This window comes from Protomyctophum parallelum (assembly GCF_964188405.1).
Source record: "Protomyctophum parallelum genome assembly, chromosome: 8".
NCBI lineage: Eukaryota > Metazoa > Chordata > Actinopteri > Myctophiformes > Myctophidae > Protomyctophum > Protomyctophum parallelum.
In genome coordinates, this window is record NC_139703.1 from 3,617,968 (window position 1) to 3,690,056 (window position 72,089).

The 72,089-nt window shown below is 41.9% G+C and overlaps 6 protein-coding genes across 7 annotated transcripts in view; 2 read left to right on the forward strand and 4 right to left on the reverse strand.

Annotated features, from left to right (window-relative positions):
• Positions 1-340: 340 nt before the first annotated feature.
• Positions 341-19,996, reverse strand: pfkfb2b (6-phosphofructo-2-kinase/fructose-2,6-biphosphatase 2b). Of its 2 annotated transcripts, XM_083771435.1 has the most exons (17): positions 19,826-19,996; positions 18,303-18,479; positions 17,081-17,206; positions 15,863-15,959; positions 14,880-14,943; positions 14,665-14,739; positions 14,192-14,248; positions 13,918-14,042; positions 13,422-13,629; positions 7,861-8,007; positions 7,664-7,768; positions 7,054-7,183; positions 5,642-5,653; positions 4,288-4,350; positions 3,905-3,969; positions 2,669-2,833; positions 341-1,027 (listed from the first exon to the last, which is right to left on the reverse strand). In XM_083771435.1, the coding sequence occupies exons 2-17, from the start codon at positions 18,382-18,384 to the stop codon at positions 953-955; spliced, it is 1,596 nt and encodes a 531-aa protein (XP_083627561.1). In that variant the 5' UTR covers positions 18,385-18,479; positions 19,826-19,996; the 3' UTR covers positions 341-952. The 2 variants fall into 2 exon arrangements, with proteins under 2 accessions (XP_083627561.1, XP_083627562.1); XM_083771436.1 differs by lacking the exon at positions 5,642-5,653.
• LOC310863685 (replication factor C subunit 1-like) lies at positions 9,529-12,462 on the reverse strand (the record flags this gene model as incomplete). Its single annotated transcript, XM_083772182.1, has 1 exon — positions 9,529-12,462. The coding sequence occupies one exon, from the start codon at positions 12,460-12,462 to the stop codon at positions 9,529-9,531; it is 2,934 nt and encodes a 977-aa protein (XP_083628308.1).
• A 1,364-nt stretch (positions 19,997-21,360) lies between the features above and the next one.
• On the reverse strand, positions 21,361-36,689 carry phtf1 (putative homeodomain transcription factor 1). Its single transcript, XM_083771433.1, has 18 exons — positions 36,393-36,689; positions 35,995-36,121; positions 35,324-35,380; positions 34,334-34,403; positions 34,041-34,199; positions 32,772-32,955; positions 31,866-31,986; positions 30,511-30,687; positions 29,816-29,945; positions 28,815-28,945; positions 28,050-28,178; positions 27,400-27,669; positions 26,415-26,546; positions 26,208-26,294; positions 25,057-25,212; positions 23,543-23,638; positions 22,739-22,864; positions 21,361-22,584 (listed from the first exon to the last, which is right to left on the reverse strand). Exons 2-18 carry the CDS (start codon positions 36,031-36,033, stop codon positions 22,564-22,566), a joined length of 2,085 nt encoding a protein of 694 aa, XP_083627559.1. The 5' UTR covers positions 36,034-36,121; positions 36,393-36,689; the 3' UTR covers positions 21,361-22,563.
• Positions 36,690-38,087: 1,398 nt separating this feature from the next.
• ora1 (olfactory receptor class A related 1) lies at positions 38,088-40,454 on the reverse strand (the record flags this gene model as incomplete). Its single annotated transcript, XM_083771437.1, has 3 exons — positions 38,088-38,430; positions 38,901-39,187; positions 40,137-40,454. 3 exons carry the CDS (start codon positions 40,452-40,454, stop codon positions 38,088-38,090), a joined length of 948 nt encoding a protein of 315 aa, XP_083627563.1.
• Positions 40,455-45,617: 5,163 nt separating this feature from the next.
• ora2 (olfactory receptor class A related 2) lies at positions 45,618-48,374 on the forward strand. Its single transcript, XM_083771438.1, is given in 8 exon segments — positions 45,618-46,303; positions 46,305-46,476; positions 46,479-46,544; positions 46,547-46,683; positions 46,687-46,745; positions 46,747-46,819; positions 46,823-46,882; positions 46,885-48,374. Coding segments are annotated over 8 exon segments (771 nt in total). The 5' UTR covers positions 45,618-46,240; the 3' UTR covers positions 47,026-48,374.
• Positions 48,375-49,589: 1,215 nt separating this feature from the next.
• LOC310863763 (RNA polymerase-associated protein LEO1-like) overlaps positions 49,590-72,089 on the forward strand; it is a gene marked incomplete at both ends in the record, with an annotated part of 24,911 nt that continues 2,411 nt past the window's right edge. The window contains 2 exons of the mRNA XM_083772258.1: positions 49,590-49,609; positions 52,691-52,803. Of these exons, the coding sequence (XP_083628384.1) occupies positions 49,590-49,609; positions 52,691-52,803 (133 nt within the window). The remainder of the gene's footprint in view (positions 49,610-52,690; positions 52,804-72,089) is intronic.

A 72,089-nucleotide genomic window follows, 5' to 3' on the forward strand; every position in this document is an offset into this window, starting at 1 on the left:
CACAACCTATTTCTATATTCATATACTGTATGTGTTTAATATGGAAGCCATGTGGTGTGCAATATTATTTTCATAGACACAATCTGAACAAATAAACGGTACACAACAGGACAGATCAAATAAATGCCACATCTTACTCATAGTAACTTGGCTCGACTTACTGTATGTACCCCCTTCTCCCTGACAGCAATGCAATCAGATCATCAGACAACGTTAAATCCAAAAAGCTGTATTAACCATTACAGTTGCATTATAAAAATATGCATTTTAAATATCTAACACGATTTCAGTAGTAGATGACTGTACAGTACGATTGCATAATCATTATTGTATAATGAGCAAACCTCAACATCAAACATAATTGATTGCATTACACACAGGTGTCCAATTGTACACAGCAAAATCATCAGTGTTAATTTATCCACTTGTTAACTCTGTGTGTACACATGTAACCAAATGGACCTTTATGGTTCTATTTGATTCTGTTTGTACACTCTCAGAGATGAATGAACACGGAGGATTTTCACAGTAGTAAAAGTACAAACAAACATCACAGTAAGGCAACACAGCATTTACAAGTTGCTTCGGTTACCAATCCGATCTGTGGATGTACGTATGTGCCACTGGTTGATTTGTTTCTATTGGCAAACGTGCAGTGAGAGTTATATAGCTTGCAGAGTTAAGAGGAATATGAAGGCCTAGATATAAAACTGAGATGGCCCTATACTCACACAACCTCTTGTGGAAATGGCATTATGTATAATGTTCTTCCACTGTACAATCATATTAAGGAATATGAAGGAAAAAAAAACATATGATAAAATGAAAGATGACATAATAGAGTAATACACTGAGTGGATAGTTAGCCTGACACCCCATAACATTTCCACATGCCTTCAAGCTGAGAGGATTGAAGAAAAGAAGAGAGACACAGGCTTCTCTTCTAAGTCACTCAGAAACAGACAGTGTCACTAGTTTCTTGACTTTCTTCAGGGCTGTCATAGTCGATTGCTTCACACAGGGGTTCCTTCAAAAGAAATAGACAAATGTTGTTGATGGTCATGAACCTATGCCATCTTCTAATGCCGTCTTTTTACTGATTAAGTCCCTAGTTTGGGACTTACTTCTCTGTATGAAAAATTAGATCAATATGTCAATACAAAGATTGGTTCAATCTATACTTAACCAAAAGCACCAAAATGTTCGTTTATTTTTTATCTACACAACATTCCATAAAGCTCTATTTCATGTCCTGTTCAATCAATCCTGACTAGTTTGTTTTGTTTACTGACAAATGTCTTGTTATTTCCTCAATTCTTATGAAGAAATGACTGCAGATAATTGCGATAAAACGAGGTAGACAATCGGCTTCACTCCCGTTTCAAAACTCTAAACGTTAATCAATATGAATATACAACAATTTTGGTTAAATATAGAGGTACAAAACATGGGAGAAAGAAGAAATGGATGGTTTGGGGCAGGAACGTCTCCAATACTCACAGACAACTGCTTCCTATCCGAGGCTGAGAACACAGAGGAAGGAGGGTGGGAAAAGGACAGAAATAGATAGAAATGTGGAGAAGGACAGAAGCACTGTACTTACACAGCAAGGCTGACAAATACACAAGCACACAACAACATTTACGAATTATGCATTTTCAAAACTTTAACACTTATCTTCCTGAGCTGAATTACCTGTTTAGTACATGGCATGCTGTATGTTAAAACAATAAGTGATGTACCATGTCTGCTAAGAATATTCCATAACATTACATTTTTGAGGGGCCCCTCCTATAAACAGCTATAGTGTAGATTCTGTCTGAATACAAACATTAAATGCCATTGACAATGAATGGAGAATTTACGTCATGTGTCTGAGCAAATCGGCTGGGAATGTCTGTGTCCACTGGCCACCTTTGGCCAATAAGGGACCACCATTCGCGATGATGATGTACAATGATGTACGATGATTAGAGCGCCCCTCACTTCACACGGGTGTGATTTCATTAATTACAATTAATTATATTGGTGAAACCTATTTTGGCTTGGATTTGGGGTTGAATACATTCCCTAAGACCCTCCAACAAAATATCACTGAGGTCTGAGTGTCTATGCTTGATTTATACTATAAATTAGAGATCTACAAGCTTACAATGCGTCGCTGGGCAATTTTGCACGCTGAGCTTGTAGATCGGCTATTCTCGGCACACAACACTGCCATGCAACTAAGTTTAAATCAGGCTTTATAAATCATATGCTATTCAGAGCATGGTAGCTCATGACCAAAGCATTAACTGATTAACTAATGCAATGGATCAGAGCCAAGAATACTGTATGCATGCTGCTGTGAATATTGAAGCTGAACCAACTGTGATGCAGTCAGAGGCCATGCCATGAGACAGACAGCTAGCTGAGGTGGAGGACAGAGCCACAACATTTAGCACGGAATTGCTGCATTCAACCACAACCATTACATCTCCAGAGAAAAGAATGAGAGACAGATAGAGAAGGAGACCCCTACATTGCAACACAGACTGAAACCATCCAAGGGTGGGCGGGTAATGCTAAAGATAAGGTGAGGATTGGTGGGGAGTGAGTGAGGGGAAGAGGCTGGTAGTCTGATTAGAATTATTGACGTTGATTTAAAGAGGGTGATTCCGACACTAACTTCACTTTGCTGTCCCTCTGGCATCAGAGCCGCAGGGGTGAGGGCGAGGGGCAGCCAGGGACGGTTCCCGGCACTGTAGAGTCTGGGTCGCTTGACCTCGTGACTGGACAAGGGGGTGTAACTATTCCGTCGCAGAATGGGAGTGGCCTCCCTCGAGACTCTACCCTGGTAGGAGATGAAGGGGAAACACCGCAAAACATTAAAGAAAGAATATATACTATAGGTGGGAACACACAACAGCATCAGCTCCCTGGGCCAACCTCCACCAGACACAGACAAACAAAAACATAAACTACAGGGAACATAACAATATTATTGTTCAGATACATAAATGTAATTTCACTGCAAGACAAATAGTGATAGTTATATTAATCTGACTACATGAGAAGACACAGCATCTGATCTGATCAAGTCAACAAGCCTTTCCACAGAATGGGAGCGGTAACATTTAGACTAGATTTGCACTAGATTTGAAGAGCAAAGCAGTGGATCAAACTGAATTGTCTATCCGTAACCATTTTAAACCATATATACTTCCTTGATCACCGGGTCTCCAGTGGTCTAGGGCCTCTAAGCCCATTTCCACACCAACTCTCTTTGCCAGAAATACCCAATCTACAAACTCACAAAACAAGCTGTGAGCTTGTAGATTGGTGTTTTTGCATAAAGTGTGCCTACTATCATTACTATGACATGGCCAGAATTCTAGGGATTCACATACTTACGTATACACATAACCTATGAGCACTAAACCAGTGACAGAAAGAAACCGGAGCAGAGTAATGGTAATGATGTCAGATCAAGCAAGCAGAGATGTATAATCAGCCACAGCCTACATATAAAGACTATCATGTTAGCTACTCACATAATCAGGCATAGCTTGAGCCACTTTGATTAATTAGGGAGGTCAATGAACACAGGAACACACTCGGGTTCCTTAGTGTGATTAGAACAGAACAGGGATGTTTAGGGAACAATTCAAAGAAGAAAAGCAATTATCATATTTGGGCTGTGATTGCGATTCACCTACAGTACATTGGGATTGCATTGCAATTGCACCTACATTGGGATTAGCTGACATTACAAGGGAGAACTTGTAAATGTTCGAATGAGTTTTACATGGAATGTTATCAAATAGTTACTATTTAATAGTAGATAATGGCTTAATATGTTTTAGGCTGCAATTCAGATATGGCATCGATACAGCATTCATTTCTTAGCCTGGGCCAGACTTACAAGAGGCCTGTCTCGATGTGTATTCACTGCTTCCACGTCAAGATAAAACATCTCCACATTACAACCTGGAGAAAAAGAAGAAATCAAATAATACATCCAGGTGAATGTGACACCACTTTTTAAGAGAGGACTAAAGACCTAACTTTTTTAACAAAGCATTCTAGGCTTATGCCCTGTTCTAAATGTTTTGTTTCAGTTTCTTAGATGTTTTTCTTTTAATGGTGTGATGATTCTTTTTTGTGCAATTGCCTATTGTACCGCTTTGACAAATATATAAAGTGCAATATAAATGAAATCCATTATTATTATTACATTTCTGGAACCGCTCAAGACATAACATAATGTATGAACTGTACTTCTAAAAAAGGAAAGAGCTACAGTACCATACGCAACAGGTGTGAGCTTGAGCACTGTATGAAGTGGACATTTCATGTATGGTAGATCATCTGTGGGAAAGAAGAAAGAATGCAATTTACTTCATGTATATATGTGTGAATTGATCTGTATCCACACACATTACTCAGAAGCATGTCTAGAGGCATTCTCTACAGACCCCGTGTGCGTGTGTATCTACTGCTTAAAGTTTAAACCTGATATAATTTGTCATGGCATGTGTGTGTGTGTGTGTGTGTGTGTGTGTGTGTGTGGATCAGTGCCAAATGACATGTGCACACTGCCAAGAAAATAACTCTCACAACAATTTTCACATAATGTATCTGCATATGTTTTTGAGTGGTGCAACCACTCCAAGGAACAGCAATGTCCGTGTTCACCTATGTGTCCCTGTGACGTTAATGAGCACGAGAATGAGTACCAGTAGGGGCGCTGTTGTGCCAGAAACAGAGAGAGAGAGAGAGTGCTGCACTGTTGCCTGCTAATGAGAGAGGGAGGGAGGGGGGGGGGGGGGGGTTGCACCACTCAGTTCACACGGGTGTGATTTGTTTTTAGTCACATCGTTATTAGAACCTGTCGTCTTCGGTTGTTTTCTCAGTTAGACCGTGAGCCAGCGGTGTTGGTCGGTACCGTCTGGCTGAATAATGCTCATAGTGATTTTTGTGAAGGTATACATGTCTAGAGTTAGAAAATATGTGATGGCATCGCACCAGTGGTAGCTTTATGAGTGCTATCATGCATTTTATTTTATAACACTAGGTGAAAGTTGCATGGGTCAATATGAAAAAACATATTAATACACCCCCCCCCCCCAACATTATATCATCATATTCAAGCCCTTGAATATTATGGAATATAATTCAGGATTAATGATGCGTAGCCTGCAGAGTTAGTTCAGGCAGACATACTCGAGGGGGTTCATGCCATGCTCAAAGGCGCATACTATACTCAAGGGGGTAACATGCTGCATTAGTTAGTGTGCAAGTCCCACACGTCATTCGCTGATGTGGCAGTCAGCTGACCAATTGGGCGGGCTACTTAAGCTCACCAGACTGCATGCTCTTCCTGCATATGGTTCCTGGTTGTTATGTGATGTTTGGCTCTGTTATTTATGCTCCCCATGTTTTTTTTTTATTGTATACAGTATCTATCTCCTTGCTCTTAATGTTTTATGATGGTGTTTAATCGCGCCGAGCAGGGAGAAAATGCAGCAGAGCCGAACGCCAAGTCTAATATCGTATTCTCATTCTATAATAAATATAGGTTAAATCTATTCGTGAGTTGTCTGACTGAACTGTTATTATGGTAATCTCACACTTCATATCGCACACACCATACTTGTACCTTTCATTAGCCCTAAAAGGAAGAAAGAAAAAAGAAAACCACTTCAGTGTTGGTCATGATGAGGCAGGCGTCATACAGTATGCAGGGTGTGATACGCATGCTCAGTGAATAAACTGATGTGCTTGTCTTGTTGGTGTATTGGGGTGTATCGGGTGGACGTACAGTATACTGTACAGTACAGAGCATTAGAATGGGACAGTCCTGTGCAACCTCATATCCATGTGCAAAGGCAAGATCAGAGCACAGAATACTTTGCTGGCAGGGAACTTCCCAGACTACCCTGATGTGCTGGGTGAGTTGGGTGGCAGGGAACTTCCCAGACTACCCTGATGATGTGCTGGGTGAGTTGGGTGGCAGGGAACTTCCCAGACTACCCTGATGATGTGCTGGGTGAGTTGGGTGTCACAATGTAACAATCTGTTGCCCTGTTATACCACATGTTGAGGGCTCAATTTGAAATATCGGCTGATGTCACACAATTTGGATGGGAGATCCACATTTTGCCAAGGGTGACCTGACACCTGATGAGATGTTCAAGCTACAAATGAGAAGTGATGTTGATAAAGAGGATGTAGTTTTGACGATGAGGTAGACCAGGATTTGGGTAAGATATTGCTGTCAATCAGGAGGGCTAGGGCCAGGAGGATGTGGTGGGTTGATTTTATGATCCTGATTATGAGTACCCCAACATATACTCCGTCTATATAATGTTTGAGTCCTACGGAAGCTTTTAACATTGGTCCGGTTCCTATAGCAACGCCCCACCGTTCCAACTATGGGATTGCAAATATAATCTCAGTGCAAACCGCTCAGTGGCCTTTTTGGATTATGCCAATTACCAGAGTTTTGGCAACCAAGCAAAAATTGTTCTAAGAGCCCAAATACAACTACAATTTCACAAAACATTTCCTTAGAATTTATGTTCTAAGATGGTTTTAAATATTTACAGTTATTTACAGAGGGAACCTTTGTGCTACATCTTTCATGAAAACAGAAAAAACTGTCTTATGTAATATATAGTCACTATGTTGTCTCTCCTGTAATGGATAACATTTCTAGGCATGCTAATTTTAACAACTTTTCAGAGAAATATATAGTCTGAGCTGTATCCCAACCATTCTTCAAAGAGAACTAATAAGAGAGAACCATCAGTTTGAAGTAGAATGCTTCATTCGGATTTAGAAAGTTGTGTTTTGGCATGTGGTTATAAATGGAGCGATAACACACAGAAAGCTACCACCACTGCAATGCTATCACATATTTAGCACTATTACACTATTAGCACTAGGGATGTATACCTTCCCAAAAATCACTATGAGAATTATTCAGCCCATTGACACCAGATTTGGGGGTCCTGGCTCACAGACTAAGTGACGCAAGTATAAATTATCCATGATTTATTTTTTTCTGACCTGCACCCTTGTCTAGGAAGTAAGACAGCAGACAGCGCATCACGGCCTGATGACAGATGACCAGCACGTTGCCCTGGCGCTCAAGCTCCATGATAACTGGTTCCAACCTCTGAACAAGATCTTGATATGACTACAGTGAGAGACACATTTAGCTTCGACCACCCTTATTTTTATTTTATTTTAATAGGACAAAGGTTAAATCACTATATTCCGATGGTAATCATTGCTGTATAGTGTTTGTTCTCTAGCTCTTTAATAAACAGAGAATACATTGTCAGGTACTGAACATTTCAGCCAATCAGGAGAAAATGTATCATGTAGGGGATTGTAGGCCATTTATCAGCATCATTTGTATAGTGTTCCAGTTCAAAATGTGTCTGCTCATTTCTTTGTGTCATCACTTACAATCTGTATCCTGACTGAGTTCTTTATGCTGATTGGATAAAATTGGTATCCTGACCTGAAAATGCATTTTCTGTTTAATAAAAAGCTGGAGAAACATGGAGGCTCCTGTTAAAAAGTTTTATCTTGGCTGGTGGTGTCTGACACAATGAAATACAGGTATTTTGCCCAGAACAGGTGCAAGGTACAGTGAAGTCCAGCTGGTTACCTCTCCTCCTGGATAGCGATAGTGGTATTTGTCCTGGTCCCTCAAAGCAAACTCTTCTGGGTATGAGCTTTGAATCATCTCATAGGACATCTCCTCGCACACGCCCTGGAGCATGACAAGATAGTGAGATCATGTCAACAGATAATGCTAAAGGTGTCCCACCCCTGTTAGCAGTGAACAGAAATCAGGTTACTGACAGCATCAATTTCGTTGAGTATCTTCCATTGTTCGTAGGGAACACCCAGCTCCTCAGCTGTCTGGATGGTTCTCCTTAGTTGGCTGGTCCACACCTTCAAGTCTGACAGCTGGTGTTCCTCAATGAACTTATGCAGTGCCTGGGCAAACTGGGCATGAAAAAGACAGAGAACGTGGCATTTGTGTATTATTATAAATCATATGGTAGCTCACACAGTAAATTTAGCGGATTCTAATGAAAATCAACCGATAATCATCAGTAGGTTACTTTAACACTCAAATGCAATCGAGGCAGCAGGCTCGCCTGAGCCGACTGGCTGCGATTATGAAACGCAGAGACGTCCGACTTTCGTTGGTCACGTTGTCTGACTATTACTAACCCTAAATCTAACCCTAACCTCAGTCTTAACCGGCCACGTAAGTCGCCTAACCTCATATCAGTCTTAACTGGCCATGTAAGTCAGTTTCACAATGTTTTCACTTTGGCAGCAGTTTTTTTCACTTCTGCGTTTTCTAAATCTCAGTCAGTAGGCTCCAGGAGAGCCTGCTGGCTCGATTGCATTAGCAAATTATCGGTTGATAACATTTGAAGCGGGTGGTAAAATTCAGAGTGTACCCCTTTAAGGGTAGTGCAGGTAGGGCAGGTTTGAGGCCTCATGTTTGGCCAGAAGCCTGATTTGAGTGTTTGTTAGGGATCTGGAGGCATGAGGTGTACACTGTACTTGGTAAGAAAACCTAAAAGAAAAGGTTGATTTTAATTAGTGACATTTTCTATTCCATTTACCGAGTTCAGCAGGTGGGATGTTTTGTGGAGGGGAGCTGGGACGCTGCCAGAGTTAGTATATTGATAACCCCTCTTCCCTTCTGTATTTTAACTTGAATAGCCCCTCCTAGGATACGTCCCAGGTGCATCCATGCGATGATTTTTGTTATAGTTAATCTTATAGGAATAGACAACCAGGTATAGTCTGGTGACCACCGGAGAGACGAAAGATCTTTGTGTAGGACAAAAATAGCTGATTTGCTCGTCCACATATGATATAAATTCTCCATTCATTGTCAATGGGAATTTAATGTTGGTATAAGACGAAAATCTACACTATAGCTGAATATAGGAGGGGCTAGCGCCCCTCAAAAAAGAGTAACATGTTTTTCCTGTAGTAAAGTTAGGTAAACGTTTTGTGAACAGCCTTACAGTAGGTTAGTAACATGTTTTTCCTGTAGTAAAGTTAGGTAAACGTTTTGTGAACAGCCTTACAGTAGGTTAGTAACATGTTTTCCCTGTAGTAAAGTTAGGTAAACGTTTTGTGAACAGCCTTACAGTAGGTTATGTTCCATATATACAACACATTTTAGTTTAGATAGGTGCAATTCAAGGATATGTTCCATATCTACAACAAATTTTGTTTAAAAGGGTACAATTTGAGCATAGTAGTGCAAGAAGAGGGTGAAGGTGTGTGTGTGTTTGGGTGGGGATATCGTTTTCCTTTGCCCTGTTTCGTTCTGGTTCTTATCAGTTTGTTCATGTATCTGCTTGTTTGGGGAAATAAGTCTATTTCCAGTGGCTTTGAACTGCGAAAGCGTTTTCCATGTGGCACGTTTTCCATTCCTAAGAGTCTGTAGGGGGTTTCCTGGCCTAGAGGAACGGAGAGCTCAGGTCCGGTCATGTCTTACTTCTTAGCCTTGGCTTTGTCCTTCCCCAAAACCTCCGCCTTCTTCTTGGGCTCCTTGGTGGCTTTGGTCTTTTTCTGTTTGATCATGCCGTCCACAGCGAGATCCTCCTCTTCATCTCCCTCGGCATCCTGGGCTTCCTGCTCCGTGTCTGCACCTCCTCCCAGCTCAGACTCGGCGCCTCCTGCGCCGCGTCGGCCCTTCTTCACGGTCTGCAGGGAGTAGGGCGTCAGGTGGATCTCGCGGTTGTATGCCCGGGTAAAGGCTGCTTTCACCTTGGGGTCCAGCTTAGAGTAGGGGTCAGTCTTTCCGCCCCAGACACTGATCTCCATGATGTTGTCCACGTCTTCCTTGATGAGCTGGTAGTCGTCCAGCAGCTGCACGGCCTGGCCCGCTCCCTCTGCCCCCAGGCTCTGGAGAGGCTTCAACAGCGCCCCCCGCAGGTACGGCAGGTAGTCCTGGTTCACTGCCTGTCTGCTGCTCAATGTCTTTAAGGACATGTGTGAAGCCAGCTCCTGGACAACACGGGAATGTTTGTTGGTGGAAGAGAATTTGCCCAGCCAGCTTGGGAAAGTGGGGAACTGGTTCATATAGCCTCGCATCAGCTCCCCTGGTAACACACTCGCATAGACGGCCTGGGTGGGCAGTAGTGACCAGGTCTGTCCAGAGCGGATCTGTCTGTCCACCAGGTCTCCATCACAGATGGAATCAGCCGTCTTACTGAGCAGCATCAGGTGAGACTTCAAATTACCACCGGCGGCTGCTGGCAGTACGTGCACGTAGTTCTCCTGGACGAAAAGCGGCACGAGTGAGTAGTCGTGGAAAAAGAGGTCGCTCTTGTCTATGAAGCTCATGTGGGAAGTCTCATCCCCTGAGGCAAAGACCTTCCTGCAAACATCAAAAGGTCCCATTTTCAGGTCCTTGCGGGCATTGGTGGCGTCAGCCTTGCACTGGTCAAATGTCATCGCCTTTCCTGTAGCAGACCACATGCTCAGGTTGTGGAGCACCTGTCGGATGTCCTGATTGGAAGCTAGGATTATTTCATTGAGTGCTGGCGGCGGAATCTTGATACCCTCCTTGAATGCTATTGACATCATGGCTCCCTTGATCTGCTCCACTCGAGGTCTCTGCATGCGCAGGTCGAAGCAGTAGTTGGCCAAGGAACGAATCTTTTGGTGGTTGCGATCGTTGCACATGAAGATGATTGGGATCTTGCTCTGTTTGATGAGGCTAATCATCTCCTGTATCCCTCCCCGGTCCTCATTTCCAGCCATACCGTCCACCTCATCCATGATAAGGACATGCTTGTTGCTGACCGTCTGGGATGTGCCCGTATAGAAGTTCTTGATGCTAGTGTTGTTGAGTGACTCCGCTATCACCTCTTTAAGGCTGTGCTTACTGCGAGTACAGCTGGCGTTCATCTCCACATGGCTATAGCCCACCTCCTCACAGACGAGTGCTGCTGTGGTGGTCTTCCCCACTCCTGGGGGTCCAGACAGCAGAGCTGCTTTAAATGTTGATCCATCATCTCTACCGCCTCCAAACTTACCAATCTTCGCTACTGCTGGTTTAGCAGCTCCACCTGCCCGGTGTTTGTGCCAGTTTGTCAGCCAACGCAGCAGCTTATTGGCACAGCTCTGGTCCCCCTGCTGGCCAATCACAGCCTTCAGAGAGCGGGGGCGGTACTTGTCCACCCACAGCAGGCTAGCAGCATCCCCGGCCAAAGAAGAGGAAGAGGGGGAAAGGCCAAGTCCCCTGCGGAGCTCGCACCCCGAGCCTCTCCCAGGTGGGCTGGCACTGTCTCCTACTGCAGGCATGGAGCTCTGGCCCTGGGCCAGGCCCCTCTTGGAGGAGCTGGGAGTCTGAGGGGACCTGGAGTTGACCTTGGAGGGTGCGATTTTCTGGCCAGGCAGGGTGCCCTTCGAGGGCTGGTTGGAATGTGTTCTGCTCTTAGAGGCCTGGCACTGAGCAGCAAGCTCATACTTGGACGTCTTCCCTGGTTTGGTTCTGATCAGCTCCAACAGGCCGTCCTCATCAAGGATCTTAGTTCCCAGACTACCTGCCTTTTCTGTCTTGGATGCTCCACTGTCTCTGCCCTGCACCAGATAGGTGGTCTTCTTGCTGATGTTGCCCGTCACCTTGCCCCCGTAGCGCTCAATGAGAGACTTGGCGTCATCCCTCTCCATGGACTCTAAGACTCCTGTCAGCACAAAAACATACCCCTCCAGACAGTTCTCTGCACCCTTAGGTATTTCCTTGGAGCCCAGAGCACGTGGTCCATCTCTGTTTAGGTAGTTTCTGAGAGCTGTAGCGTTGCCTTTCTTTTTCTCACCGTCATCAGGACTAGTGCTTGTGGACTGTAGCTTTTTGGGGGATACTTTGATTGCAGTCTCCCCTTCAACAATACTGGGAGTATATTTATTTTCTATGGTTAAATCAGTGCAGGGCTCCTTTTTGGGAGAGATTTTTATTTTCTTGGGTGAAATTGTTATTTCCTCCTCTTTCACCTGATCTTTGTTCTTCATTAGAGCCAGTTTGGAGCTGGCCTTCACATAAGGAGCTGTGGTCTTTTTAGGGGATGGACTGATAACCTTGCTTATGAAGCAGTCAGCCTCATTGGCCTTTGACTGTCTGCTTGTGCTGCTGTTGGCAGAGTATGTACTACTCGTCCTGGGTGATATAGTTGGCCCTGGCTTCTCAGCAGAGTCCTTACGAGCCTTCTTGGCCTGTGGTGCCTCATCCAGCATGGCCACCGTCCTGGCAAACTCATCATCGAGAACCTGCTTCTCCATGTCCTCCTCCATCTGCAGCTGTTTGGCGACTAAGTCATCGGTCATGCAATCGTCTGGGTCCTGAGTTGGAGCCTTCCTCTTGGTGATGGCTACCAGCTTCTTATCCGAACACTGCACACTGATAATGCCAAGAAAGTCCATCATTGAGGAATATACAGTATATACATGTTTCTACTTGAATAAACTTTACACTTTTGTTACATCAGCCTGGTTCTGTTCATTCTGAACCTGTATACCAAATTGGGAACTTTACCAGTTACATTGTCCAGCATATACAGTGTATGGTTAATGTGTTTGTACTTTGTAGGATCCCTCACTTCCTATTTGTGAGGGTCGTATAGTAATTTCATAATATAGCTCTGCTACATTAGTTTAACACTTAAGTTAAAGGAATATGTATATTGATTGTGCACGGAGGTGACACTACTGCGCATGTGAGACAACGAGTCACATAGGACCCAAAATGGCCCTACCTGTCTCACTTGTCCAATCAAGAAGTGAGCAACTCTATACTCTATATAACTCTATATGAGCTACTCCCATATTTGGACATGCATATACTGATGACATCAGTGATGTCCATATATGGGCATAGGTAGATTTGTTTTTAACCCATTCTGACCTGAGATCAGATTCATACGAGGTTTCCGCCGGACACACACTGGTCTGATGAACCCATTCTGACCTGAGATCAGATTCTAAGAATGTCAGTCGCTCTTCGATTTTTCAAAAATAGCAGATCTACAAGCTCATATCGCGCCACCGAGTGGCGCGATACGAGCTTGTAGATCTGCTATTTTTAAATAGCTAAAGCATAACATGATGCTGACACCAAAATGGGTGCCCGGTCAGAATGGGTAAAATGTCAAACACTTTGAAAATGGTGAAAATATCAGATCTACAAGCTTGCACAACATGTCGCATCGCAGCACGTTGAGCTTGTATTGTAGATCTGATATGTCCACTATTTTTTGCAAGACATCGTTGTGCGACAAAGTTTACCGATCTGCTGATATATAAAATAATTTAAAAATATTTGATTCATTTAAAAAAGGATAATAAAAAGAATAATCGTTAACCGGAGAGAATCTGCACCTCACCTGCTTCCCACGAGGTGAAAGTTCAGAGTCTCCTCCGATGCGGCCCTCGACGTTGTGGTTGCTCTCCCCATGTCGACACAGATAGATGGAGTGAGAGTGCACGTGGATTTTCATGAGGTAGTAGACTATTTTACTCTGTATGTAGTCCTGCACCCGGTTGACCACAAAACGCCTACCCACATTCATCACCTTGATGAAAGAGAGTTCCCTAGTGTGGAAGGATCAGAACAAGAACAGAATGGTTTGTTTTCTACCTCCACCTACTGGCTATTGTCAGAACTGCAGGGAGTAATTCAGCAAAATTACAAACTTTTCTGTTATTTGGCAATAGTTGCTGGTAAATGCCAAATGATGGTCGTTCACCTGTCCAATTGCTAAGAGGGCAAATAAAAGTGCAGTATCAGATACATCCACAATTTACACATTGTTAATGGGAAATCTTTCATTTAGTGAGATAATGTTACCAAAACACCCATGAAGATTCATACATCCTTACTTGTCGTACTCATCGGGGTCTAATGGTTGGTAAGTAACCTTGTAGCACTCTATTCGTTTGAGAAAGTCTGCCATCACTCGCTCTCTGTGTCTTTCTGGGTAGTCTGGACTTGATACTTTTACTTCCTGCAAAGGCATTCAACAAATTCCAACAATGTGCAGCAGTATAACATTTCTGACAAAACAAGAACACGGCGTGCGTAATAATAGACTATGGGCTAGACTCGGTCTACGTGCGAGTCAAGCACTGAATTACAGAAATTGACAGAACATACCATGATATTAGCAGCAATGACCTCTGGGTCGTCACACACAGACTCCACAAAGAACACCTGTTGGACAGAGGGGAAGTCACGTGGACAATTTATGACTCGACTGCCTGTGAATGTCAGCTGAATTAATGGTTTGATGTTAATAGAAAATGACTTGTTTAAACATTAATGTCTTTGTATTCAAGGGTGTTAGGTGTAGCCTGGCCCTGAGGCTGTTTTATGTCTTGTTATATTTGTCATTTGTTGTTATTTTCCCAAACTCTGTCTGGTGTGTCTGTTATCTTGTTGTTAGGGGTACTATGACCTGTACACAACACAGTACAGTTTCATAGCTTGTTAAACATACTAGGTTAATAGGTGAAAACGATTTGGTTTCTCCAGATCCATCAAGGGGACGTAACAAGAGGGGTTCCAATAACAGTGTAAGATTGGCAGCAATACATGACTGGAACATAAATAGTTTTGACTTGTTTTACCTTGAATTCATTCTCTTTAACAAAATCCAAAATGAGGTCTCGTCTCTCTCTTGTTGTGTTAGTTGCATCAAACACCTGATGAAAGGAATCAAAAGGTTAAGACATAGCTAAACCTATTCTGGGACAGATAAGGATTCAGAAGATCTTAACACCACATCAAAGAGGAGATTAAATTACCCTGATCCAGACAAATTAATCTGAGAAAAAGGACTCACAGCAATTTGTCCGTCTACTTTCAGATACGCCTTGACATCTTGAAGAGCAACCAGAGCACATTGTCTATGGCAAAAAGAGAGAAATACGGTAATGGAATCTATTCTAATGATCCCTTTTATTGTGTCTATACATCAAGGTTTAACTCCACGTTGACTTCCACATAACTGCTTGTTATGTGGAAATTATGTTGAACGATATTATATGAAACCAATTGGTGAGAAATGAGTCAAAGTATTGTATTTTATGGAACTTGATCTGAAATGTTGTGTTATTGCTGCCTGCTATGGCAAGCTTTTGGTATTCGCTAGTCTAGTCCAATGTATATGGCAGTCCCTCTATGCTGGATTGAACAGATCAATAGAATTGTTAGGATTGAAGTGCTAGGCTACAATAGTAGTATTTGCCAATACTTATTTATTATTGCTATAACTTGATTAGGTGTTGGATGGGTGGGGGTTGTCACAATACCATACAAGCCAGAACGTTTAAGTAATCATAGGGACAAAACGTTATTTTACCTCTTGTTCAACATGGGTCTAAAACACATTCAACATTTTACAAAGCTTGTAGGTGCTAAAGTGCCTCAGATTGACAGCAGCAGCTTGTATAATATATAGGTCAGTGCATAGCAGCATTGTTTTTTGGCACCTCATGTGAGTGTGTCGAAGTACAATCATTTATTAGCACTTTGCATAGCTTTTCCAAACATGAGTTACAAGGTGCTTTATAATAAGTAAATATGCATACTACTGTACAAACATAGAATAAAACAGTATGTGTGAATTACTCCAAGTTCTACACAGACAATGGCAGTCTGAGATAACACTAGTGTGAACCTGGCCCTCAATATTGATTGCTGGCCCAAAAATAGCTTAATAGTCACTAAAGCAGCAGTGGAGACTGCAGAATGAACCAACTGAGGAAATATGATACTGCCTCACACAACAGATTAAAAACAATCTGTTCAAAGTGTGGAACTTACTTCCGGATTCTCATGGCCTCCTCATTGTCGTGGCGGAAGAAATCATAGGACTTATAAGACCTGACGGCCTCTCTTCGGTACACACCCAAGTTAAACACTGCAAATGGCACACATAATGGAGTCAACAGTTTGCCCTTGATGTGTTTTGAAGACCAATATGTTGTTATTACTGTCAATAATGCAGCACAAACCAAGGTCTGGAGTTGACTGATAATGCTCTTTCTCTGAATAGTTACAATCTACTACTCAAGATTTAAATCACCCTACATTTGGAGAAAGAATTGTAATAGTAAGAAATAACTATGATGGACTTGCTATACAAACAGTACGTATAACCCAGTCCTATGACAAAATAGTATATTCATAGAATTAAGGGCCTTCCACACCAAGCATTAGAACTACAACGATATCTATATAGTTTACAAATGTCATTGTCTGCGGTGTGGATTCTGTCATTCAATTGAGTTAAGAACAATTTTGAAAACTATCTTCATAGTTAATAGTAGTGCTTGATGTGGATGGCCCATTAATCAGATTTGACTCGTTTGCATTGACTGATGGGTAGCAATTGCCACACATGTTAATGATAATGAATTTATTTATATAGCACATTGTGCCACAAGTGACTGAATGTTGGAAAATATAATTTATATGAAATTTAGACAGGACAGGGAATCTTGAAAAAACAAGAAAGTTTGATAGCCAAATAAAAGTGCCAATATTTCTATTAGGACTCAAAGTAAGACATGAAACCAACGTTTCGGCTGTTAAGCCTTCTTCAGGGAGTACAGAGCACATAGTAGTTCACACTTAAATATGGTACCAGAGAGTCATACAACCAATCAGATGAGAGTAAGAGAACAAGGATTCTGAATAAGACTTGTCCCTGAGCTGTGTGAGCAATCAGGATCACTGTCAGGTGATGTCTCAAGTTCAAATGAAGGAGGAGTTGTACCTCAAGAATAACTATAAGGCCTCAATTACGAGAGGCTCTGACTGCAATATCAATTCCTTGTCAGAGAGACGACTAAAGATATATCTGAAAGTATACCAGATACAATTATGCTTAGAACCATACAAAAGCAAACCTTTTTTCATAAATTTCATTTTGCAACTCAACCAACACAGAGGCATGTCTATACACTTGTGGCTTTAAAACAAAGGTTAATAACTTCTATTATTATGCTGATTGAGAAGGTGGCTTCCATCACACTATACCTTTGGTAGGGACTCCTATCCAGTTGAGGTATCGTGTCAATTTCTTGGCCATGTAAGTCTTTCCCCTTGCAGGCAGACCGATCATTACAATCACCGTTGGAGAGTTGGTCATGTAGGAGGCCCAGGCTAAACAGATGAAACACATCAGTCAATACATGAATAAATAGACTAGTGGCACCTATGCTAGCATATTGTGTAATAATTGTGTTCATTTCCCATTGTTTATCGTCTGCATTGTGAAATATATTACAGACCATATTTCATAACAGACAGGAAATTAAACATGGAACTGTGCAAAGATAAGTAAAATGAGAGAGATTAGATTTGTTGTGTCCTTCAGAATGTCAGTAGAACCGAAACCTGTACTGCATATCAAATGCTCTCTTGAAACGTTAATTAGAAAGAAAGAAAAGCCCTTCAGGCGTTTGGTCCCTTCCTACCTAATAAATACCCCAAAACCCCAAAACCCCTGGCCGGTTCACTCATCACCTTTGAGTGTAATCCAATGGGGTTTTGGGTGGATGGCTGTTCTGTTGGACTTGGAAGCAGAGAAGCGAGTACTTAATCTATACAGCTGCATGTCTGCCTACAGGTACCAACTGTGTTGAGGACATTAATTAATAGCGCATGGTTTGGATTTTTTGCTGAGATTACTTACATTTTTAGGTTTTGCATATTTGTATCATGGTGATAGGTTATTTGCTGTGTGTTTAGTTCAGGGCGTAGGCCCTGAAGCTTTCACCCTATATCACCTGCCCTTGCCCTCTGCAGTCCCACTTTTAGGAGCATGATTTCCCTAGCCTGGCGCAGCCACACTTCACCCGCCCCTATTGCATAGCCCAGCGCAGTGGTATATTAGTATCGCAACGCGAGGCTATGATTTCCCAGCTATAATAACCACTTTCCCTTCTGTATTTGAACTTGAATATATTATTCTACATGTTGAATAAACTTTACACTTTTGTTACATCCGCCTCTGGTTCTGTTCATTCTGAACCCGTACCAAATTGGGGAACATTACCGTGACCAGTTGCATTGTCCAGCATACTGTATATGGTGTTATGGTTAAGGGTGAGGCGTATGCCGTAGGCCGATTTGTGAGGTTGGCGTCGTGGCGTAGTCATTTCATAATATAGCCCTGCTACATTTATAACAATATTTACAAATGTTATTTATTTTATAACACGTGTAAAGACTAACATGCAGGTTTAGGTTTACTTACAGCATTTCTTCTCATTCATTCTAGGCTCTGTTTTCTTGGCTTCTTCCAAGTTTATAGAGCCCACGTCTTCGATGCTTGACATGGTGATGGAGCTGGATATATATATATATATATATATATATATATATATATATATATATAGCAATATTCAAAAGATCCTTCTCAGCGGCCCATTGTCTGAAACAGAGGGATGTTGTTGCTTAAAGGACCACTTCACCACTTTTCAACCTGCCTTCATATAATTGGTCCTCACTCCTCACTAATGTTCATGATAAAATGCCACAGTTTTTTTTTCTACTCAGTCTGTGTCTCATGGGAGGGCCGTGGGCAGTTCAGAAACCCGTCCACCAGCGACATCATCGATGGGGAATCCAAGCTATAATAGAAACTGCAGGCTTTCTGATTCTGAAAAGTTGCAATGCGAAAATGGAAGCATTCGTTCTCACGATAATACAAATCTAAACCTTTTTGTAAAAATAATCTTGTTTCAAAAAGAATCTGCCTAACGATGATGGGGTTCTGAACTGCCCACAGCCCTCCTATACACAGACTGACTGAGTAGGGGAAAAATGCCATTTTACCATGATTATTAGTGAGGACATATTATATAATATGAAGATGGGTTGAAAAGTGGTGAAGTGGTCCCTTGATGACGATGATATATTTTATTTGAATTGCACTTTTAATTCAGAGGGAATTCAGTGCTATATAGACTATAGTTTTTTTTTTTTTTAAGGTTCAAGACAGGGTTAAAGAAATGTCAAGCACAAAGGGATATTGCAGCTTACAGTAATAAATACACAACAATAAACATAGGCTACATGACATGCCTTGCATTGTGCAGCCTTCACTGACTCACATTGCTTCTAAATGGTTTTACCTTTACTTTACCTTTCTTCACCTGTATAGCCTATATCCTATCTAGTAATCCTGTAATCTTGTTACTTGTTGACCAATTAGCCTACTATTGTTAGCACGGTGGGCAGACGAGTTACGCCAATTAACGTTTCACTGCTTACCCACTGTGTACATGTACTTAGGCTACTTGTATGAGTGACAAATAAACCCCGATCACTTGAATCTTTAAAGTGGATGGGATTAATTTTTGGGATTCATTCTTGTCTGGAATACAGACAAGAAGCTGGAATTTCAGACTTTATTTCCTAAATTTAAGATACGACCACCCGGTGGTCACTTCAGACTTCAGTGTAGCAGCACCACCCAAGAGTCAAGAAAGACAGTGATGAGCTGCGCTGCCACATCACATCGTTGGCGTACGTACTTATAGGCTACGCGCTGCGGCTGCCAAACTAAAGCCGCAGTGATGCAACAAAAACGTTTTTTTTTTTTTTTTTTAATATACGCACAATCGCATATAACTTTGACTATATACCCACCACAATCTCGTATCTAATAGCCTACATTCTACATGTAGGTCTACACCCGTATTCGCTGCCATACCATGACAGCATTTTGTTTTTTTTAACCAAATCGCATTTCGATTATACATTTTTGCTTTTTACCTTTTCTGCTGACAAAACGAGGATTCCTGCGTGCTACTGCGCGCTGGTGATCGGTCGGATAGTCTTTACACCGGCGGTCTGGGCGCAGCGCATGTGATCACCTCCACACAGAATGTCTGTCTCAGCTTACATCCGTCACTGTCACACTGTCAAAAAGTCCCTCTGCTGGGACCGCTGGCACCACTCTAGTCGTCGGGGTGGGGGCTGTCCTTGACGACGCTGCTGAGGTCCACTGGTGTCCTTCCAAACCAAACCGAAGGTGTGCCTCTCAGCCTCTCTACGTCATAATGTTTCCTACCAGTAGTTCGGACTACGGCTGTAAACGTTGATTAAAGAGCCTACGGTAAACATAGTACACCCAACTCCCGATTAAAAGCTCTGGTATCGAGGAGCTCAATGACACAGCTCTGGCTACTATAGCACAAGAATACTATAGACTACATTCCAAACTGTAAACAGTGTTGTCAAAGTGGGACCCTTGATCTCAAGGTCAAGGATGTTCCAGGCAGGGAGTCCCCAGCTAATTAGAACCAAATGGACCCTTGTTGGTCTGTAACTCTTACGAGTTAAATAAATTAACATGTGACATTTATTTTACCGCGTAATATAAACTGTGGTCTCCCAGAGATAGCCTAGAGTTGACCACTACCAGTCCTCACCGTGAAAAAGAAAAAAACCTTTTGAACAGGGGATCCACACTCCACAGGATAATAGCCTATATCAATCTGGCGGTTATGAAAAGGTTTGAGAACCACTGCTTATGGATACATGGAAAGAAGCTGAAGAGAAAATACTGGCAGACGAATAAAAACACACAATACAAAATGTTGAAAACTATTTTATAACTTCAATATAAGACAACACATTTGAGTAAAACTATTGTCTTACTGTCGTTGCTGCAAAGACAGCAGAATTTCCCTCCAGGAATCAATTGTGGTTTATCTCATTTCATAGTTTTTTTTTTAAATTGGTCTTTAAATACAAAGATCGCTAGGTCTAAGAACAGTGACATACATATACCATTATTACTTTGAGGAACCCCAATAAATAAAGCCTGCTTAATAACGGGTTCCTTTTAATTCCCCCAAAAAGTTTAAAGTGTAATTGCATATGTTTAAAGCCTCAGTCAATGGCTTTAGATCAGTAGTTCCCAACCTGGAGTCCAGGGCCCCTTGGTGGGTGTCATTATATTATCAAAAATACACATTTTTGAAGATTCATCAAAAGTTAAAAAATAGTTTCACTATTTGTCGTACGAGAAGTATATGTATACCATAAGTGGTTAACATGTTTGAACCACACACACACACACACACACACACATGCATGTGTACAGGCTGGAAGGAGGGCTCCAAAGTAAAAAAGGTTGGGAACCACTGAATGGCACACATTATTAAAATTAAATGAACCCTCGCAATGCATTGCATACCACTGAGAAAAACCCCATACATAACATAACTGATCAATATATCTTATGAGGCTCAAGGCAATAATTCAAACTTTTACCTGGACGTGTGTTATTTCTGTATTTCATCAATTCTGTGTCAGCACATGCAAATTAGGGTGACCAGAAGTCCAGAACTGTTCTTTTGAGGGACAGAAGTATCACTTGTGTGGGACAGGGGGGACGGGATGGGGTATAATAGCAACTTATTACTCAAATGCCTTGATGTCATTCGACCATGTAGGCCTAATAATGCCTATCATTTTGTTATTAAACCCCTCTGATGTCTCACATTTTGTTTTAAATGCAAATTAAATGCAGAGTCATGAGGTGGTATGGCTGACTTGGTACAGTAGCCTAGGGGACATTTCTCATGTTATTTTAACAGGCTTAATAACACATCTTGCAGGAAGACAATGAGACAGCTTTACAACAGAAAGCCAACCTATTAGGAATTAGGGCATTTGAGCACTGATGCCTGCCAGTCACAATGTGGGGGACGGCCTGTGGGACTCCTGAAAGGTCCTGGAAATGAGGGACTGTCCCACGCAAAGGGGGACATCTTCTGATCACCCTAGTCTAGTACAAATAGAAGTTTGAATCATGCCATAAGAACCTCTCTATATTTCATATGTCACGTTAATTTTCTCCCCTGCACACGCATACATGCACCTTTAAATAAAATATAAGTATGATTTACTGTGACAAGCACACCCAGTGTGACTGTGTGTGTGTGTGTGTGTGTTTGGGGGGGCATTCAAGGACCCAGGGCTAGGCACTTCACACACGGGTCAAAGGGCGTGTCACAGTGCAGACTGAGCAGCCAATGGAGTTAGAGCAGTGGTCAGAGCAGCGAATGCTTGCGGACGATGAAGTCTGAGAAAAGACCGAATGAACACAACATCCAGTGTTTGTGGGAAGGCACAGATGATGCATGCACCATGTCAGTAGGTTTGCATGTGTTGTATAGATCCGTGGTTCTCAAGCTGGGGTCCTGGGAGGGACACCTCCAGGAGGAGCCTTTGAGGGTGTTCCAGGAGGTCCCCAGCTAAATTCTTGATAGTTAGGAACCAAAGGGACCCTAAAAAGGTCTGTAACTCTGAGAGTGTACAAATTGAACAATATTCTCAGAGTTATGGGGTCCGTGGCCTAATGCATACCAAACTGGGGGGGTCCTTGGAAAAAGAAAATAATGTTTAAGAACCAGTGGTATATATCAGTGTCTGTCTGCAGAAGGCCGTAGGTGCTGATCCAGTTTCCAGTGTCTGACCGATAGTGGTTTGGCGCGTTCACATTAAGGCTTTATCTTCCATAGCTGGAACAAGACAATAAGCAAAGACACAGTAAAACATTGATTAGAAGATTACAGTCAATTTACAAGAGAGCACACAGGCTTTCTCAAGGACACCATTTTCCTCAAGCAACTGGGACATGGGAGTGTGATTCATACGGACAAAAATAGCACTCACTCTGATGTTGAAGCCCAGTAGGTCGCTGACCACGGCGGAGACGGCAGACAGGATAACCACTTTAGTGATGTTGTAGATCAGCGGGTTCACCGTCAGACCCAGCAGTCTGAACGGAGTGTCAAGCTCCTAGTGCATGATGGGAAATAAATAAGTTGTGTCAGTGCTGGAGCAGCGACAATTTACAATGATTTAGTCTTTATCGACGTTGAGGGCAGAGGCCACGGAACTTAACAGAACTAGTGGGATGTGGGTTCAAAACCGAGCCACATAGACATTATTATTAGAAATTAGCTATGTTAACATTGTACAATGTTAACATTATTTCAGTCATAGGCCATATCTGATGTTACTCACTGACACCAACATGAATCGTCAAAAGATCACATTAAGTATATCATCAAAATAGGTCACTATCAATCCACATCCTTTTAAACTTCGGAACTGCCTGCAGGTCCAGTTTTGTACAGTCCTGTTATACAGCAATAACTCTTCAAATCAAAAGCATACCATTAAAAAGGAAGCATTCCGCTCAGATAACACGCTAACCTAATCTGACCTGCCCCCAAGGCAAGACAACGATCCAATACAGTGGCCTGGGCCGTGGCTCAGCGGTCCAGGCACCTTGGCCGGTAGCCCAAGCCTGGCAGTGTGCCGCGGGCTCGACTCCTGATCCCGACGGCCTTTACTGCATGTCACCCCCCCCCCCATCTCTTTCACCATTTCCTGTCAGCCTACTGTCTGTCCCTCCATAAAAAATATAAAAAAAACATTTAAAAGATCCAATACAGTGGAATTCATCCTTACTTTCATTAGTTTTGTAGCGAGTTTCAGAACGTTGTTCACAATGTTCAGCTCCTCCTTCTTATTAGGCTTCTTTTCCATCTTGAGATACAAGTTAATCTGAATGGAGAGAATGTTACACACAGAGGAGTGTGTGTGAAGAATACACATTTCCATTAAAAAAGAGAAAATAGATTAAAAAAAAAATAACATACTACAGTATCAATGAAGAACAATTACAAAGACCCCCTAATAATGAATATGTATATTGGCCGTACACCCCCATGTGAAAGTATTTTGTGGCAGGGAGCGCCACACGTGATTTGTGAGGTTTAAAACATTAATACAATACAATACAATACGTTTAAAACATTTATACAAACATTTCACATTTTGTTGTTAAAACATTTTGTTGTGGTGGTTAAACTGATTTAGATTTCTCATCATTATTATTATTATAAGATGATGCTGGTGACCAAAACATTCCAATGAATGCACACAGTTGATCAATCTCTTAAAATATGTCTTTGGTTTTGTATCCTGGCTTTCTAAGAGACTTATAATATCTGTTTGGGTTAGAACTGATTACAATAACCTTGTACTCACACAAAATCATTTTAGAATTGATATTGCTCAATTCCAAATATCAATGTATTCTGAGGCACCACTTTGAGAAACCCTACTGAAACCATTGTAACCGTCTGTCTGTGTCCCTTTTGTGCCATATATGGAGATCTCTGCATGTCTGTCTCAGAGCCATAGAGTTAGACATTGAGGGGGGCAGAAAACAGCCTGGTCACGTGGTTCATGTACTCACGGGAGCCCATAGACTCCAATGCATTCCTTCAACATCTGGTTGTCCCTTTTAAAAAGGGACAAACCTATAGAAGTCTATGTAGAAGATTCCTGGCCCCATGAGTTGTCGTAACTCTGTCTTACTCTATGGCTCTGGTCTGTCTGTCTGTCTGTCTACTGGCATGAGCATATTGGTTGGATCGGCGGTTCTGGACAACCTCAACACAGCTGTATAGTGTATAGCCTACATGGCACCCCTCTTGCCTATATATGGGCATATGGGGTGTTTGTTTATGGTTATGTCAGAGTGACGGGGTCTGCCGGCCTGCCGCCGGTCCTCCTTCAAGCCAATTTTAACCCATTCTGACCTGAGATCAGATTCATACGAGGTTTCCGCCGGACACACACTGGTCTGATTAAACCCATTCTGACCTGAGATCAGATTCTAAAAAAATGTCAGTCGTTCTTCGATTTTTCAAAAAATAGCAGACCTACAAGCTCGTATCGCGCCACTCGGTGGCGCGATATGAGCTTGTAGATCTGCTATTTTTAAATAGCTAAAGCATAACATGATGCCGACACCAAAATGGGTGCCCGGTCAGAATGGGTTAACACATGAATTAGGATATTTTAAAATGTATGAAGATTTTTCAGGTAAACGATTGTGCCGATTATGCAAAGATAATTGAGATCAACTCAAATAATTGCAATCTTCCTACTTCCAGGTTGCACAGCCGCCGTACCTGTTCGGTGAGCAGCACCGAGGCATTGCTGTATTTACAGTTGGTCTGAGATCCCAGCGTGGCCAGGCGGAGCAGGAACAGGATGAGGGCTGAACCCCACAGCATCAGCTCCCAGTTGTTCAGAGAATCCAGGAATGTCTGGTGACTCTTTAGTAGCTGAGGAACACACACACACACACACACACACACACACACACACACACACACACACACACACGTAAGATGATATCAGAACACACACGTAAGATGATATCAGATCACTTATAATAAACCACAACACATTGTATGGAAGCCAGAGGTAAAGTTCAACAAGGTCTGTTTGTGTGGTAACGTTCACAAGCACGTGTGGGGAAAACGACAACATTGCTTGGTTTGGTTTGAGATTAAACGCTTACAAATAAATGGTCAATGGTGTCTTACCACTTTGGACCAAATATCTAAATATTTTATTGTGACGATAACTTACTTTGTCTTAAAAATAATCCCAAATTTCTTTTTTTGTTGTTAAATAGCAGATCTACAAGCTTAAAACGTTGTGAGCTTGCAGATCACAATATTACCACATCCAAAATTACAGATTACTGCCCAGTCCTAGATGAAGGCTCATGTAAAACTAAACTAAACTAAAAGAAATCTTTGAATGAAATTGATGAAATACAGCTATGAGAATATGTCACATTTATTTATTTTTTACTAAAAACAATCAAATGTTAAAAACCATGTATTCACTAAAACTAACAGACTCTGGATGCGTGTTCCCAAAATAACTGTTCACTGGTCAGCCATGATTTCCTCTGTGAGGACGACGGCTGGACTGCTGGAAACTTAACTCATTCTGACCTGAGATCAGATTCACACGAGGTTTCCACTGGACACACACTGGTCTGATTAACCCATTCTGACCTGAGATCAGATTCTAAAAATGTCAGTCGTTCTTCGATTTTTCAAAAAATAGCAGACCTACAAGCTCATATCGCGCCACCGAGTGGCGCGATACGAGCTTGTAGATCTGCTATTTTTCAATAGCTAAAGCATAACATGATGCCAACACCAAAATGGGTGCCCGGTCAGAATGGGTTAAGTACTATTCTATTGAATTAGTATCATCTCTAATCAGATTAATGTGATCATTTCTGGCAGACATGGCTGACCTGAGCACATATGATGAAGGAAATGGAAAGGGCAAGGAGGAAGATGGTGGAGACGATGACATCGACTGAACGCTGGGGTCCTCGTCTCTATATTGAACAATAATGAAGTCGATGAGAAGAACAAACAAAAATGAAACACCATGATCGCCCTCTAATGGCCAGAATAGTTTACTACAGGAGCATTTAATAGGGGGGGGTGAAGCAAACCTTGAGGAAGGACCGTAGTGACAACCATATCTTTATGTTCTGTACTTTCTTCAACCGGAAATGTGGGATTTCAGACTTCTTGGCCTTTCGTGCTGAAGTGATGTGGCTGAAGAGCTTGGCGAACAACAGTCTCTGTTAATGGAAAAAGAAAAGATGTGATGTATTCCAACTAGACTCCACCAGAATGATGCAAATCAAACTATAATTGACATTGTATAAAACTGCAAGAAGAGCACCTTGCTCTGATCTCATCTCTTTTGAAGATTGCGTACAATGTTAACGTGTGCTGAGTTTTAATTAGATGGGATGCATTACAGTCTCTTATCGGCGAGGGAAAGAGTACAGAGTGCAAACACGGTAATGCCGTGGATTCAAATTGGATTAAAATTAGAACCATAATCACCTTATTGCGGAGTATGGGGCTTGTACAAGGAATTTACTACTAGCACCCGGAAAAAACAAGAAAAGAAAAAACAAACGTTTACAGTAATAGTTAGCCCAAGTTCACAATTGGGCACTGGACAAGATTCATATTAGGTCAGTATTACATAATAAGAACACACGCATAAATGGTAAATGGTGCATTTATATAGCCCCTTTATCCAAGCATGGACAATAGACAACAACACACAAAGCATAATGATTATTGCTTTAATTTTGAGAAAGTATTCTAAATAGGATGAATAGAGAGTACCTACAGTAAGTGCAGGGGGGCGTGCACTTTAGCCAGGATGGTGAATTTGTAGTTTTGATTAGCACGAGTATTCTTTTATTTATATTTTTATTCGCAGAAATGTTGGATAGCAAGCGTAGAGTAGTAATATTATAGTATAGTAGTAATATGTTGTAATGCAAGCAGTTACTCTTGAGTCCAGCTTAAGTCATGTACTGTAATATTACCTTTTAAAAGGAGTAATAACACAACTAGTTAATTATGCTTCCTCAGTAAGCCCAACACTGACTGTACGTCACACTTATCGCTCACCTGTTTGTAAGTTCTCTCGGCCACGCACATCATAAAGAAGAAGAGGCCGGTGAGACAGAACCTCTCCACCGTGGTGACGAGGAGGAAGGCGTAGGCCACGGCGTCCGGCCGTCCCATGGCCGTCCCCACCAGCTGGAGGATGTTGTGGGAGGCCAGGCGCGACACGTCCAGGTGCTGGGCCAGCCGGAACGCAAAGGGCAGCAGAGAGAGGGTGGCGGTCACCAGCCCGCCCAGCACCAGGTATCCCATGCCCTGCTCTACGGACTTCACCTGAGAGTGACATGGCATTTATCACACACTAAACAGGAACAGAAATGAGAATCGCTAGAGGTGTCAAACTCGTGGCGAAAGGGGTCCGTGATTTTGAGAAGAAACAAAAAAGAGACAGTAATGCTTGATATGTTCATCTTCAGAACAGAATTCATGAAGTGAAACTTGTAGGTACAGTATAACAGAGAGCAAGGTTGGGGGGGGGGGGGGGGGGGGAACTGTGCGACACGTGCATGTTTTCAAGTGTAGAGCTGGTCTGGCCTACGTGAAGCAGGTCTAGGTTGGATTAAACAAGCATCATATATATATATAATTGAATAGATAGTTAATAGATCAAAATTTTCATATAATGAGTTGAATATTATGTATTAGAAGTGTACCCGTGTGAGGATGATCCCACTGATCTCCAATACTGACATGTCTGTTTTCTTGCAGTCGCCTTGCTCCCAGATTATAGCGCTGACACGATCCCTTGAAGGATGGCACGCATGCAGCCAAGACAGCTGGCCCTGCGAAGAGACAATACATCAGCCGCAGGATATATATAGCCTGTCTGTACTGTATGTGTAAGTATACTGTCTGTTTCTAAAGTGTACATGTCCCAGACCGGTACAGGTTCATGGTGTGTTACTGTGCAATAATGACGTTTTAAGAGTAGTGTTTCTGGCCCGGACAGTTAGCTCAACCATCCGGGCACCTAGGCTGCTGAGCCAGACATTAACCTATTACCGGCGTGCCTATTTTGGGCATGTTATTATAGGTGAAAATGATCAAAAATAGCCCAGGCCCAAATGCTTGAAGGCGTTAGCATATAAGCGTTACATATAGGGTTCTACTATATTCCAATAGCAAGCATTGCAATTGAGTTTTTGTTCAATAACAGGGGTCTCTCCAGTTCTTTAGTAAACGGACAATAAGCTCTTTAAAGCCCTGATTGGTCAGCATTAAATCAGTAGAGATAACTCACACAAACACAATCGGAATGCAGTATAGAGCTTTAACTTTGTAACAAAAACTGTTTAAGCTCACAACGCGTTGCAAGCTTGTAGACTGGCTGGTTTTCGTTGTATGAAAGTGTCAGGTTTATACAAGTACACTAGAATGAATATCAACGTTTCTCATGACATGCCATTGAAGGAACTCACTACAGTGATTCCCTGCTGCAGGCTGTCATCGTCATCGCTGCTCAGAGTGGTGGTCGTGGGCATGGTGATACCTGTGTTGTACCTGCCCTCTCCGTCACTGTCAGTGCTGCCCGTGGAGCCGGAGTCAGGCCCTTGCAGAAGGGGTACAACAGTTAATCGAATTGATTTTAGGGGTGCACGATTATGAAATAATAACCAATATCCGATCTCCGATTAGTTGAAGGTTCATATCTGCCGATACCGATTCTGACCGTCTCCGATATTATATGGATTATGCTTGCCAGTTCAAACACAAAACAAAATATCTGAAAATAATCTGTATTATTTGAATACCGATCCGATACCGATATGGCATTTTTATCTGATTTAATTGCTAATAGAGAAATTCATCCATAAGAAAATATAATAGATTAGTAATCGATTTTATATATTTAGATTATAATTATAGGCCAAACATTAAAGAAAATCATCGTATTTCACAACGCGTCGCAATGCAAAGCAAGACACCATTGTGCAAAAAAGACATATTAACAAAGTGGTTAATCCGTTTGTTGATATTTAATAAATCTAAAATAATATTTAAAAACGGCAATTGATTATTCAATGAAATCGAAAAGGTAATGGAAAGAACAATCTCTAAGAAAAGGATGGATAGTTGCAGCAATGCAGCCCTAGCCTGGTTAATAAACCAGACTAATATCGCACGGATCCGCGGGATATTAGTCTGGGGAGGCTCAGCTTGGATTTCATTTCCAGGGAAACATTTTCTCTTTGACGCAATTGGTCAGAGCTACTGTCAGTCAAAGGTCTCAAGCATTGAACGTCACTGTACCAAAGCCCGCCCATATTGCATACCGTGTCCCTATTGGGCGCACACGTTCTCGTGTGTAGAAAATGGGCGTACAATTGAGCATCTCCAGACCGAAATCCGCCGGTAGGCAATTTTTTTTTGCCAACGGCTGATTCGGTCTGGTTTATTAACCAGGCTAATGCAGCCCTACCTTGCAGAAGCTCCTCCCACATGGTGTCATCGGTGTCGGAGGCGGGCCGCGAGCTGCTGCTGGGCCTGATGAGGCGCTCCAGTTCACGAGGCTTCACATTTGTGTCCTTAGCCACGACACCACCTCCTTCCTGCTTCACATTACAATGTAGGCATTTAGCACGGTGGTTCTCAAAGTGGAGTTTGGGGACCCCCAGGGGTCCCTAATGGGGTACCAGGGGGTAGCCTGGTTAATAAACCAGACTAATATCGCACGGATCCGCGGGATATTAGTCTGGGGAGGCTCAGCTTGGATTTCATTTCCAGGGAAACATTTTCTCTTTGACGCAATTGGTCAGAGCTACTGTCAGTCAAAGGTCTCAAGCATTGAACGTCACTGTACCAAAGCCCGCCCATATTGCATACCGTGTCCATATTGGGCGCACACGTTTTCGTGTGTAGAAAATGGGCGTACAATTGAGCCTCTCCAGACCGAAATCCGCCGGCAGGCAATTTTTTTTTGCCAACGGCTGATTCGGTCTGGTGTATTAACCAGGCTAACCAGGGGGTGCCAAGCTCTACAAGAAATAACGTGTAGAGTATTGGTACAATATTATCGTCAAAGATATTGTGGTATTCATATTTGTTTGAGAACAATATCAATACAAGTATAACAATATAAGTCTCAGAGACTTGGAGAACAACCAGGATGTGTACCTGAAGTAAGGTTTTTGGCATCGAGTGGAGACTTCTCTTCCTGAGGACAAAAGCAGAGGAAGGGCCGCCGGCAGTGACGCGTCTCTCTGGGTGAGTTATTTTGACTTCATCTTCCTCCTCCTCCCCGTCCTCACTGGAGAGCTCGTCAGATGCCCCAAACCCTGACTTTCTATTGGCCTGTGAGAGCACAATAAAGAAAGAACACTGATGGCAATGTACTGTAGGAGTGCAGCGGTTAACCCATTCTGACCTGAGATCAGATTCTAAAAATGTCTATTACATCCTGACAGTTTCATTATTAACCCATTCTGACCTGAGATCAGATTCTAAAAGTGTCTTCGATTTTTCAAAAATAGCAGACCTACAAGCTCGTATCGCGCCACTCGGTGGCGCGATATGAGCTTGTAGATCTGCTATTTTTAAATAGCTAAAGCATAACATGATGCTGACACCAAAATGGGTGCCCGGTCAGAATGGGTTAATCAAACTAATTGTTTTATTTTATTATGAAAATGATTTTACTAAAAAGACACAGTTGTGATTTTGGGGGAATAAAACACCCCAAGACTAGTAATGTTGCTATTTCTATTTCACACAAGCAATATTTTGTTTCTATTGCTATTGACTGACCTGTCTGATCTAGAATCTAGATGCTGTATGTTTCTGCATGTAAATGAATAGAGTAGTGTACTACTTGTATGCCTACAAGTCTATTCATCTCACAGATTCACTCTAATCTACTCTATACAAAAACAACACATGGTTTTGGTCTCCACCAAGCCAGGTTCACAGCCTAGTAGGAAAACAATTGCACGCTGCGTTCATGAGTTGAGGCTTTTTGTTCAAAACAGGCCAATCCTGCAAACTTTGAAAGCCAATGTTAGCCAATTAGAATGGAATATGAAATATTCAACAGATCCGTAATATTTAAAAAAATGTTTTACAAAAGTCAGCCTCCTGGTGGCGCTATAAAAAGCAGATGTGAAAAATGCATGTCAAAGGTTTGTCCTTGGCCTCATGGAGTGTGCATCCGTGCAGTTATAGGTAAATAAAAATTTGAAAATCTGCCTCATGGTGGGCGCTATAACAGGCCATTAGCTGTACACAGATGGACACACACGGACGGACGGAGTGCAAAACATACTCTCCCTTCGGCTGGTGGAGACAATAAGCAAAGGTCAACCACTGGAGTAAGCAACGTTAGGTATGCTGTCTATCTATACCTTTTACTCTGGACTTTAGCAACCAGGCAGCCAACCCTGTCTTGCGTGTCTGACTTGCAAGCTGAAAGAAGTTAAGTTTCATGATCTGCTTCCCGCTACATTGTAGAGTGCCAACCCAGAGACGGACCGTACCCTTCTCTCCTCGGCTCTGTATAGCCTCTGGTTTTCTTCCAGCTGCCAGGGCTTCAGTAGCTCAACGCCATCACTGTCTTCCTTTCCATCTGCTTTTTTCAGTCCTCTGCCCTTCCTTGGCCTGCCAGGAGAGACAATAATACATGAGAGCGCAAACACTGCTGGCAAGGCCATGGTCAAAGTTCCAACCTAATACCGCAAGGCTGGCGGGAGTAGGCCAGAGGCTTTGTTGCACAGCAACAATGGTCCATGGGAAACGTGAGTACATCTGTGTGCATGGAGACAATAAGCCCTTTAGAGCCCTTTGTCCTTTAGGTGAAAAGAGATTGGAAGGAAGCCAGATAGCCTGGCCAGCGTGAAGAAAGAAATAGTTTAATTATGCCATTACTAAAAACGAGCATAAACCTCATCTCCTCCTAGGATATTGTATGACACTGGTTCTAAACGTGGGGTCCTTGAAGGCACACCGGGGGTCCCCAGCTAAAACGACATTATCACATTTACAGTGTAGACTGGGGTCCCAGAGATACAAATTGTAACAAATGGGGGTCCTATACATATACAATTTTAAATTAAAAAGGTTGAGAGTAACTGCAGATTCTTTTGACATGTAATGGCTTTGGACAAAGACATAGAAAGGTAGACGCCTCATTCGCCGCTGCAATTCTTTGGAGCGACCTGTATCGAACGGATGAGAGTTATATGGACATGAGTGTCATGGCGGCGTCCAGTCACGTGACTCACGTCCCTTCCTTTCATTACGTTCCTTGGAACCAATGCAGAAGCTTGCCTTCACTTGAGAGCATTGGCCCCAGAGCCGGAAGAGGCATCTACCCGTCTATGGTTTTGGACATACAATGCTTCTGCCTGACAGTGACGATTTCCAAAGTGTATGCAGCGGCCCACCTCCGGCGACGTGCTGGGCTGGTGCTGCTGGTGCTGGCATCTGGGCTGCCTGTGGGGCTCCTGCTGGTTTCTGTTGACACAATCTGGCAGTGCACGGTTCCCAGCAGCAGCATCAGACACATGGGCCCAAACACCTCACTGGCAGTGGCCCCGGGGACCTCCAGGTACAACACTGCTGCTGCCACTGAGCACAGGAAACAAAAGGAAAAGAGAAAAAAGGGGGGAAAAGCTTTCAAATTGGAATTATAATTTGTTTATCATTAACCCATTCTGACCTGAGATCAGATTAAAAAAATGTCTATTACATCCTGACAGTTTCATTATTAACCCATTCTGACCTGAGATCAGATTCTAAAAATGTCAGTCGTTCTGCGATTTTTTTCAAAAATAGCAGACCTACAAGCTCATATCGCGGCACTCGGTGGCGCGATATGAGCTTGTAGATCTGCTATTTTTAAATAGCTAAAGCATAACATGATGCTAACACCAAAATGGGTGCCCGGTCAGAATGGGTTAAAGAGCCCCTTCAGTACTGCAGTATGCTAACCTCTGACAGTTACATTGTGTACATAATACTCTGCACCTCAATGAATGCAACAGTGAAATCATTTTTGACCATGATACTGTCCCAACCATCAACATTTGTACCCTCATCTGCTCATCTGTCAAATCTTGGTGTTACCCTCGACAGCAATGTCTTCACACTAGACATTGCTTCACACTAGACAAACACATTAGCTCTAAAAACTCTTGGCCGAGGTAAAAGCCTACCTCCCCCTAAACAAATGGAAATGGCTATCCATGCCTTCATATCCTCTAAGCTTGATAATTGCAACTCTCTCTATAAATGTATTGAGCAGTCTGCACTCAGGCCTTTGCAGCTGTTGCAAAATGCGACTGCCCCTCACTGGAACAAGAAGGCGAGACCATATAACTTGTGTCTTAGCTGTGAGCCATTGGCCACCTCTCTATTTCAGAATACATTTTAATGCCCTGTTATTTGTTTTTAAATCTTTAAATGGATTAGCTCCACTGTATCTCACTGAACTTTTGGAACCATATGCGACACATTGTGAGCTTGTAGGTCGGGTATTTTCAGCGGAGAGAGGGAAAAAAAGAGCGCAACAAGTCCAGTGCCCACTTAGGTCCGTATTACCAAGGATAGAGGGTCCAAATAGTTTAGAAAAACTGTATAAACAAATCATTGGAATGATTGAAAAGAGGGCAGTAAGTGTGGTCTGAGCATCATCAGGGTCTATGGAGCTTAACCTTGCATGAAGTACAGCACCAGAATGCACCAGCAGATGTACTTGGATGTCACCTGGATCCACCACTGGTAGAAGAATGGGAAGAGCAGCACTCTGACCAGACCCTTGCGAGTCAGAGCAGTCCACTGGCTCTCTGGCTTGGCCTTGCTGAATGTGGATCCTGACAGGAAAAGGACCATTCTTTAGTTTTGTGATCAGTGGATTGTGATAAAACACATACAGCTCATACAAGACTGCGTTTACAGATTTAAATAATGTTCATTCAGAATATGACATAATGGGATAACACTGTACCTCTTACTAAATCCACATCAATGAGGTCTGGCTTGATGTAGCCTGTCCTCTTTGGCTTGCTGTCAATGCCCTGGATGGAAGGTATTTGGAGGAGTTATTATACAGACATGGGGAAATGGTAATGCAGCGACACATGGACCCTAATGGGTCCATTTGATTCCATTTGTACACTCTCAGTTAAATTAACATTGATTTTGCAATATAAATCGGGGGTCCCAGAGATAGAAATGCCATTAAATGGGGGTCCGTAGACAAATGCATGTCAAACTGGGGGTCCTTGAAATTAAACGGGTTGAGAATCACTGCTAGAGCCGTAAAAGTCTTCTCTTATGGGGGGTCCCTGGCCTATCTTTTCAAATGGGGGTCTGATTAGTGTCAATTTGGGGGTCCTTGACATTAAAACGTTTGGGAACCACTGTACTAATGGGCCCGTGGGCAGTGGAGCCATCCTTCATTGATTAAAAAGGGAACATTCCCTGACGGTGACGGAGACGCAACGCTCAGAATCCCCCAGGAGGAAGTCACTAATGTTGCTCTGGAGAGGAGCACTCTGGTGGAGCTGTTGTCCCCGCGACCCGACTATGGATAAGCGGTTGAAGATGGAAGGATGGATGGAATTCTACATTCTGACACTGACGAAGGCCTTCGCGCCGAAACCGAAACACGTTTGTCTGGTCTGACTGCTGCTGCGGATCCTCAACATTATTAAACAAGACTCTTACTACGACTGAGAGTGCAGATTGTATTCTCTTTCTATGTGTTCTTTTTTAATCTGCACCCAGAGCACACGCCTGAACCTTTAAAAGACTGTCTGAGTTGAGCGAGCCTTTTCCCTTGAAGTGAACTATATACCAATATCAAAGTTTATTTGTATAGCACATTTACAATGTAAATTTTACATTGACCGAAGACAAACCAAAGTGCTGAACAAGAGCATTCAAGAAAAAGCTAAACTCTTGACCAGCATGAATCAAATGTCTTATGTCTTACATTCAGTTCGGCTTGTCCCAGAGACTTCTCCCATACTTGTTGATCATAGGCACCAATCTGTTTCAAGGACAACAGTCACAACACGTTTTAGTTTTTTCTCACAACATTTGTTTGAATAAACTGTAAACTATATTTTCAAAAACATCTTGGAAATGTTTGAATATTATTGTATGAATATTTTAATCCTAACCCTTTAAATGATTTAAAGTGGAAAAGCATCTGTGTCATTTTAGATGTTATACGTTGCCTTAAGATATACAAGCTCACAGCACGCCACACTAATCACACACCATGGGAGTTGCAGTCAGTCACTAGCTTTCTGCAACAGTTTCCGTAGTGTAGTGGTTATCACGTTCGCCTCACACGCGAAAGGTCCCCGGTTCGAAACCGGGCGGAAACACATATTTTCTCTTGCGTCATTGAAAATGGAGGACTCATTTGCAGTCCTTTTGTAAATAAGCCTTAGTGCTTTTTCTGGTTTTATCTTCGTAGCAGATTTCGTATTGACCTGTACTTTCTTCTTTGAAATGTACCCATTCTACAAATTGTTTTCAATCAATCATCACTTCATGCCGAGTTGCGAGCTTGTACATCTGAGATCTCTGCTATTTGTGTTTAACTTTAAAGTGTGAGAACTACTGATTTTGAAGGCATTTAGAATCTGCGTTTACCTTCTCCTGGTACCAGGCTATTCTCGCCATTGTTGCCATTTAATGCATGGACCCTCTCGCTGTCAGCTCGTTTCGGGTTCACAGGACAGCGCACAGTGACAGGAAGGGTAGGTGGACTAGAATGGGACTGCACCACAATAACAATGATCCACACTTTATCACACAACAATGGACAGAACAGCACACGTGAATCCGCCCCCCCCCGGAGTGACGAAATATGAGAAAACAGCACGCACAAACAAAATGCGCTGAAAGAAAACAGTGGTCAACAACTGTCTACAACCAAAAAACACTAACTCGTTGGACAAAGTTAGAAAACTATTAAACAAGCAGTCAGTTTACGCTCATTTGCAAGTACAGTGACCAGGAAATGTGTTTATTTTTAAGCAACAATTTACCTGGAGGCGCAAACGTTTGCAGCTTGAAGTTATAAAGTGGAAGAGATTCATGTCAGAAAGCTGTGAGGTGATGTCGCCGTTCAGCTGACTGACTGGAGGCTGGAGCGCTGCGGCTGCGTTGTTCTCGCCATCGATGTACAACTGTCTGTCTGCAACGCTACCAACGCTTCACCGCCGCCGCGGTGGAGTTTATTTCCATTCGATTTTGTATTTCTTTAACTTTTCTTTCTTTTTAAGTGTCCGAACTCCTCCGACTCGGCTTGGTTCAGTTGGTTGTTGTTGGTGACTTTCACTTCCCTTTTCCGGGGTTTTGCTTTGTTTACACGTTTCTCTGAAGTTGTGCGTATTTCTGCGTAATGAAGCCAGCCAATCACATCACATCACCATGCGGGCGTGTGTGCGGGGCAAGGCAACGCGGGCGTGAATGGAATGCACGGTGCAAGACGAGACAGTACTCCCGAGATGATGGATGGCTGGCTGAAAGGTGAGTTACTTTTAACTCACAAGAGCACCATCCTCACTGGAACTATTTTATTATCACGCAGTCACTTTGTATGTGCTTATCACACTAATTGTCAAATATTTTAATTCCAAGGGTATGTGGCTACCGCCTGCACAGTCACCAGCTGTGGCTGTAAACAACAAGCATCTCGAGCTTAGTCCACTTCCCTGGGTAAACAATGTAGGCTACTTTGCTTACTTTGCACCGAACTCTGAGATCAATTTGATTCCATATGTACACTCTCAGATAGTTTAGTTCCTCCTAAGTCCTAACTATCAATAATTTGGCTGGGGACCCCTGTAATCCATTCAAGGACCCCCTGGGGCCTGGTCCCATTCCCTGGACCCCAGTTTGAGAACATTATCAAATCAATGAGCCAGGCACAGGGTTAGCTTCTTGAACCTAAAAAAGAGACTAGCACAGGGTGGTATGTATCCTGACAACCTTACCAAACACATTTTAGCAGACTGACTGTTAACTGACTGTTAACAAAAAAAAATGTTGTACGTGTATAAGCGGATTGTTTGTTTCATAGTATACACCCCCATGGCCCCATCTGTGTGACCTCATCATTGTAATTTGTACACAGATAATGTGAGGTGAGGTCAAAGATGATGTCAGCGATGAGCTACTTGACAAACTAGTCTTTCCACGATTGAACAAAAGGTTCTTCTCGACTTTGCAGTGCAGGTTGCAGCCTGTGATCACTCGTGGTGGAAAGTAACCTAGCCTACTTAAGTAAATGTTTACTTTAATTTAGTAATTTTGAGTATGTTTTTGGATAGATATGACTTACACTACATTTCTTCATTCTGGGGTCTTACTTCAGGGGTCGCTATACAGCGGATCATTCTGTTTCCACCAGCTTCTGTTGTTCTCTGAATCTTCCCCAGTCACTTTGTTTCACTCTGACTCCACTACATTCAAAGACAACACAAATTTTGAGCTTGTAGATCTACTATTTTCACTATTAGTGAAAATTCCTGGAAAAAATTTGTAATGACCAACTTTGTACTTTTGAATACCTAAATATTTTAAAAGCATGTACAATCCATCCAGTACTTTCAAGTACAAATTTGCGGAGCAACTTTCACTTATTTTTGAGTAATATTTGACCAGTATTGGAGTAGCTTGTATACATTGACTCAAGTACTAACTAGGGTTGAGCCTACTTTGTCCAGCACTGCCTGTGATCATTTGTCATTGGATTCCTGAGTGTCCGTCTGCGGCTGCGCTTGGTCAGCTGCACACATAATCTTCGCCTTAACTTTCTTGTTGGAAGAGATGATGAAGAAGGGGCTGAGAAACGCATAGCAAGAAGAGAAGAACACTCTCATATCCGCCACCACCGGTGACACCTTGGCCACCGTCAACATGTAAATCCAGATGACGTTGTCGATGCCGAAGAACACCGCATACAGAACCACCAGGGTGAGCACTGCTTTGGCAGCTCGGGTCTCCGCGCCTCCGCCCTGCTGGGGCCGACGGACGCTCTTCATCTGGATGCTGTGCCGGTGAAGGAGAAGTAGGATGTAACTGCAAAAAGAATGTGAGCACTCATCATCACAAACAACATGGTTTTACCGGGTGCACGGTGAAAGACAGTTTTGCGGGTGCACAACAACAACAGCACTTGTGAGCCTTCCTCAGGAATTCTGGAAAGCCCACCTCAAAACACAGTCACCCCACCCAGGTGTACACCCGGCGGAACTGCTCAGCCTGGTATTCCTAAACGTAACCTAAGTAAACTATGTTTAAACACGTAAACCTAACCTTATTCTTAACCTTAACCTCAGTAAAACGGTGACAAAAACTAACCCTATTCCTAAACGTAACCCCAGCTATGCCTAACCCTAAACTCATTTCTAACCATTTCTCAGTAAAACAAATACAAGAATACCGAGTGGTCGGCGTGAGGTCAAGCATTCCGGATACCTTCCTCAGCATGTGCTCATGCTGAGGAAGAGGTGATCTTAGTTCAGGAGGTAAGTAGGATGTATAAGTACCTGCTGGAGCCCAGCATCAGGGCCACGAAGGCAAAGTCCCTGACAGAGACCGCCACTCCGTTGATCACATACGAGAGGTGGTCCCTGAAATCCACGTGGCAGAAACCCAGGTTGAGGGTGAAGGCCGGCACCGTGCCATTCCTGGGAGCCATGGAGAAGAACGGGGCTGCGATGCATATGGCCATGTTCAGGAGCCAGAGCGCCGCGAAGGTGGGCAGGATGAGGGAGGGGAGCACTGCCTTCAGCCTGGACAGACGAGGGCCACCGGCGGGGGCGATGGTCACCGCCTGGAACCAGGGTTATTATAGTTAAAGCTGTATTATGTCACTTTTTAGTGAATAAATAGTGGCTAAAATGTTATTTGGTCCTAACTGTATGGTAGGGAATGTTAATTAATACAATGTAACTTGTACAATTGGGGTGGATGTACTTGTATTTGGTCTTCGAAGATCATGTGCCTGGTTTGACACAACCTGTTGTGAATGAATTGTTGTTGAAAAATGTAGAAACCACGGTTTCACGGATTAAGGAGAAATAAACCTGCTATTCTATTGCAATATACCTTGGTGTCACATATACTCTCTCTGACCAAAGAAACTTTGGGATCAGCTCACCTCCAACAAAACTAACCAGCAGAGAATATTTAATACAACCTTTGATACAATCCTGTTTCTGAAGGTCAAATTTGTATTTCTCCCCTGAGTAAGTAGGCAGGCTAGATTAGCTCAGCCGTGTTGTTAAAATTGCAGGACTTGCGCAATAGACCTGAGACTGAGTGAGTTTAAATCCGGGGTAGAAAAGTAAAGTTACGCAGTGCAGCTTTAACTAAAACTAACAAAATAACTAATTTAAATATTATTTAGTTAACTGAAAAAAAAACTAGGTATGCATTACAACAACAAAAATGATGACTAGTTGATACTGTTTGCTTTTACTACTGTAACTAACAAAAAAACTAAAGCATAGAGAAAATGTCCTTCGTTTTAGTCTGTCAGTATTTCATACATGATCCTAATATTTTGCTGTCAAAAACTGTGAAAAATCTACCATGCAACACATTGTGAGCTTGTAGGTCAGCTATTTCACAATTTTTCTAAACTTGTTGAATCTCTCCCCAAAACTAAAACTAACGCTGTCTAAAACTAACCAAACTAAAACTACGGGTAAATATTTTCCAAAAATAAGAATAATTAAAACTTAACTGAAAAAAAAAAAAAAAAAAACGAATAAGCTTGCCTGGAACACACTGAGCATGCAGGTGATGCAGACGGACAAGGCGCGGCCGATGCGATAGGCGTAGATCACCACTTTGCAGCCAGGGTCGTTTAGCAGGTCCCTGAGCCCGAACACGGTCATCGTCTGGGGTACGCAGCGTGTCAGCAGCAGCATCAGGTTGGCGAAGACCAGGTGGCCCAAGATCATATCCACAGGGGAGAGCTTGCGTTCAGTGTAAACAATGTTGCAGTAGGTCAACAGGACCACTGTGTTCCCCAGAGTACCCAAACCGGTTTGCAAGAGGAAGGAGACCCCTTTGATGGTCACACACAGATCCATGACCTAGCCCTGCATGGGCGTTTAGCAAATCAAGACACAGAACATTTTATACCGTTATGAATACAGCATGTTGGGTAAATTGGGATTGCACGTTTGATGCTAAACCACAATGGACAGTGAAGTATCATCATTGTCATTTATTATCATTAAAAAAGATCTTGCAGTTTGAGTTATTTCCCCCCCCCAAATACATCAACAGAGGATGCATTTATTCAATGTTATGTTAAATATACACACAGTTAGCTTTGATCCTATAGGAGATCAACAAGAAATAGCCTACGTCGAGATGACGAGATGCGCAACAAGTCAATTTTGAATCACCGTAGAATATTGTAGATGGGGGGGAAAAAAGACTACTGTATGTAAACAATTAAGTGGTTACTGAAAATAAAAAATACAGATACACTAAACATCATCCCAATTGACATGCCAAACTGCTAGACTATTTCAACAAAACCTCCCAGTTAAAATGAAGACCCTACCTGAAAATGCAGGTGATAATGAAACGTACCATGCAAACTGTAACAGTGCATGTCATTTCAATTTATAGTCTCCCGTGCCCTAGAGAACATAGGGCAACATTACACAATTCATCCCACTCCCTCCAAAATTAGGGGCATGTATGCAAAGAAGTGAGTCAGATTGTCCCAGTGGGCAAGTACAACAAAACAAAACAAAAAAGAAAACAGCAATATATTTCCTAGCAGGTTGAAGGTATAGCCAATGACAGCTTGAGCTAAAGGAGAATAGCTCTGAGTTTAAGATTTGAAATGTCTTATGTCACATGTGTTGCGTAAGAGAATATTCACACATCAGAAATAGAGTGGAGTTCATCTATTATGTGTATATCTAGTCCTGTGGGTATATTACATTCCCCCATTAGTGCCAACAATTCTTCATAGACCTTTGATTATTAGATCTCATATTGCAGTGTTTTACATCACATTTTACTTTGTAAACACCCCAGAGAGTATCAATCAAGCAGAAACTTTATTCATTTCAAGAAATGGTTTTTTTTCTTTTTGCAAATTAACTATTCCCTATTGTTTTCCCACAGAGCATTGTCACCATTTGAATGGACGGTGTGTTCAATTATTATGAAGTTAATCATCATAATTATTACTATCATGTGCTGTATACAATTGTCATATTATCACGTTTGATCCTTATAATGCTAAGTAAGTATAGATGTTTTGTTTCAAACATTGTATCCAAGTCTCTTTCATAATGAATGGAGCAGCTCCAGTCTGTACAGCATTACCCCACCAGAGCTTCTATTCTATGCTCTGTTTTCCAGATTTGCGAGGGTTATGAATGTTCATAAATACTAATTGGGTTGCCCCAGTCATAAGACTAACATAGCCTACTGTCAGTATGTCAGTCTTCTATTTGAGCAGTATGCTCTTTTAAGTACTGCAAGTTTGTATTTGAATCCCATTGACAGAAAAAAAGTAAACTTTCTGACATAAATTTAGAATAAATAATTCTCTACAGAGAGAATCCACGCCACCTCAGAGGTTATTGTGTGTGGTTATTGTTGATGCCCGACTAAACAGTCTGATGATACCAAGAATGAGCCACCAAGAGGATTCTTGCAAACACAGCTGGTTCTTGGCTTTTCTCTCCCTTTGCTATTCGACACAAAGGAACAAGGCAATTATCTGCAGAACAATGGATGTATGTTGTAATTAATGGCATTGGGAAATCAAGCTGGTCTTAATTTCTTTGCTCTGTGCCTGAATGGAGGATATTGGTCTATATCAGCAGTTTACATAATCTTCATATTTCTAGCTATGGCCAAATGTAGTGATTGTAATGGCTGCAATCATTTGCTCATTTGCAAAAGTAAAGCTACTTTCTGACTAGTTGCTTCATTTGAGAGGCTTATATCAGCCTTTGGAAATAAATGTTCAGAGGTTTTGTTAGTATCCCATGTGTTATTATATGTTTACGTGTTCCATCAGCTAATTAAAATGGCACGTTCATACATGTTCTCCTCATGGGACCCCATCATAATTCACAGAGGGCTCATTTTCCTCCTAGCATTTATTAATTGTTGAATTCAATGTTTTTTCATAGCTAATTGAACATACTTTAAATGATGTTCAGCTGCAGGATATGGTTGAGGGCAAGTCTACTGGGACAGCATAGTGAAATTGTTTTTCTTTTTGGCTGTAGGTTTCTTTTACTTTCTGACTTGTGAGCACATGAGCTTCACAACAGATTAAGACATGTATACATATAGCAGAACTATAATGTAATTTGAGAATCTTTGTCAAATGCTAAATCTATTCCAACATTTTAATACACAGATTTCAACTGTTTGTCACTATAGACTAGAGTCTTTGAATGGCTCAATGTCTCTGCCTTGTTCTATTCCACAAATGAAAACATATACTGTACCACACAGTCATAGCTCAGTTCATCAAGGCAAAGCAAGGCACTTTCATTTGTATAGAACATTCCAGCAAGCAACAACATGCCATTCAATTTGCTTCACACAAAACATTAAGAGCATTAAGAGAGTGCAAAAAAACCACATTATAAAAGGACATTTGAATACAAAAAAATTGCCAAGAATTAAGAGGTTAGAACAGAAGAATACGCTCAAATTAAGAAATGAAGAGTATACAAAAAATATCAGTAAAACAACATTCTGCTGCCTCCTGGCTCCTGCATTATGTGCAAATTCAAAACACGTGGTATGCCCTAAACCTAACCTCCCACGGGGCAGCACACCTAAACCTAACCTTAACCCATGTCTAACCAATGACTAGTCTAAACTAAGTAGCACTTCCGAACTCTGACACTTAGAATAAAGTCAAAATAAATCACCTGCAAGGAATTTCTTGACAGGAAGTATCACATAATATCTACGGTGGATTCTTATGAAACAAACACTTTGGATGTGTGGATAATAATAATAATTCAAGCTTTTCGTACAGCTGCAATGTTGGTGAGTTTGGCGTTGTTTTAATACATTCAGATAGGACTTTTCTGTTTGGATGAATGGGCTTCGCTGGTAAGATGGATGCAGTCTGCATGTGGTCAATAGTGTAGATAAGGTAGTCCCTGTCCTGTAAGTAGGCTGCAAAACAACATACTACTGTGCCAGAAAGTACACACCTAATTACCCAGCTGGTCAAGTAATATTGTGGGCGAATGTGTCAAATGCAGCACTGTGATCCAGTAATATTAACCAGGGCTGTTCAGTTGTTGAAAATTACTGGAGTCAGTCAACAGCATGGGTCAGTCACACACACATTCTTCGGTATATTGTCTTGGTTGTATAATTATGTAGCCTTTAAGACCTGTGGCTCTCCAGATTTTGAAAGTGAAATATCCCTTTAACATGAGATAGCTTGATGTACAAGTACACACCCTGGACATGATGTGAGTAGGTTGCAGGACCCCCAATCCAAAGCAGGGAGGCATTGGATGACATTTTACATGACATTTTCGTTGGACCTCCCAGTCTCAGGGCGGACACTCTAACCACAAGGCCACTATATTATTTTGGTTGCTAAATCAAACATTTTCCCATATGTATTCATGACAAGGTACTGCGACAATATAATGGCCATAATGTTGATGGGACACAACACATAAACATGTCACTATTGTCTAAAACCGATCTTATAATTGATCCTGAAATTAGATGCAGTGGGCATAAGTCAATCTTAAGGCAGACATCAATATTGAATCAATACTCAATTGTCTGTAATTTGCTTTATTTAGAGGGTTTTATGTAGCCTTATCATAATGAATCATCTGTATGGTAGTTTCCTCACTACCATCTCCACTGGGGATATTGTTGTTTCATCATGGCCTAATGAATTGTGGGATGAGTATTCATTATCTATTCCCAGGTGTAGGATGCATCATGGCTGGCTTCAGTAGTCTATGCTTAACCCATTCTGACCTGAGATCAGATTCATACGAGGTTTCCGCCGGACACACACTGTGTCTGATGAACCCATTCTGACCTGAGATCAGATTCTAAAAATGTCAGTCGTTCTTCGATTTTTCAAAAAATAGCAGACCTACAAGCTCATATCGCGCCACTCGGTGGCGCGATATGAGCTTGTAGATCTGCTATTTTTAAATAGCTAAAGCATAACATGATGCTGACACCAAAATGGGTGCCCGGTCAGAATGGGTTAAATCCCATATTATATTGCAAAATTACATAATAATAGAACTATTGCCATGTCAACCTTATCATCATGACAATGTAATAAAACAATGCCTTCTATCATGTAAACTAAAGAATGGAGATGTTCTTAATAGCATCATTCCACTTTCCTCCACAGGAAGGTGCTGTGGGACTAGGTGTGTTGGTTTTTAAACTTAAAGATGAACCAGATTTCAGGGTTTGTCACTTGATGAAGATGGTGATGGTATTATATCTACAAATTTACATAGAATATTGTATTGTATATAAAACATATATTTTCTTTTAAAGAATTCCCCATTCAGTGCAGCAGTACAGCTGAGATACAGCTTGCACCTGTATTAAGTGAGGAATGTAATTTCTTTCACTCAATAGAGGTCCAAGCCGTTGTTATCCCTTCATTAACAGTTACATTTTCTATGTCATTGTTGAGCAAGCTGGACCTTTGTGTCTTGCATATGAATCCCCCCTTTATCTGTGTGTGTGTGTGTGTGTGTGCGTGTGCGGGGGGGGGGTTGCTGGTTGCAGTCATCTGTATTGATCTCAGGTAATTGGACACTGAGAGAAGGGGAGACTAAAGTCAATGAACCTGAACCATATATAACAACAGATCCAACAAGTGGATTGTCTAGCAGTATAAGAACACAGCAATTTGACTACTGTGAGAGAGAGGGACCAGCATGTGACATGTGTATGTGAGAGTACATTCACTCCAAATCCTCTGCATTCACATCTGTCTTTTAACGCTTGAGTTATTCTTCAAGACAGAGTAGTCCTGAGTCTGTATTAATGTGTGATTTTACATAATCTGCCTGTGGTGTGTTAAACTCTTAAGATTCATCTACAAACTCTCCCCCGGAGGAATGCAATCCGAGGAGCTCTGATGGATGTAGGAAGATGGCTTTAAAATAATAGCCCAGACAGAAAAAAATGGAAAATAGAGTTTAAGAACCTGAAAGGATTTGGACAGAGAAACAACAGACTTAAGGTATATCCAAGCTACTTTTATCTTAAATTCGGGTTCAGAGAGCGGTACAGTTGCAAAGAGAATAGAGATAGAAGAGGGATATGTCCACGAAGTTTCAAGATGCTCTGAACAATAACACATCAATTGCACAATCAAATGTGAAATATGGAGAAAATGTCCTACATATATCAGTCCACAGTTGTCGCATTTTAATAGTTTGAAATGTCATAACATATAGAGGTGAGTGCTGTCATCTGGCGACATTTGGTCTGAAGTCTGTTTTTGACTTCAGTCACGTTGAATCCTTGATTAAACTTGCTCAATCCAGTTTTTGTCTCCTTATCACTGTGGTGAGAGGTTATTATCCTTGTTGTTCCCATCTTTAAGGCCATTATGTTGTTTTCCTCTTAAAGGCCATTTGGGTGTTATCATCTTCCATTGGTATAAGTGACAATCTGCAGTGGATGACAGCTGATAGTAGACTCTGTAATCATGCAAACATTACAGAAAACAGTACATGGTATGGCAGGGCGGTCCTGCACATACAGACATAAGGTATTTTTAACATCGTTATAAGATGTGATCACAAAAATATGAAATAATAAAACATGATAAAATAAAATATCCATCAAGCTCCTTCGTGCAATGCTGTGCCTCACGGTGGTGGGAGTCCCGGGGAACTCTGCTGTCATCTTGGCCTTCCTCCCGGGCCGACACCATCGTGCTACACCTCGCCTGCGTCAACCTATTGGTGGTGGTGGGTGTTCGCTGCTTGTTGGACCTGGCCTCTTTCCGTCTGGCCAATGTCTTCGGCGACACCAGCTGCAAGTCCGTGATCTTTGTATACCGCACGTCACGCTCCCTTTCGATCTGGCTCACTTTCGCCTATACCAGTGCCTGAGCATCATCGCCCCTCCGGGATCGCGCTGGGCCTCTGTCCGTGCCCTGTTGTCAACGACTCCAGCCTCATGAGCCACGGCATCAACGTGCAGTTCTGCTACGTGCGCTCCCCCTCCAAGCTCTCCAAGGAAGCCAACGGAGCGGGCCAGGTGGGCAGGGACGCGATGCCTATGATCCTCATGACCCTATAGCCACTGGCCAGTCTCATTCTTCTGGTCTTCCTCTGCAGACACAGTCAGCAGGCGAGGGGGGCGCCGGAGCGGTGGTGGAAGCAGCAGGGCAGAGCAACGGGCCGCCAAGACCGTGGTAGCCCTTGTGACTCTGTAGGCTATGTGGTCCTGTATGTATGGAGTCGATAACAGCCTCTGGGTGTACACGCTTACTGTATGCGTTCCTCGGTGATCTCAGACCTCCGTATATTTTTCTCCTCGCTCGATGCAGCGCTCAGTCCCATGGTAATTATCGCCTCCAACAGGGAGGTGAATGGCAGGTTGGGGTGTGTAGTGCAGAAGAAGCCTGTTCCAAGATAAAGCAATGGCTTTGACTGCTAGGCCTATATAAGACACATCAAACCGTTGCAGCAGTAGAAAGGAATAGGTACAGATAAAGTATAGAGACAGCAATAGATAGAATAGAAGAACATAAGACTATACCAAGCATAGACATGGCTATTCACCATGTCAGATTATTATATACCCCCCCACGGCTCTATACTATAGGTTTGCTTTTCCTCTATCAGTGATTTTCAACTGCTTTCACACACTGGGACACAAATAACCCATGGAATTTCTTGTTATGCTAAATGTAATGTATTATGCTTACGTGTAATAACAATTACAGGTAAAGGTGTCTGCACATTGCACACTGCTGCGTTTTTCAGATTGTTAGCTTTTTCAGAAAAATGCGTCCAGTCTGCAAGGACCTTTACAGTAAGACATTAGTGATAAATCTTTTGCTGGGACCATGAATATTTTTTATGATTTTAATAAAGGGAAGAAAAAGATTTGAACGAGATGATGCTGTTCTGTCATAAAAACAGTATTGCTCCACGCCGCATGAATCTGCTGATCTGGCCACGTATTGTTTTGTTTGTTCATTCATTAAGCTCCCCTCGGTCTTAATTGGGTGGAAGAATTATAACTGGATGAAGGCTCACAGTTGCTGTCAAATGACTTACAGCCATCTATTTAGTTATAATTGAAGCTTTGAGTAGATTCTGGGAAATGTCCCATGCTAATGAAGCAGGTTAATTGCCCCACAGAGAATTGAGTGGAACCTGGTGGGAAAACTGTTCTTCAGAGAAAATACATAGTTGCTTTACCATTTTCTTTACAAAAAGGTTGCGTGCGGATTTTTGTTGAGGAAGATGCAACAAAATGTCTGTCTGATGTGACTCCGCATCATAATGATGCAGTTGTACAATTAGTGAGGAGACTGCACACTGTAAGTCAATATCGGTATTAATTTAATTTGGAGAGTGGAACAATTGGACCTGTACATTTCTATATGCGAGTTCAACGGTTTCGTCTCATCGTAATTAAATCTTTGGTCTGAAATAGGCGTTTAGAGCACACCTAGATGGTTTACTATGAGTGTGACAATGGGGTAATTTGGGGGATCAGTTACATATAATTAAAATTGCCACACCTTGGCAATTGTGTAACTACCTTTAATTCGCCTTGCTGAAGTGAGGTGTTGAAAGCTGAAAATGGGGTTGTCCCACAACAAGTGTGCATCCACAGTTCCACACTTGTGTGCACTGTTGTACTTGCAGATGAGCAGGATATTACATTACATTGTGTTTGTGCTTGTGTTAACCTTTGTCTTAACCACTGGCTGAAGTCAAGACATTAAATATATAGGATACATCTTTTATTTATTTATTGTAACTTTGGGGGGGAGGGGGGTGGTGCAAAAGTTGACAATTATGGAAGAAAAACAAAAACAAAACTTTCAGAAGGTCTCCCTTGATGAAAATTCCATATTTTCTACTCTTCACAGCACAGAAATCTGATGACATGATACAGACTCCGGTGGAATGAAGGACAGAACATACGGATTATTCCCTGACTCAGAAATAAGGATTCACTGGTTATGGGTGGGGCAAGGATGGCTTCTGTCACTGCACAGGATAGGATGATGTCATTCGGCTTGTTCCTGTAGAAAACACGTGGTAATTAGATTAGTTCAAGTGGAACAATAATGGGGAAAACACAGCGAAATATCCACTTGGGTAACCTTTTGCACTTAAACCCTATACTTCTTTGCCCATCTACAATCTCACAATATACTTTCACCTATGTCCTCCCAGAATAGAGTTAGGGTCCATGTTTAGAGTAGCACAGGCTTGTGTGCATGTGTGTGCGTGTGTGCGTGCGTGCGTGTGTGTGTGTGTGTGTGTGAGAGTGTGAGAGAGAGAGAGTGAGAAGGGTGTGCCTCCCTGTACAAGATGGGACCTGTCTCTGTCTACTTAGTTCCATTCCTCAGAAGTGTTCTGGGCTGCAGTAAACACATTGCTGTGGAGAACCAATCCTGTTGCAGCTCATACTACCTTGCTTTCCTAGCGCCAGACAAATTCACAATAATAGTGCATAATAGTTATACATTCCATATTTCCTCTTTTTTTTACTTCTTTGTTTTTACTTTTTTTTTTAGAACAAAGACAGAATCTATCAAGAAAATAGAAAAAAGCAGTCAATTGTTTCCTGTTGAAGTATTATTAATTTCCCAGTTGCCACTTACCTGGCTGGCATCAGAGTATGACTCCACAATTCCAAATCCTTGTAGCGGATGTTAACTGGAAAAACAACAGAGCATAGCGTTATACCCAACATTTACATTTCTGGAGAGACAAAGAAAATCAACCATTGATTTCAATTACTGTCGAAATGTGACGGTAGTCTACTGTTGAAACCAAACAACAAAAAACAAACGAAAAACACACACCACAAAACCAAACCAACCAAGCTGTCATGTCGTCCACAGTGCAGGTTAAATGAAGTGGAACGACTGCCAGTAATCCATCCCTGCCGTGTCTGATGTCAGTCTGTTTACCTGCACCAGGTAGAGGCATTTTAGCTTCCCGCGTCCACCAATGGCGTCGCACCAGCTAAGGTAAGCCTCTCCCCTTTACTGCCCTCAAGTCGGTCTACACCCTAATATAGCCCTCTTGGCCAAAACCCACCCCTCCCTAATTCGAAACTTAACATACAGTATTTATTTTACGTTAGAATTAGAGTTTGAATCACTAAAGCATACAGAATCACATGACCATGATGAGAATTAATGTATTGTTTTGGTCTGTGACATTGATGTATGAATGAATGACTAACATAGTAACAGAAATACATACGGGCTCAGGCATATAGGGCAAAGAAACGTTCACATAAATCACCTCTGTGATGTCACAGTGACATCTGGCTAGACCCAGAAATAAGTAGTTTTAAGATTTTCTTTGCTATGACTATCCTAATCTAACAGAATGCTTCTTGAGCCTGCTCAAATAGCAAGCAAGAGGTTTTGTTCAGACATGAATACATGACATTTAATTGAAATGTCAGAAATAATACCCCCTCTCCCTCCCCCCTTTTAAGCTACTCATTTTATGTTTGCCTTTAGTTCATAGGCCAGTTTCCCATGCATGATGTAATTTGTGCCCTGTTTATGTGAAAACTGAACTCTATAATAATTGTACAGTAAAACCAAAAAAGCACATAACTGTCCACGATGTCAACACCAGACATAATTCATCATAATTGTTTCACTTTCACTTATACATTGATAGCTTGTAGTGCACATTTGGTGCCTTTGTAGAAAAGTTAAACACATTTCTTAGAGCTGCAAGAATAGCTGTCAGGACATCTGAGACGCGATTAATACAGCTCTCATTTGATTATCTGAATCCATAGTTCCAAGTGTGACCCAATGGTCTATCTATATCCACCCTGTTTCACTGAGTCCCTCAGACACGGAACATGGCATGCTCATGTTCTAACATGCCTGGAATGCCGCAGTGCCTGACAACAGGGAGCTCGGATGATGAGGGGAAGATTTCAACAGTTATTCCGTCTTGACAAACATGCTGCTTTGAGATGCGCACGTATTTCTGTGGAAAAAATGTCTGAGACACTATAGATCTGAGATCTCCAGAGACACATACACATTCGGGGGCATGTTAGGTGACGTTCTGACAGTCTAGTTACCAGACCCACAGAAAAGGCAAGAGTGACTGCATACGAATGGAGAATATGAGATAGAAAGCATTAAGACAGACATGAATATGGATGTCTGCATGTGTGAGCAGTGGAACTGGATGACTGTACCTATACATCTACATGCAAATCTCTATGATTCATGTAAGGGAGATAAAGCAGATTAGAGGCCCTTCCCTATCAAGGCAGTATGGAGACAGACTACACAGTCGGGGGGAGGGGGGTTCTTAGGCCTGGGGCAGTTGGGTTGCGGCTGACTCTAGCCGCACCACTTGCAGGTAAGATATGTGCTGCTGTGCCTAGACTTGAAAGACCTTCAAGATTACACTGCTGCCTTTCTAACAGTGTGTTAGAAACAGAAAGAGAGAGAACTGTACTAAATGTATAGTATACATGTATGTACTGTAAACCACTTTAAACGACTAGAACGCAATATGTTGCAGGCCTCTTGACATAATGAAATAATCAAAGGTAGGGTTAGGTGGAATCATTATGAATTTTAATCACGATTTTACTCAGGCTGGCAAGATTTTCCATGACAAATCACTGAAATACATGTCCTTTATTCTAAAGATTCTAAAGGTTTCAAGGAAAAAAAAATCGTTCAATCAATCCAGGAATTGACACTCCTTTTCCAATTCATAAATGGAAGAATGGCTGCTATGGAAAGGTCATATCTAACCTGCAAATAATTAAGTTAGAAGAATGAAAGCTCAATCATCAGACAATTGACTGCATGTTGGTGATTGTATTTAGAATTGATTGAACTGAAAGCTAAATCAACCTACAAGACACCTGACACACACCAACCATCAGTTTATCTTTCATCAGTTACTTTTTAGAAAATGAGGCAGAATAAGTGAGAGTCGAAATCAGCCAATATTTGATAGGGGATGATCTTCATTGGCATGTCAGTTTGCAGAGATTTATCCTTTGATGAGCCAATCCACAGTCTTCCCCTAGGGAAGCTGTTTCACACAGCATACCGTGAATACACAAGCATTGGCTCAGAGATTTTAATCTGTTTTAATGATTGTGCTTAAAACAGAGCTGTGCTGAGCAGAAGCTCATGTCGATGATGAGAGCCAAACTGAACATGGAATAGGCTATTTCAGAAAATTGTTTTGAAGCCATTTTATTTTGAACACAGGAACCTCTAATTCCAGCAAAATGCCAGACAAATTAACCACATTTGGAATGAAAGCACTGTAATGATCCACTGAAATTGTGACTCCTCTAGTGTTATATTAGCCTACAGGTCATGTTTAACTGCACCCCCTGTATACTAATGTTCTACAGTAGACTTTTTACCATTCAAGGTTTCGTGATGGGTTCAATATATTTAATATTGCGAAAGCGTAACACACACTGTATTAATAAACAAACAAACAAACAAAATAAGCAAATAATAATAATAATAAAAGTGGGAATAAAATTAAGAGATTGTATCCAAAAAGCTGTTGATCACTTGATATTTCCCAAAACCCATCTCTTAAAAGGACATTACTCCTTCTAAATGAATGACTTAAATTAGCTGCCATGCCTAAAAGATTGCCACTGTTGTTTTAATTTTCTGCCATTAGTAGATGGGGGGGGGGGGGGGTCCCCAGCATAATGAGACAGTAACATAACACAATCAGTCTAACCCTATTTCATACTCTGGCTATTCAAACATGTTTTTGAATACCGTGGCCAAGCTCAATTCAATTCTATTCAGAAGGGCTTTATTGGCATGAGAAAACATTGCCTAAGCAGAAAGCACAATACAAGCTCAATTACAATCAAACATTGTGAGCTTGTATTGAGCTTGTAAATGTTGCAAAAACCTTGAAAGTAATCAGACAAATCTGGAAAAAACATATTGAGGTTTGCAGTCAAATGGGTTCAGTTCAATGTGGGTTTGAGTTTGAGAACCACTGCATTTTAATGAAGCAGAGCTGAGATTGTGTCCCGCGTCCTCCCTATCTCCACCCTCAATCCACAGAGGTGGAATTTTCCATGCAGGCGGTTCCCTGAGTCTGCAGTGGAATGCCGACAAGATGGAGCATGTCTGCAGACTGCAGAGTGCACTCACTGCCTTCACTTGGCATACTGGAGGTACAATTGAACTTATACACACCTTGTCCAGCGTCTCATAAAGCGAGGGTGGGGGTGGTGGGGTTCAATTAGTCTGGGTGTAACTACTGCAGTGCATCCTATAGTATTGGTTGTGATGCAGCTGATTGCTGTATACAGTTTAGGATCCTATAAGGCTGGGTAAGAATTATACTAATGGTCACACTTATCTGATCTTCTCTGTTGTGGAGATCAAAGTTAACAACTTAAAACCTATAAGCTTTGTTGACTGGGGTCCCCCATGGTTCTATACTCGATGAAAATAGCCAATTTCAAAGCTCACAACAAGCATTGTGAGCTTGACGATCTGCCGTTTTCCCAAATGTTTGCTTACTTTGACATGCCCAGAAAAGGGTCGCTACAGTTGTATGTATGTATGTGGTCAGGTGGTCAAACACCTGGAAATGCCGGCGAACAGTAATTACACTGTAGGTGCAGGGTTTGAATATCATTGAGGTTTGTTTTGATTGGGTCACTTGAGTTGAGCCACTATGTGTCTCGATTAAATACTCTAGACCAGTGGTTCCCAAACCTTTCTGCTCGAGACCCAAAAAATAAATTAGATGTTTGGCCGGGACCCAAAATAGTAAAAATAGCCGATCTACAAGCACACAACACATCGTGCCGCGTTGTGAGCTTGTAGATCGGCTATTTTCACTACTTTTTAAACATTTGTTTAGTTTGTTGGCTCTACCACCTCCATGACCCTAAGGCCAACATTGACTCAAAACACATTTTGACAAAAAGGCTCAATAGAGGATGTACTTCTTGCGCCAGCTGTAGAAATTCAACCTACGCTGCCAGAGGCTATGATGCTCCAGTTCAGTTCTACACTGCCATCATAGTCAGTGTTGCAAGAGAAACAAGCGGCCGGGTCCACGAAAACAAGCCCAAAAGAAGCAAATTAAAGGCCTAATGAGCAAACATAATGCTATTTGAAAGTAGCAGATCTACAATCTCACAACACGGCGTCACAATGCAATGCGTTGTGAGCTTATAGATCTGTTATTTTAAACGAAATCTTGAAAACAATTGTAAAAACCTCAAATGTTTTTGAAACATTTTAAATTCACAAATGGCATGGGGTCCCTGGCACAAGTCCTTACCTTGACGTGAAAATGTTTGGGAACCACTGATTTAAACATTAAACATTTGGAAGCAAAACCAAATAAGCAACTACACTTTAGAAACGAGCCCAAAATAACGAAACCCACAACTACCAATATTTACAGGCGACTTTACAGAATAACAAGCCCAAAGTTGTTTTATAATAAGAGGCCTTGGCAACAAAGACCTATGATGTTCCAGTTCTACACTGTTAAGAAATGTTAAGAAAACTCGAATGACATAGTTGTATCAAAGTTATATGCACTATTGACATCTTAATGACAGTGCTTGTGCCCCGGAGCAACGCGGCATGCAGTAAAGTTATACAACGTGGGCATGTGCAGACACGGCCACAGGAACCTCAAGTCCCTCTAAATTGGTGAATGAAGAGACAGTGTGCACAATAAATGAATGAAGGAAGAATGGGAAATCAATGTTGACCCCCCGTCCCCCACACTTCCAAAATGTAAGCCCAAAATGACATATATATAATATATAATTGTATATTAGGATGTCCGCAGACTGTTTCACTGCTCCCAGGGAAATGTCTTTATCGGTACAACGTTTCGACTCGTGTGGGTCTTTGTCAGGTATCAGTGTGCGGACATCCCTTCCTTTTCAATGTACGTATATCTTTGACCAGCACCTGTAGAATTTCTGGAGATGTGCGTGCTTCCTGATGTTGGATCCTATCTATAATTGTATATTAATCACACAGCAGGTGTGCAGACTGCATATTTCTCTGGATGCAGAGAGTGATGACAAAAGTGGCAGGCATAGGAAGGAAGTAGTTGAATACAGTTGGTAAGGATTAAAAGAAATGCTATGATGAAAAATTGATTGTCGATGAGCTTCTCCAGAACAAGTAGAGTCACTTTCCTCCGCCCACTCATAAGTCATCTGGGTATAATGCTGCTGCTATACTGGCAGTGTACACACACACACACACACACACACACACACACACACACACACACACACACACACACACACACACACACACACACACACACACACACACACACACACACACACACACACTCACTCACACAGTCATGTCTAAGGTTATAATGAACTGCATGAATCATAACCATTCAGTAGTTTGAGGAAGATAGATTCATTTTCCTTTTTTTACATGGATGAACCCAACATAACATTTCAAGCATGTGGGAACAGGAAGAAGAGAGCACCACCTGTTGACTCACTGAAATTACAGCAGTTTGGGGTGACTTGGTCACTCTTCAGCTACAAAAGAAACCTATACTGTATGCAAACCTATCCTGTAAAAAAAAAATCAAAGCTTTGCTACTAGCATACACTGAAGCCCTGCTTAGAACTTTCCCACCCAGAGACTGCGGGAGTGATGAAATAGCATGATGTTGCTGTGCAGTTGTGTCATCATCATTATACAACAATACCCCCCCCCCCCCTTCTCGCATCCTGCAAGATCTGACCAGTGTTGCGTTGTTATTATGCTACAGCATCGACGTACTGTATGGAGTAGAAGATTTGAACGCAAGCTTCACAAGATGTGTACATGAAGTGTGTGGCAGAGATGAGACACCCTGCTGTGAAAACACTGTAGGCCTGCGACTACATGGATTGAAGCCACCTTTGCATGTCATCCTGCTGGGAGTTGAGAACGCCAGCAGGGGGGTTGGCCAAACATGAGAACGCCTTTTAAGGGAAAGACATTCTCTTTATTATTGTACATGAAGTAACAGCATGGGGTTTCTTTGACTGAAAAAGCTCCTTCTTATGTATGTCTAATCCCCACGTCGGACCCCATCCCACCGGAGATATGATAAATTCATACACATGCTTATATGCTGTAGCTCAATGGTGTGCTGAATTGCATTTAAACGTACTTACTACTTACAAGTATAGGCTACTAGGGTGTGGTGATATATGACTTCACAAAAATCACAAATTCACAATTATGTAAAACGACATAATATAGCCTATACAGTAGCCTCGATTAATAATTTAATTTAAATAATTTAATAGTGAAAATAGCAAATCTAAATATATAAGCTCATACAACACACGATGCAATGCGTTGTGAGGCATGTAGATTTGATAATTTTGCTATATCTTTACGCTACCATTGTACCACAAAGTACTGTATAACACATGGTTAAGTGGTTCATTGTCGATTTGTTGATATGAAGACTGAATTTATTGTCGGTTATTGGTGCTAAATGTCGATACGTGCCAAGCCTTATAATCTTTCTTTTCTTTTACTGAAAAGGCTCCATCAGACCTCAACCCACTTGATGGTGATGAATTCATGCTCATTTTAGTTTACAGCTCGTTGTTGTGTTGTAGCTATAGCATTTAATCCATGATGAGCACTTTTACTTTTTACTGTATTATCTTGTGCCTATGTCTATGCACACGCACTTTTATGACCTATCGCATAGCACTTTAAACGCCTGCACTTTAATGGTTGTGTGCACCTTTTACTCTGGTATCCGCTATGTGAACTGTTTGTTGTCTGTACCGTTTCATTCATTGTTTAATGTACTGTCTATGCTGCAACCCAATTTGCCCTTCGGGGACACTAAATAAACTTGAACCTTGAACCTTGAACCAATTGGCCGCCGACCCCATCTGAAAATATGTTGTTCTAGGAACCCCCCAGAAGCAAAGATTTGAGTTAAAAACCTTCGCTCTGAAAGAATATATTCAAAGATTTGCACCACATTTTCACGACTTTTCAAAAAATAGCAGACCTACAAGCTCGTAGCGCGCCACTCGTGGCGCGCTATGAGCTTGTAGAACTGCTATTTTTCAATAGCTAAAGTATAACATAATGCTTAGTTAAAACACCAAAAGGGGTTCCCGCCCAGAATGGGTTAACCACTTGAAACCCAGCATGGGGGGAAGGAACAAGCCAGGCTCGGATCCAGGATGAAATTGAGGGGGCAGTTGAAAATGGCAAGAGTGCACACACCATTTTTATAGTAAAACAATATGTACATAAAACTTAAACAGAGGGGGCAGAATTTTGCAACTGAGTGCAAGCCCCCCCTCTGGCACCCCCGTGGCACTGGGCCAGCTGCAAGCTCAACAACTCAAAGGTTCTCAAGTCATTGTGAAGTACGGAAAGAAAGTTCTTGGTTCTTAAATAACCATATCTGAGATGTCTGTCTGTCTGTCTGTCTGTCTGTCTGTCTGCCACTGGATCAAGTTATACTTCTTGACAGCTAATGAGTTAAATGAGATTGGATTAAATGCCACGATTCATTCAACACAGAGAGAAATAGCTCACAAAAAAACACATTGAAGACAGACAATAAGTAAGTTAGTGACAGTCTGGAGAAGTTAGTAATGAGGAGATAATCATGTATGTTTTGAGACTCTCGGAGTCTCACAGCATTGAATAATGCACAAGCTCATCGCTTGTAGTATTTGCTGGCTGGCAGAGGTCGTCTCTTTCTCCATCTCCCTGTTTGTGACATTATTATGAGGCAGGGACTGCTGTTTATTCATTTACAGGGTTACAATACGGCACAGCTGGAGCAGAGCAGGCTGTAAGCCGTTGCATTGTCAGTTATATCAGTAGGCCTATCAACATCAGGTCAGTCATTTTGAAAATAAAATGTCAAATGGTACAACCATAAGCATATCTTGAAAAGTCATGACCTCATTGTCTTTCCCCATAATGCCATCATTAGGCCAAAATCCACTTGCACACATTTGACTCCCAAACAAGATATCTTGAAAACTACTAGCTGGATTGAAATATTGTCTGTGCACCTTGAATGCTAGCCAAGACAATGGCACCTACTGCCTTTGGTGGTGACCCAGTGGCCTTTGCTTTGCTTTAGCATCACCATTATAGGCCAACGTTTCCATTTCCACAAACATATATCTCCGAATGTACCATTTGAGTTGACTTCCCCCATGCTGGCTCACCATAAGTCCTGTCAAAACACCAAACACATCACTTTGGCTCCGGAAATTGTCGGTTTCCTTCTTGCTCTCTTTCCCATTCATTTCCTAGACATGCATTTCATTATAGTCCAGCCATGCGCATGCAATTCCCCTTAGTGTCATTTATTGACCAGTCACAGCAGCACAAATACCTGGTAGCTCAGACAGCACATCACAACCCCTGGTGAAAAGCCCTGTCATTAGCATCGGAAAACTGCATGAGAGAGAGAGAGAGAGAGAGAGGAGGATGGTAGACGAGAGGAGACTGGCAATGGCAAAACAGGTACTCTGTCCTTTAATCTATATCCTGATCAATAATTGCCTACAGCTGTGTTTGCACAGACAATTACACAGAAGTAATATATATTTTTAATGTTCTCAACTGTGCACATGTATCGGGTGTATGCACATTAAGGATTTATAGAGGGTTTGCACAAGGCTTCATTCATTGTACAATAGCTGGCAGCAGTACCACAGCAAACAATATTAGCTCATCACAAAAAACATCTTTCTCATTACAAAAAACACGGTGTGTGTGTGTGTGTGTGCGCACGCACACACACATGCACGCGCACGCGCACACGCACACGTGCGTGCGTGTGCGTGTGTGCACTTGTATTTCTGTACTTGTGAGAGCCTAAAGTGTAGAAGAAATTTCCGTGGTCATTTTCCTGTGAGCTTGTACAGTAGATAGACTATTTTCAGGTTTAGGTTTAAAAAGAGCAGAAAATGGTAAAAAATGTCCACTCAAACCACTACAAACAAGCATGCGTGCGTGCGTGCGTGCGTGAAGCTACAGTAAGTGTGGATGACGGAGGACCACTCCACCTTTGCTTTACCTCCAATCTACAACTTCCTTCTGCTCCATCAAGTTGGACTCATTAGCATTAGAGGTTGTTGTGTGTATCACCCCATCACCTCCCCTCAGGACCAGGCCTTTTCAGCCTGACCTTGGAAAACATCCAAGCCAGCAGCATGTCTAGCCTCAGGAGGGTGGAGCGAGATGCTCTGGGTTTGTTGGCTGAAGGTCAGCGTCGCTGCGCTGCATGCTGAAGAGCTCCACTGCTTGAAGACATATAGAAGGAGCAGGTGTAGACTTTTCATCTCTGCTTGTGCTTGTCATGGACTATCATTTAATATCTAGAGGCAATGCTGCCGCGAAGAGCCCGATCTATCACTTTGACAACCTGAGGTTTGCTTACATACATAGTGTATGATGTGGTGATTTGTTGTGGGCGCCGTTTTCTTTTTTTTTTTACGTTTGCTGTCTTGTCATGTCATATTACCTTTTATATCCCTTTTATTGTTGTGTTTTTATTATAAACCAGCTGCCTGCACAACACATTTCCCTTGCGGGTGAATACATGTTTGGATTTAAATTGGACCAAAACTTTCCATATTCTGTGCTATTGAACTTGCCTCTAGATTGAGCTTCCTCCCTGACTCATAATTAATAGACTGTTTGGAAGACCAGGATTGCTACTTAAGAGAGGCCATATAGTCTGTAATGGAACATGACACCGACTGCTGTTCTCCTATCCTCTAGTGGCACCATAGAGCTCTGTAACATAAATGCCCCAGTATGACGTGCACACATGAAAATGTATCCTTTAGCTAGAATAGACCTCTCTCTCTCCCCATCCAATAATGTCTTATCATTACTCAGCTCACCAAAGCACTCCTCAGTAAAAAATGCAATGATTGGCCCATGTCCAGCTTGCTATATGCGTTGCTTTCATCAAACAGCAATAGTAAGTAGAGGCAAAAGAGCGGGACGTCTATTAATAAGAAAGATTGAGGCTAATGTGGAATGGACCAGAGGGTCTTCTGATTAGTCATCCACTGATCAAGCACGCTGAGATGTGAGGAGAGAGCTCTTTGAAAGGGGATGTTTGCTCTTCTCTCGCTTCTACTTTGGAAATCAGTAATCATACATTGATGTCTGCTCTCGGAGCAAACCAAGATCTCATTCTTTAAGGTCTGCATGAATCTTTAAACACCATGCTGATGTGATGTGACTACTCAGTGTTAAATGCTATATACGGTAGACATACGTACATTTTACAGTATGGTCGAAGGCTGAACCACAGGGTCTGTCTGCTTGCCCTAGCTGCGCCACCTGGATGGTTGCCCAGCTATTGTCATCTTGGTCTAGATATGGACACATTTGTAAATGATGTCAAAGACTGAAGAAGGAATAATGACCAATGACTGGAATCATACTGGATGAATCTGAGTCTCTGAATCTCTGTTCTGCGTGACTGTTTCGACACTACAGACATGTTTTCTGGGAAACAGTGGAGAATGCTGTTGATTATTACACAGAATCGGTCACTGCATAATTCAGCAAGTGCATCGATGGATTAACAGGACGAATACAAGAAATGCAAGAGTGAGCTCCAGAATGTCATCACAGCCGCAAAGAACGAACTCTGGGCTTAAGTTAAGCAGAAATATCTTGGCTCCAAAGTGGAAGATGTGGACACGATACATACATAACTCTATACAGTTGCACGCAGACGATGCTGCATTTCGAGCTGTTTTTGCACTGACGTGCCGATCCCCATTTCTGTGTGTGTGTGTGTGTGTGTGTGTGTGTGTGTGTGTGTGTGTGTGTGTGTGTTGATGAAGTTGGATGCTATTAGGCAGGTAGCCCTGTCTAGAATTCAACACTTCTTCTCCAACGTTCACCTATAGGCTATAGCAGCATGTAAACAAAGCACTTAGTGAACTAAATGACAAAATAGTTTAGGAAGTGGTTCAGACTTAACACCCCCAGAAACATTATTTATTTCCAGTCCAAACAGGGGGGTGGGTTTGGCGTCCCAAACGTGTAGTGGATATATAACGCCACAAGGCTGGCTCACTTGATAAACATGCTAAACAATTATGACGACTGTCAGGGGAACTTGCTAGATCTTCTCTGTTTCCAGATATGAAATGGCGTAAAGTGCAGGAGAGGGCGAGCCAAGTTTCTGGGGTTCAGAAGAAAGCCCAACCTTCAAATGGACTCACATGCTAGTGCTACTGGGGTCTCGTCAGATTGGCCTTATGCTCTCTGATATTCTTTTGCGTGTTTTGTTTTTGGTGCTTGCTTTCATTTGTTTGTTTGACAATCTACCGCTTGTCAAACTGTTGTTTTATTGTCTGCAAAAAAAAATAGATTTGTAAAAAAAAAAAAAGGCCTGACCTCAATGACCTCTGTGTGAGAACTGGAGTATCCCTGCGCTGGGCTCGACCTGACTCAGACACTTCTCAGACTCTGTCTGTCGGCCGGCCGGCCTGTGCTACATGTGAGGGTATTCCAAATCAAAAGGGCATACGTTCCCAAAGGGCATCGGCCTAGTTATGCTTCATTTATGCTTTGTCGTACGATTAATGACAGTATGATGCACAGAAAAGTACCAGATCTACAAACATGTGAACATGTAGCTCTGCTATTTTTTGCCATGCAACACCATATTGTACGACAAAGTCATTCAGGCTTTACGAATTGCACCAGCACATCAAAATGACACCTGCCAAATATGAACGCATGTACCCAGGTCCGTCTGTAATGTGTCGTGTTTGCAATGTTTTATATGTCGGTCAGTGTTGCCCCTATACCCAAAAGAAAAAAATGCCAACCCATGCTGTTCTCTGCTACAGTGCATTATGAAAGGTTGCAAATGGCCTAATTTGCAGCTTTGACAGCACAAGCCTCAGCAGTGGGAGGGGGTAGTAATAGGTTCCGAGGTGCCGCTTCAGTGACTGCTGTGATGGGAAAACTGTGGGTGAAAGTAGGCATAGGTCAGGCGTCTCCGGAAAGTCTGACAAATTAAAAACAGAGAACCTTTGACATTTATCATGCTAGAAAGCTGCAAAGGTCATTGACTGTAGCTACTTGCTGCTTTCAATTTCTTTTCCCCACTGCCCCTGGACCTGTTTTGGCGCGGCTTGCAGCCTGCTGCAGCTGTAGCACGGAGAAATTAGGAGTTCCATTCTATTATTTTGCAGGTGGAGACCTGCCAGTTAACCAACTTCCAATGTTTTTCTGTTTTAGACTTTTCCCCAACGCTGATGTCCTACAACGTCATTTGAGAACTCCTGATTAGGATGAACAAATTAGTTCTTATTTATTACAGAGGGAGTAGGCCGTTGTGAAATGACAAACAGCTGGCGCAATAATGATGCAGAGAAAAGTGATTTGTAATATCCCTCCCATACAAAAATCTTGTAACGTCACTGGGCCATGACTGTCTCATTTAAATGTAATATAATTCCCATTATTCATAATTTAATGTGCATTTTCAGTTAATCCCTGCAAAACTATTTTATGATAAACCAATTTATGGCAGTCATTGGCGAAATGACTTAAAACGGAACTGAATTGCAATTGTCTGCTGCTGCTGTCTGACTTCTACACCAAATCTCCCGGAAATAGGCGATCTACAAGCTCATAAAAGTGTTGCGTCGCGTTGTAAGCTTGTAGATTGTCTATTTCTGGTAAATGTTCCCCACAGAATATTGGGCGTTGGGTTCAAGTGGTTAACCTCTGATGGGCCTTTGGCACATCCGAGACGTAAAAAGAGGATTAGCTGACTCAAGAAAGCCATTGTGGTAGAAAAGCCGCATCAGGGGATGATCATTATTTAAGTGAGGAATACCAATGAGGTCTCATTCAAGATAGGCTACAGGAAATCAAAAGCTTGAAATCCTGTGACTAAGACGAATAATCCGGTGTTAATTACAGAAATGGGGCATATGATCAAACAGCGCATTGTGATCACTCACTGTGTGAAATACAAATGTAGCTACAGTATTTCCGCATATTAAAAAAAATACAGGAATTGATTGATTGATTGATTGAAATTTTGATTTCACAGTTTGTAGAATGGGTACAGTTCAACGAAAGTACAGGTTAATACGAAATCTGCTATGAGGATAAAACCAGAAAAAGCACAAGAATTGTTTACATTCATAGCTATTCATAGGTATTCATATAGACCTAATACATTTGCTAACATGAGAGTACACAATTAGCATAGTAGAGAAAATCCTAAAACGGACGAAAGAAAATGAAACAACATTTTGGGAGAATATATAGGTCAAAATCACACACGTGTGAACTGAGTGGTGTAATCCCCCCCCCCCCCCCCCCCTCTCTCTCTCTCTCTCTCTCTCTCTCACTCTCTCTCATTAGAGTCACTACCCCTCTCACTGTTTCTGGCGCCCCCTACTGCTATTATTAAGTCACATACTCATGCTCACACAGACAGACACACACACAAACAAGTACGAGGACAGACACACACACAAACAAGTACGAGGACATTGCAAGCTGGTTGTAGGAGTGGTTGCACCACTCAAAGGGGTTGAATATTTAACTCTGAAATGTAGTGTACGGAAAAGATGTTTTGTTTTGAGTAGTTAAACTATGGTGGTCATTCCTCTTCTGTTGACAAGGTTTGATCATAGGGGGAGCTGTGGGGAAAATGCAAGTTATCAATAGTTCCAGGAAGTGAGGTACCAGGAACATCTATAAATGTACAGGAAGTGAGGCTGCTGCATGGGGGTTCCATCTTAGGTATCAAAAAGAGTGTTTGTTGGTAGTTTGTGAAAGATACTCTATTTTAGGCCAACACTAAACCTTAATCAGAAATTGATAAACCACAGAGACAGTTGGTCCGAAAATGTTGAAATCTGAAGAAGAAAAGTTTGGTCAAGGAACATTTCTGAGGTTTTATCTCTGTATCCCTCCAGAGCTTTTGCACAAAGCGGAACCTCCTGTGGCCTCCTGACTTGAAGGTTGGGTGAGGAATATACCTTTTCCCTTTTTGAGCAATGCATTTCCTTTTTATCCCATTCTGACCGGGCACCCATTTTGGTGTTGGCATCATGTTACGCTTTAGCTATTGAAAAATAGCAGATCTACAAGCTCATATCGCGCCACCGAGTGGCGTGATTGTGCATGAGTGGCAGAGGGCAATAGTTCTGTTCCATAAACTGCTCTATTATTATGAAATGATTTAATACATGATTTAGTTGTCATTGCCCGATTTGAAAAGTATTTGAGCTGTGATGTCCTTCGCCTGCTGACAGTGTGCACAGTCGTGCTAAATGAGCTGGGGACGAACAGACAGACAGAGGGCAGAACTAGCTTCTGGCGGAGATAATTATGTCATGTTCTTCAGCAAAAATGATTCAGCCTTTTTAAGGAAAAAGGTCCCAATCATAACTAAAAACCTACTCGTGAATTGAAATGAGAGGTAGTGCATGGGGAAAGAAGAAGAAGAGAAAGTGGCACAGAAAGGGAGTGTTCAAGAGAGACAGGAACATAGAAAGCAAGATATCTTGTTAGTTGTCGAGTCTTAACATGTTGAAAACATGTTTGAAAATATATTTCTGGACTCAACAATCTTTTCATTATTCAAATCAATCATGCAACACAACTTTGCCCCCTCTTCCAACTCGCCCTCCACTCACGTCTCCACCAGAAGCGTCTTTTTTTTTAAAATAAGTTGACAGCTGCGGCATGGGGCCTATAAACGGTACAATATGTGCGCCTTTCCCTCCCATCACATCTTCTCCCTCATATATCTCACGGCCCTCCTGTCGGCGGTCCATGGATCCTGGCACGTCTTGAAAGACAGATGAGAGGAAATGATTCATTTATTAGACAAGGCCCAGGATGCAATCCCTGGTGAACCCGCTGATCAGATGAGGTTGATACGGCAGAGGGGGTTGATGCGCCGCAGTTTATTTGTGCTCTCTCCATATGCCGCGGCATGCAGGTCATCAGCTGTCCTTCCGCCTCTGCCTGACGGCAAGCAGAAACAGCCCCGGCGACACTTTTTGAAAAAGCACATGTCACGGCATGGCTTGGTTGATAGACCAGTGTGACGGTTATCAGAGATGTGTTTATTTTCCTCTGTGACAGAATATGATGTCTGGCCTCAGGTGTGCTTAGTTCCCCTGTATGCATTATCAGTGTTATATATGGTATATATATATGGTATATGGTATATTCATCAGAACATTTATTTGGACTCGACACGCAAGCACGCATATAGCCGCAATTTGCAACACTAGATTTTTTTATAGTGTGTTAAATCTAGAGTTGCAATACCCTCCATTGACAGCCCGTTGATTAAACGATGTATTAAACAACGTTAATCTCACCAACATTGCAGCTGTAGGGCAAGCTTGAATTATCCGCTTTTTTTTTGTTGAACAGGGAATTATTCTCTGGGTCCCTCGTAGCCCTGGTCCAGTGCGTCAGAGACTTGCTGATGCACTGGACCAGGGATAGGTCCCTCGGCGCTCTATATTGTATAACAACCCATTATTAAGATAAATCTGGTGTTGCAAATTGCGGCTAGCACGCATCAGAACATGTATATTTATTTGGAATCGACACGCACAGCACACACATCATGGCATCATGTTGTGTTGTCATCACATCATGACGTTGAGGCATCATTCTGAAAAGATTTCTGTCATTCAGTGCTCTGTGCAAACTGCATTTTGAATGCTGAATTCAGTTGGGACGTCTTGTATCAAATCACCCCATAGCCTGCTAGAACATGTCATTTTCAAATGCAGTATGCTCGACTGGACATGATGTGTGTGTGTGATTTCAGGACCTCACAGTATCGTATTATGGTATACAGTATTAGTTTTGGTTGGATAGTGCCGGCATCATGGGGTGCATACCTTAGCCTGGAGGGACGATTACTCCACAAATATAATTTCAAAAGATGACATGTTGTCGTTAACCGATCTGAAGAATGAAGAATCTAGGTCCTTGCGGGCAGCTGTCAGTGTGTACAAGAATATGGTACTGATTGGCCTGTATATTTGCAGACACGCACGCACATTCTAACACATACTGTGTGCATGTAGGCTACTGTGTACACACACAAACACAAGCGCGCACACACACACACACACACACACACACACACACACACACACACACACACACACACACACACACACACACACACACACACACACACACACACACACACACACACACACACACACTTCATGATATATGGAGGAGATAATAATTGTAGGTCAAGGTTCATACGGATTTACTGTCCTTTAATACTGAATGCCTCATGAAACCCATTGAAAATTAAAATTATTATTTCACAAGCCCACTCTCTGAATAAACTCACATTATAGTCTGGACACTTATAGGCTGACTTCATGTTCTAGATCAGGGGATCTCAACCTGGTGGTCGCGACCCCTCTCGGGTCCGGAAATTATTTTGGAGGGTCCACAAATTCATTTTTTTTTTTGCAACTGGTCCCCAGCCAGAAACGTTGAGAATCCCTGTTCTAGATGGAAAAATAAATGATTTAATTAGATTCATATTGAAGATCTTCAATATGTCCCTCCATTACTTCTAATGGCTTTTGACGTATATTCCTAGGAATGCATCTAACCCTAAGAATTTGAGCAATTTGGAACAAAATGTTGATTACATTGAATGCATTCTTCTCCCATATATATATTTTTTAGCATGTTCTTGGTAGATTATAGCTTGTTATTACCTTGTCCATCTAACATCTCAAATTGGCCATGACTCTGCCTATAACACCCAGCCAAATACTGTACTGTAGTTTTGAGTTCTATACCATCATAAACTTTCACTCATTCTTAGGACAGCCTGTATTTTTGTCAAATTGTTCACAATCATTGGGATTGTTAAATTGATGCGCAAAATGCAATTTGTTTGTCACAAGATGACAAGATGTCACAGCATCACTCCCAATATTCCGCCGTAGCCTGAAAACCCACCTTTTCAGACACCATCATGGCCCATAGCACTTACCCTACCCCCTTAGATAGCATTTCTGTAGACTTAGATAGCATTTGACACAGACTTATAGCATGTTATGTAGACAGAACTATAATTGCATTGTATATAGTCATAGCACGCCATAATACATATGTATAGCATAGTAGTAAATATGTATAGTTTATATGTATAGTGTATGTATAGTTTCATTATATAGATATTCCACTGTTACTTCCTTAGCTTACGCATGTTTCATGATAAATGCTTTTATGTGATGTATTCCCATGCTTTTTGTTCTTGCTTAATGTAAATCGCTCTGGATTAAGAGCGTCTGCTAAGTGCCTAAATTGTAAATTGTAATAAGCTGTCACATATTGCTCGCATAGTAATATAAGTGCTGAAATACACATCCATTTTCATTTAAGTCCCTATGTCCATTTTGGTGCATACCGTATATCACTTATGATCTGTGCTTATTAGATAACAATTCTGTAACTCACCTCTTCAGACTCTATCTTAGCCCCTAGCACTTCATCATCATCACCTTTATTTATACTCCGAAATACAGTTGAGGGCAAGCCCTCATTTTCAATGTATTCAAATCATTATGCCCTAGCCTTGACGACCTTACAGGCTCAATTTATGTAATTTAGATAGCATTTTATGTAGACATAGCACTCTATAGTGTAGTTTCATTAGGTTCTTACTTACAGTATGATTATTGATGACTATTGGTTATGTATTTGATGTATTACCATGTATTGGTCTTGCTTACTGTAAATCGCTCTGGATTGAGCGTCTGCTAAATGCCTAAACTGTGAATTCTTAAGCCATAACAGCCAATTATAATTTAAGATCAGCCAAATAACATACCATAACATGAACTGTCACATATTCAGGACTGATGATACTCCCTCTCACTCGAGTCTTACGCCTGATTCATACTACTCACAGCATGTTTCGGATGCGCCGCGTTGAGCTTGTATAGGAATGCTAATCTCAGTGCGCGCAACACCGCCATATGACGGAATGTAAAAGTCTTTCTCCCCTTTATATTTGCTCATCCACCGTACAATGATTACCGCTGCCAAAGGTGTAGCCATCACACACACAGGTCTCTATTCTGAGCACACATCTAACATCCTTCCATGAGTATTGGTGAAAGAATCTAATAAAAACGGCTGCAAGGTGGAGAGTCATCCACAAGAAATCCAATCAGTGCTCTCACACTGCAGAGGGGCCGTAGCATTGTACGGTGTACAGAGTGAACCGAGCTAATCAGAGGTCATTTTCAGAGGCCAATTTCAGATTTATGATTGCTCAAGGTCTGTGTTGCAGTTCTTTCAAGTCACATCCAATCAAAATCCTCCTCCAACATTTGTGCTGAGTTTGAAATGGGTCTGCGTCTGCAGCCGTGAGGCAATGTTAAGAGTCTCACAGAGAGGAGATGGTTGTAAATGACACTTAACACATTCTGACCTGAGATCAGATTCATACGAGGTTTCCGCCGGACACACACTGGGTCTGATGAACCCATTTTGACCTGAGATCAGATTAAAAAAATGTCAGTCGCTCTTCGATTTTTCAAAAATAGCAGACCTACAAGCTCGTATCGCGCCACTCGGTGGCGCGATATGAGCTTGTAGATCTGCTATTTTTCAATAGCTAAAGCATAATATGATGCCAACACCAAAATGGGTGCCCGTTCAGAATGGGTTAATAGGAATCGGATTCGCCTCTGTTTCTCTGACCATGTAGCATTATCCTGTATTGTACCCAATTCCATATTTTACCACATTAATTTGCGACCCCAGGGCTGACGCCTGACTATTCCTGTTGAATATTATTTACACAAGCACCATATCTCATCTCGACGACAAAAGACCAATTTATTTGGCATACAAATTTGTTTAACCAATAAGCTATATGCAAATGAATTCCAGTAAAGAAGGTCAAACTTATTCAACATTTTCCACAAGACCTCTTTGAATAGAGTTTGATGTTGGTCTAAACATAGATATATGCCTCTTAAAATATTTTACACACTGACCTGAGTGCTGGCGTATAATACTAGAAGCTTGCGTGCCCTTGGCACGCTCACGTCTAGAGAGCATGACACGCGTATATGTGGCAGTGGGATCTGAGTGAGATGCACACAAACCGTACATTTTGAACGAAGGCAGACATCGATTTATCTTTGGCCACTGACCGTGTTTTTTAACGTGCTTGGCCATGTTTTGTTGTTGTTGTTCCGTGTTGTTGTTTCTCCGTGAATGTCGTGTGCCCGCTGTCGTGTGCCCCCACTAGTTTTAAAGGCAGGGTGACATGTAAACGGCACTTCCGCATACTCCACAGAAATAGTAAGCCTGTAAGGTGTCGAGGCTAGTGCTACGGCAAGTGCTATTGGCTAAGATGGAGTCTGAAGAGAGATGTAATCTGAAGAGGTGAGCTTTCAGGACAGGCGCACTGAGGCCTTTACAGCTCATGAAGCCACAGGAATCAAATGTGTACGGTGGGCAGGTCACCAGAGCCATTTGGCTCATGAATGCTTCCTGCTCCCTAGGATACTGGGAAATGCTGACTTGGCTGATTGGTTTCTGTCCACCTGTTCACCATGGGAATGACCTCTAGGAACAGGTAGACGACGCAGCAGGAGAAGCTGTGCTGCATGCATGGTAGAGGCATGATGAGATGAAAGGAGAGATGAGATGGTTAGGGAATGGGACTGAGATGGTTAGGGAATGGGACACAGAAAGCAAAGATGGATCTAAAATGTCTCGGTAGCATAGTTTCCGGTTACAATCGAGTCATTTCTGTGATGTATAGTTTCTGCAATTTGGAATTATGTACGTTGTTGAACATTTATTTTTTTACATATTTTATTTGGATTTTTCAAATACAAGTGAAATACAGTCAAATACAAGACACAACACAACAGTACAAGACATCAAATGACAGAAAAGTAAACTTAACACTACATACTATACAAGAGACACATGCACGCACACAAAAAACATAATGGGTGGGACTGATGACCTTCAGAGAGCAGGGGAAGTTCAATAGTGAAAGATGCACGGTTGCACCATAGCAGCCAGATATACAGAACATATTCTCAACTATTGCCAAGTACTGCAATGAATGGCATCCACATTTTTGGGAACTTAGCTTGTGCATTCTGGCCATAACTAATTTGTTCCAGCTTAGCAATGGAGAGCATCTCGTTGAGCCATCTCTTGAAACATGGAGAGGTTGGAGACTTCCATTTTATCATCAGTATACATTTTTTTGCAGCAACCATACCTGCCTTAAAGGGTAAGACCACTTTTTTTTGAGGTTTGGGTTGTGTAGTTACTTTGCCATGATGCAACTCCAAATGTGGACAAGAAATAAAAAATAACTGCTCCAGTGATTAGAAATTGATAATTCAAAATATGCTCCTCATTGACTTACATTGTAGCTAAAACAGCTCTCAAAGTCACTCTTTTAGTACGTAAACAAACACAAACAATGTTGATTCAGACAATATAGAGCATCACCAAAACTCATGTGGTTTTATTTTTTCATAAATATGTTATCTTCCTGTTGATTTGTCCATTTTATTGAGAAGAAAACCCGGACTGGATCCGTGGATCCGGATCCAGATCTTCAAATAGTAAAATCAACAGGAATCTAACAATTCTATGAAAAAATAAAACCACATGAGTTTTGGTGATGCTCTATATTGTCTGAATCAACTTTGTTTGTGTTTGTTTACGTACTAAAAGAGTGACTTTGAGAGCTGTTTTAGCTACAATGTAAGTCAATGAGGAGCATATTTTGAATTATCAATTTCTAATCACTGGAGCAGTATTTTTTTATTTCTTGTCCACATTTGGAGTTGCATCATGGCAAAGTAACTACACAACCCAAACCTCAAAAAAAGTAGTCTTACCCTTTAAGGATCTGTTTTTGGTGGGAAGGAAGGGCCCCTTGTCTCATCAGAACAACCAAATATTGCGAAACAGCAATCTGTCTGGAATCCTTTCCCAGTTGTCTGGAGAACCAATTAAATGTATTTACCCAGAAATTGGTTATTTAATACCAGACGCCAGAAATTATGTGACAGAGAACCCTCTGCAATACCACATCTATATCACACATATAGGGGAGACTGTTGGGTACATTTTACTAAGTTTAGATTTAGAGTGATGCAACCTGTGCAATACTCTAAATTGAATCAATCTACTGTATATATCTAGAGTTGATAGAGCCGTTCTGAATACTAGAAAGGCCCCACACCTCATCTGAAATCGGAACGTCCAGCTCCTAAGTCCGTAGCTGAACATTTTTATAAACTGTTTTGTATATATGTAAACATGAAAAAATGAAGTAAATTACTTTTACTGAATGCAATGTGAAAACTCACGGCTACTCGGTCTGAATGCCATGTTAAACCATACATCATTTTAATTTCAACCTATAAAGTGCCCAGTAGATTCATAGTGTTGCTTTAGCCCATTCTGAACGGGCACCCATTTTGGTGTCGGCATCATGTTATGCTTTAGCTATTTAAAAATAGCAGATCTACAAGCTCATATCGCGCCACTGAGTGGCGCGATACGAGCTTGTAGGTCTGCTATTTTTGAAAAATCGAAGAGCGACTGACATTTTTAGAATCTGATCTCAGGTCAGAATGGGTTAGTCATACCACAGGCATCATTACAATATTGTAATTGTAAAGTGTTGTGGTGGGCGTTTTCTTTTTTCTTTCTTGTGGCCGGCTCGTCCGAACCTTTACGACTTTGAATTACAGCATTGCAGGCAGTGGCGATAAACGGGAGGACATTGATGCTATAACTCTGACCATTCATAAACACTTAACACAGACTGCCTCTGCTGTTTTATGACACCAACCCCTCTAGATCGTTGTGTTTTTTTTTATGCCAGCCACAAAATGTCAGCAAATGCCAGCTGTTGGAAATGCATGACTGATGGGTGAGCTGTGTGTTCCACACAACCCGATCACACACAATTGTCTCTCCCTCTCCATTTCCCCCGTCTCTCAAAGGGTCATGGCATCCTGGAAATATCTTCAGAGCCAATTGAGGGTAATAACACGAAGATAAACATTGTGCTTCCATCTGAGAGGGTAATGAGAACTTAATGTCACACTGTTGTCAGCAAAGCTGAGGTCATCTCACTTTAAAGTCAATCAGTTCAAACTCAGTCAGAGTGGGGACTTGGTTAACTTAATTCTTTCATCACAATGTGATGATCATACAGCATGGGTCCCATGTGGATTTCGGATTTCATATCACCAGTCTGTCATGTACATCATCATGCACAGTATTTATCACTAAATATTTCAAATACAAAACATCTCAGGATGGGAAAGCGGGGAACCATCCAATAGTCCATAGTCGAACCTCAGATTCAAGAGGAGAAATGTGG

Bases quoted from the DNA above. Each gene is read 5' to 3' on its own strand.
- pfkfb2b (XM_083771435.1), bottom strand. From the start codon at position 18,384: ATGTCAAGCATCGAAGACGTGGGCTCTATAAACTTGGAAGAAGCCAAG. The intron at 8,008-13,421 runs GTGAGGTGCAGA...TTTCATGCCCAG, and splicing joins TTTCACCTCGTGGGAAGCAG to TTTGCCCAGGCACTGCATAA. The intron at 3,970-4,287 runs GTACTGTAGCTC...CTTTTTCTCCAG, and splicing joins GCTCACACCTGTTGCGTATG to GTTGTAATGTGGAGATGTTT.
- phtf1 (XM_083771433.1), bottom strand. From the start codon at position 36,033: ATGGCAACAATGGCGAGAATAGCCTGGTACCAGGAGAAG. The intron at 35,381-35,994 runs GTAAACGCAGAT...TCCTTGAAACAG, and splicing joins TAGCCTGGTACCAGGAGAAG to ATTGGTGCCTATGATCAACA. The intron at 34,200-34,333 runs GTACAGTGTTAT...TTTTCCTGTCAG, and splicing joins TGATGTGGATTTAGTAAGAG to GATCCACATTCAGCAAGGCC.